The sequence below is a fragment of the Primulina tabacum genome, chromosome 11, assembly GCF_025594145.1.
Source record: "Primulina tabacum isolate GXHZ01 chromosome 11, ASM2559414v2, whole genome shotgun sequence".
In the NCBI taxonomy this organism is placed as follows: domain Eukaryota; kingdom Viridiplantae; phylum Streptophyta; class Magnoliopsida; order Lamiales; family Gesneriaceae; genus Primulina; species Primulina tabacum.
The window spans coordinates 38,514,610-38,585,298 of NC_134560.1; the positions used below are offsets into that span (position 1 = coordinate 38,514,610).

Here is a 70,689-nt window from a genome sequence, read left to right on the forward strand (position 1 = left end):
GTGGCGGGAATAACTCTTAGTTTTCAAAAAGCCATTTTTACAGAAACAGTAACACAATAACATACAGAAAACTCTTATTTTCAGAACAGGAATCAGAACCTAGAAATGACAGGTTTCAGAACAGAAATCAGAATTAGTAAGCACTGAGCACGTTAATGAATTTCATGGCTAAACTGATATAAGTCCTCTATGTGTTCTCTCTTCTAAGGGGTGGGGCCAGAATCAGAATCAGAATCAGAATTCAGAGATGTTCAGAATATATATTCCTACAATTAGTTCACTAGGGAGTTTCAGTGCTTTAAAATCATATATCAGAAATCAAACATTCAGAAACTGTGTTTTAAAAACAGAAATTAACAAACTGATTTCAAGATATTTTATACATAAGCTCACTTACCGTAATTTGCTAGAAGTTTCGGTTGAAGTCTGGAAATATGCCTGCTCTCGCTACTGGTTTTTACTGCTTGAACAAAGACACTCTCTCTTAACTCGAAAATTTAAGTGATAATCTCAAGATTTGGGTAACACCAATTCAGATATTTGAGGGTGTTATTTATAAGCAAAAATCTGACTGTTAGCCTCCCAATTAATGGCCATAATCTGACATTAACAACCTTTATTTCATGTTAAATGCTTCAGTTACAAGTCCTAAGCTGAATCAGTAATTGTCTGCTGGAATCTCGCGGTACTGAACTCTTCTGCTGCTGGATTCTATCTGTTGTTTGCTGCTGTATTCTATCTGCTAGAAAATTACCAGCTTCTGAAATATTAGCTTCTGCTGGAAATTTTGCATTGCTGCTGAATATTGATAGCTGCTGCAAAAATGCTAGCTGCTGGAAATTCGGGTTCTCACACTACTGATTATTGTGTATAATAGTAATAATAATCACAATAAAATTTACTAGGGCGACAACTCGAACCGTCTAACCTCACGTAGTCTGGCTCGATCTTTTCGAGCCCACCTACAACGGTAGCACATGCAGTCACGCACGAACCCGGGGCCAGGAACTCGAAAGCGCATGAATATAATATATCCATGTAGCAGCAAGTGTCCCGGTTACCCCAACAACCTATATACATCAGTGAAACAATTTTAAAAATATAAATAGAACACTAATTTTTTTCATATATTTTTAAAATATCAAAGGATTGCGTATTTTAGTCACCACAAACAAATAAATGAATAACGGCTGAATGTTTTTTATAAAATGGACATGAGTTTAATGATAAAAATTGTCTGCATAATAAATAAATTAAAGGCTAGAATAACCAAAAGACTGAGTTTTTCCACACCGAAAAATGAAATTTAAGAACTTTGTGCTTGATATTTGATTGATTTTAGACTCATTTTTACATAATTCTTATACGAACCTTGAATGAAAAATCTAAATTAAATTAAAACGTTGATACCTGAAACTAAAATGAAGCAAACAGCAAGATGCCGATAGGTTTGCAATTAGATCGTCAAATTAATAATTTCTGATTTTTGGTATGATAAGGTGTGCCAACCCTACAAATTACAAATCCAGAACATAGAACATATCCAACTTACTGAAATTGTAATTTTCCCTACCAGTAAACTAGACAGATTATGTAATCAGTGTGTGCATGAGATGTGCACTTAAAATATAGAATAAAAATATATATTTTTGCCAATAGCTTCAGTTTGCAAGAGATTGATATAGTTGACCTTTTACAAACATGAAAAGAATTTTGGAAAAGCATTTTAAAAATATATGCATGTTTGATTTATAAATGCGAAAAAATAAATCATTATATTTTTAAGTGATTGGATTTTCAATTTAATTTGTAATTTTTATATATTATTTTAGAATATTTAACATAATTTTATAATTGAAAAAATAAAGATAAAAACATGAAATATTTGAAAAAATAGCACAAATTCTGAATTAATTATTAGTATAGATTAGTCTTTGCATAAATTGAATAACCAAAAATATGTTAAAAAAAACGTATCTCAACTATGTACATTTATATGTTCTTTATAGATTGGTCTTATGTCGTCATTCATATATATATATATATATATATATATATATATATATTTATTTATTTATTTGTATATCAATTTGTACAATACAAAAAATTCAATGCAAAAATTCAATTTGTCAAAATCTCATTATATATTGAATACAAAATCTCGCGATATAATAATTGTAAATATTGTTGTAACGATATATTTATTGAACTTTTAATATTATTCTATATATATATTCGCTGAGGTGGTTGGACTTGGAGGTCAAAGTCATATTAATTTTGTGTATATCTCTTAGCCTCTCCATTTAATTTTTTTTACTATACCATTTATTTAAGTTTCACATTATTCACGTGGCAATTGGTTTCACTTTTACTAGAAATTTATTATTATTATTATTATTTTGCTAAATATTTTTGATAAATTATTGTTTCGTCGACATTTGAACGTCTACTGAAGAGATGGATGTCGATTTCTACCGAATTAGACAGAAAATATGATAGAAGAAGAGTATGAAGACTATTTTTTATCCGGTTAAAAGGATCAAAGTGGATATTAAATAATCATACTTATATCTGACAAATTGTTGTCCACTTGGTAATGATCATGAAATTTGTAATTGGTTGTATTCTCTAATTTAATCTATCATGTTTGTTTCCTTCTTTTGCTCACCTTGTTCCATGGCTTCACCATGCAAATGAGGACTTTAGTCGGGTATTTTAGGAAGAGGCGATTTTATATATAATTAAGGTATTGTTCGAACATTTAAGTTTTGAGTGATATGTTCATCTTAACAAATTAACTCAGGATTATTAAAATTCAGTACTTTGAGAAATTCAGTAGCGGGTAAGTTCAGCATATCACTTGCATACATCTGATAGTTAATCAAGGTTTACCGAGTTGAATGAAAAAGTATTATTGATCATTCTCATACTACTAAATATGTCAACGATCAATTTATGATATCATATTTTCCACCTTTTTTAATGATGCATTTATTCAGCAAATCAAACATTCAGGGAATGTTTACTACACCAGTTAAGGAACTTATTCTGACTGTGCGTGTCAAACATTAATTACGGCCTATCTTTTCTAGGATCGTTCGATAGTGCCCCCACAGGATTTAGATGGTCCAGATTTAGCCACATTTGTGATTTTTAAAAAAAATAGTGGACCCCATGTACTTGTGGCTAAATTTGGACCCAGGATCTACACATGGGACACTGCTCCACATGTAGGATGAAATATTCCCTTTTCTAGAATATAATGATAGACAAATGTCAAAGTTGTATGATCACATTTACGGCCTGGTACGGCTCATTTATAGCCATTCAGTTCCAAACATTGAAGATTGTCTATAAATAAGCCAACTTGTAATTCAAAGAATATACACACGATCATATCTTGCTAACAAAAAGCTATACTGAATTATTATGAAAAACACAAACACAAAGTTATATCATATCTTTTTAGAGAAGTGCTATCTTTATACTCACCGTAATCTCATATTTGTATTACAATTTGAATGAGTTTTTGTAACTGACAGAAATTATTTTTTTTTCAAAAGTTTGTTTCAAGCTATAAGAAGTCGATACTAATAAATTCAGTAGAAAGTGTTAACTCCTACTGAAGTGGGTGTTTACAGAAGCTATAAATATCAAAGTTTTTTAACGACTATACCAACTGGAAACAGAAAAAAGGGAGACATATAAGGTTTTTATCCTTCGAACTTCCATAAACAAATCTTGTGTTTTACTTACTGCACCACTGTTTTTGTATTTGTTCACAGAGTCTCGGTAGACTCATTTCGGCATTGTCTATCAATTGTCTGATGAATTTTGAAATGTCAAAATCAGACATCTGCTGCTAACAACAATAGAAGGCTACCTAAATCTAGAAGTGAAGAAAATTATAATGTGTCTATAAATCTCCTCTAAAGCACCTTCAGTGATCCTAACATGTATTAAAACTTATTTTCCTTTGGAAATTACAAGTGTCTCGGCTTGTATCATCCAACTTGTAGTATCTTGTCTCACATGGACAAAAATCGGATGTTTGAATTTTGTTATAACGAGATACAATATACTCATGTAACAACTAATTTAGGTTGATCATTTTTTTAAATAAATGATAGATACAAAGTAGTTGCCATATGATTCCATTATATAGTCACGTTTGCGCAGAACTGAGTCGTGCACGTGACACAAATTGGTTCTTCGCTATATGATACCTTATATAGGATGTACCCGATAATTAATCTCGACTGAAGAATTTCTAGAACTTTATTTTTTGAAGTTTTGGAGAATTATTTGTGCAGTTCACTACAATCATGTAGCTCTATATATAATAAGATGAGCAATCATAACTTTTTTTAGTTGAGTATCATTGACTAGGCCCATATGTTATGGCACATTTGAAGAAATGATAAATGGCAAGCAAATCAAGGATCATACAGCGTTTCACTTTGCAGCCCTCATCTTGTGGCCGAGCTCGACTCGATCGTCGAGGACCGAGGTGATCTCATGGTTCGACCTATGTTTCGTCCAGTTTCTTTATTAATTCAAACAACCTCGAGTCAGCATTATAAGTGGTATCATAAACACCATTGATGAGTCTGTACTATGTCACGTCCCCGAGCCCCGGCCCACGCTTGCGTAAATGCATAATGGACCTCTATAGCAACTACTTCGTATTCGTCCTCGCTCCCAAATTGCTATAGAAGTTTATTGTAAGCCTATTATAAACTCATTTTAAAATTTAAAATTTTTAATTTTTAAGATGTGGGACAGGAGTATCACAATCACCCCTCCTTCAGAACGCGACGTCCTCATCGTGGCCTGACTACTCGATCCACCAACTTCGAGAATCTAGAGGTGGCTTCCTACAGGTTAAGAGGTGGCTCCCGTCATGTAGCACTTTGTCCCGCAGATTCAAGAGGTGGCTCCCATGCACGTAGCACTTTGCCCCGCATAGCACTTATTTCTCAGTGTTCCATGCCGGTGACCGGCTCTGATACCATTCTGTCACGCCCCGAGCCCGGGTCCGCGGCTGCGTGACAGCACAATGGGCCCCTATAGCAACTACTTCGTATCCGTCCTCGCTTTACGAAAATGATTAATCCAAGTTGCTATAGAAATCCATTGTAAGCACATTACAAACTCATTTTAAATTTTTAATTTTTTAGATGTGGGATAAGGGTATCAAAACTAGGGAAAATTATAATTTGAGTTCGGTAAGTTCAACTTGTTTTGTGATTTTCATCAAATAAATTGAAATTTGTTGGTCCTATTTTTGGTCTGAAGCCACTAAACAAATCGAATATTACTTATTTGCTATCGACGATCTCTTAGTGGCTCACATGATGGGAATAAAATATATATTAAATATAAAATTTACCTGACCAAAAATAAAAGAAAACAACAAAATATTTTTAATCTCATTTTAAAACATTTATATATATAAATGTAGACTTTATTTTTGTCATATAAGTCACGAGTGATATGAAAATAACAAAAACTATAATTTTTCCTTGTTACTAATTACTAGGAGTGAGGCATCAAAATTAATTAAACTATTGATATAAATGAATAATATTATATTATGATAATAATAATAAACATTGGGGTTTATAGGTTTAACAATCTTTATTTTATATTACTTTTCAAATCTAATTTATTGTATAATGTTTTATAGTGGAACCAGTTTATCATAAATTCGGATTAAAAAAAATAACACGCTTAGTTTGCTTCTTCTTCTTCTTTTTTATAATTATATGGGATGGAATTTTTTCGCTATCATTTTTTGATCAAACTTGATTTTTTCCTACGAGTAGGTCTCTTGTGAGACGGTCTAATGAATCTTTATCTGTGAGACGGGTCAACCATATCGATATTCACAATAAAAAGTAATACTCTTAGTATAAAAAGTAATACTTTTCATGGATGATCCAAATAAGAGATCCGTCTCACAAAATACGATCCTGTGAGACCGTATTACACAAGTTTTTGGCTTTTCCTATTGGGAGAGGATTACACAAGTGGAGTTCTTTGAATCTTATTGCTCGACTCTTCTTCTTGCGACGTAATATAAAATTATTTGGAAAATATTGTAAGTCGATTTGACTACGAATTAATTTTCTGATTAGTCAAACCAATTACTGAATTATTCGTAAAATGGTAATTATTAGAGGTTTTTTTTTAAATAATATAAATTAAAAATTTATTTATTAAAATATTGCAAAATGGGAAGGCTTATGAAAATATAACAATCCGTTGGATTGTTCCCTGGATTCTCATTTTTTTTTAAAAAAAGAAAAAATGTTGGATGGCAGGGTCGCGGATTCTTAGAATCCGTGACACACTGCCACGGATTCTGAATCCTGTGGCAGATTGTCACGGATTCTAAGTTTCGACATTTCTCCTGATTCATTCGCCCAACATCTGATTTTATTTTCGCTTCGTTTTTTCCGCCACATTTTGTGTTAGAATATTTTTTCTCCCGTCCTACGTTGTGTTTATAACTTATTTGTTATCGAGAATTGTCAGATATTAATTTATTTTATCATATTGAATTAATGTTGTTTTATAATGTATTTTTTATAAGAATGTTTAACTTTGACATGTTATTATATTGTTCGTTGACATTATCATTTATTTCATACGAGCGAATCTTAAGAGGTAACATTATTATTTTTGTTCATTATATTTATTATTGTTCGTTGATTTTTTGTACTAAATTTGTTCGAGTGAATTTTATTATTGAAACAATTAATATAATGAAATTTAAAATTGAGGAAAATTAAGAAGTATATTTCCCAATCACAAAGTCTTAACTAACAAGCCTATAATGAAGCTTGACGTGCAAATGTGATATCATGAGGGAAAAAATTAACATTTTGTGTAATTTTGTTTTTGTTTTTCCTTTTGATTTTAAATAGATGCTCCTTAATGTATATGGATTTATAAGGCTTAAGAATCATATATAAAAGTTTTCATTTAACGTAGTATGATTTCATTTTAAATTTCTTATCAGACTCCGATCAAGTCCAAATATATATTTCTGAAGTTGGCAAAGTTTATTCTAATAGGAAAATCTGGAGAAGTGCTCCAAATTTGAACCTATAATCGACCCGATTAAATCAATTCAACTCAGTTAAGAAACTTCAGATAAGGAATAATTTCGTTTAATATAAATTTCGCGATTAATATTAAAAATATATTATTTAACAAAATTATACTTAATCATATAATGTTAGTGAACAAAATTACAATTACATTAATATAATTTAAATAATACAAATAGAATATTAAAAAATTAGTTAAATTACATTCTCAGACGTAATTATACGGAACTTGTAATAATATCAGCGGACGATGCTAATATGAAATAAATGACAAGTATTATCAAAAATATATAAAAAAATATTACTTCTTAATAAATAATTAAAATATTATCAACGAAATTAAACATTACCTCTTGATATCTCGTCGAATGAAATTGATGATAAAATCAACAAATAATATTAGTACAAGGTCGAAGGAAAAAAAATGGATTTTACGCATATGAATCGGAGGAAATAAATAACGTGTGCGAGAATGAATCGGAAGAAGGTATTTCTACTTAAAAGGGGAAGAAGTGTCACTGTCTCGGATTCTTCTTTTTTAAATTTTTTTTAAAAGAAAGAAAAGCAAAATGTGTCATGGATTCCTAGAATCGTGACTCTCCTTACTTTCTTTTTTTTTTAATTTTTTTTTTAAAAAGAAGAATCCGGGACAGAATTATACGGATTGCAATATTTACATAAACCCCTCCATTTTGTAATATTTTAATGATTACTTAAATAATAATATTTTAAAAAAAAGCCCTATTATTAGATGGAATTTTTCACAAGAAATTTGAATTAATAAAATCGAAATGAAGGATTATAAATTCAAGGCTTAACAAATTATTAATATTCAAAATCAAAGTGTGTGTTAATTTTAATTTTATTTTAAACAATAGTATTATAACACAACGAACAGAATTTTGATAATGCTATGTCCAGTTTAATAAAAATATATATAATTGAACACAAAAACTTACGTGAGATTGTCTCACGGATCAATTTTGTGAGACAGATAGTCTATTTGGGTCATCCATGAAAAATATATTATTTTTTGTATCAAAAATATTATTTTTTATTATAAAAATGGGTAGGATTGACTCATCTCACGAATAACCATCTCACAAGAGACCTACTCATAATTAAAAGGGAATCAGAATTGATTTGCTCAATTAATTTGGTCTAATTAATATGTGGGTATTAAAAATATTACAGTAAGTCTCTTGTGAGACGGTCTCACGAATCTTTATCTGTGAGACAGAGCAACCCTACCGATATTCACAATAAAAAGTAATACTCTTAGCATAAAAAGTAATACTTTTTAATGGATGACCGAAATAAGATATCTGTCTCATAAAATACGACCCGTGAGACCGCTTCACACAAGTTTTTGTCAAAATATTAAAGTAGTTCACAATAGATAAATGCAATATACATAAAAATCAAATCAAATTTCAAAAATTCAACCCAATTAACTTCGTGATTGCAATGAATCGGAAATTTATTATTACTTTCTATAAATTCAATATTTGACAGAATATAAATGTAATATTACTAATATTATTTTTTATATATAAAAATGGGACATGTAAAAGATATTCATCCAGTATAAAATATTCCGTTATTAAATTTATTATTCTAAAAAAGATTGGAAAATAATTTCACTATCCGGCAGGGAAATGGCGAGGCTTTGGCAATCATTTTTTCTTTTGATGATCTATGTTTTCTCCGTTTCAGGTTCGATTCGAACTCGATTATCGATAACGATTAAAGGTTTAATTTATAATTGAAAAAATGGCTCGAAATTTTGTACTCCTACATGATATTTGAATTTGTGTTTGCTATAATAGCATTCATGGGGAAAATTCTAAATTCTGTCCTTATATCTTGTCGAATTTGAATGTTACTCTGGCATATTTTAATTTTTGATAATTTTATTCTTCTTTTCACCGTAGTTTTCATGTATCATCGTACACGTCAACGTTAACAACATTTTCAGAAAAAGAAAAAAAAATCGAAGATACGTAGCAGACAAAAACTGAAATATGATGAAATACTGATACCAAAAGTATAACTTTTGATTTTTTGAAATACAGGATCTCGTGTTGACGAGCGAAGGCCGGTGTGTCTTAACATTATTGAGCACCCTTGTGATACGAGTTATGTTGATTCTTGCTTGAGTGTTTGTCAAGAGCGTGCGGGAAGTCTTCTGGTTAGTGCATTCTGTAGAACCCATAGATCCAGCGGAGGAGGAATTACTACCCGTTGTAGTTGTTGGTTCTTCTGTCCCCCAATCACATTAAATAAATAGTTAATAAAAAAATAAAAAAAATCACCTTGAATATTTAATTAGACAATGTTGAAATTATTCACAATATATTGTGATAGATTGTTAGCCAAAATATGGATAAAATATTATGAAATCAATTAATTTTATCTATAATTTTGTTTCATGCTCTTTTTCTTGCTGCTTGCTCACCTTGTTCCATGTACAACTTCACCAACTTAAATATATATGAAAAAAAATTCGATTATTAATAAATTGGACAAATGAAAATCTAAGTCGCGACTCGCGAGTAGATTATCGTATTGTGATGATTTCTCGTTTACTGAAATTTGGTGAAAATAAAACTAAATGTGCATGAAATCTCTAATATTATCTCTGCTAGAAATAGATCAATCGATAGGAAAATGATAAGACTGATATCTAAAAGGTATTTAATAATACTAGGAGATAAATACACATATCTCCGGACTCATGGACCTAAAAGTCCGACTTATTAGCATCCAAGTATGTGCACTATGCGCCGTCACAAATATAAAGAAATAAATTTTCATTTTCGCATTTTCTAACAGCTATATTGTTGTGATGATACCAATTTCTTCAATAGTTATAATTAAAATATTTGGAGTCATTATTTACCGAGGAAAATTATTCACGCTAGATTAAGGGGGGTGTATTGGTTATAGAATTTTAATGACTTTTATGGAGTTTAAAAGTCTAGAGGTATTCAAACTAGACTTTTATATACTCTATAAAAGTTTAGTGGTATTCAATGTAAACTTTTGTAGAATTTTAAAACGTCACGTGGTATTCAAACTTGACTTTTAAAAACTCTACAAAAGTCTATAGGTATTCAAAATGTCAATAGACTTTTAATGACTCTATGAAATTCTATTAAGTACAAGAATTATAGTCTAAGGTACAACAATAAAATGTCAACAAAAGTCTATTATTCAACCTAAAGATTTGGTTGTACATTTAATTGAGAAATCTCCCAAATTCAATACAAACTTTCATTCTTTTCTCATCTATTTATTTTTCTTTTTATTTGTACTTTTTAAAAACATAATTAAAATTTAATTTTTTTATTAATTATTATATAACATTTTATTTTTAATTATTTTCTTTAATTTTAGTTAATCTATATAATAAATTATTGTATAAGCAAATTCATACCGATACTATACCAAAATATTCGGTATACCGAACCAAAAAAACCTTACATTTTAAAAAAAATTATAATTTATTGTTTTAAAATATTATATATTTTAAAATTTTGTATATTTTTCCGGTATTTCGGTATATACCAAAATTTCAAATTGGATATCGTTACCGTACCGAAAAATTCGGTATTGTTACCGTATCGTATCGAAATCTTCGGTATACTTAAAATTCGGTAAACTCAATATTTTTTTGTTATGGTAATCTCGGTATACCGAAAATTCGGTATTTTTTCCCACCCCTAACAGGGTTTGTATTGGCATGTGCTATATTACACAATTTTCTTTGAAAGAAATGTCAATTTGATGAATTTCAAATTGAACTAGATAATGAAGCTCAATTGTCTTCATCAGCACAAGTTTATGAATGTGACGACTTTGATCAGTTATTTAATACTCAAAAACAACAACGAGCAAATGCTAATGCATGGAGGGATATCATAGCCAATGGAATGTAGAACGATGTTGATCAAATTGTCAGTAATGATTAGATTTTTTTTATAAAATACTACTCATTATTTTGAGTGTTCTTTTAATAAAATTTTATTATGAACTTATAAAAATATTATTCATTAATATGTTGAATTGACATAAAGAATTGAAATTTTGATTTCAATAAATTGGATAGTTCATTTGTCGTTTTTCACAAATTAAATTGGTTTAACTTTTGAGTAAGTAAAATTCATTTACATTCATAAATAAAAATAAGAATTTAAAATTGAAGAGGTTATCTATGTCCAATAATTATTTTAAAAAAATTAATAAAAAATAAATCACAATTATAAACTACAAAATTCACATAATTCTATGAAAAATATTACAGAAGTCTACAAAAATCTTGAAAAAAAGTCTATAAGAGTTTATGAAATTTGTTTTACAATTCTATGAGATTCCATAAAAGTCAATAAAAATTTATCAATTCTACAAAAGTCCATCATTTAAAAAAAGTCATTAAAAACCTTCGAAAGTATAGAATGAATACACCCCCTAAGAGTAGATTAATAGTTATGGAAAGTAAATATATATCTTGTTAAATCATATAAAAATATTAGTACCATATTCCAATCAACTTGACTTGGGAAACTAATTAAATTCATTAAATAATGTAATTATTATATACTAAATTATATTTGCTAGTTGATTGTGTGGGTGTATATTTAAAATTCAAAACACCACAACTGTTGGTGAATGACGTCCATTTATGTTAGATGTGATTTGGTTATTTATTAAAATTCAAAATACAGATAAAATTTTTTTAAAAAAAAATATCGAGTGTTAGGTTCGAAACCAAAATTTAGAGAGAGCGTGAATAAATTTAATCAAAAAATATATTTCGGTTGGATTAACAATATTAAAATTTGATTCTTGTCAATAGAGTTTTCAGCAAATCAATTAGTTGATATGTGATGAAGTAGGCTTATTGAAAATGATTGAACAAATGACTCAGTAGAAATGAGTGTTGAATGTTGAGCAAAATAAAAGAAAAAAGTAATCCGAATGCAAAATTGTTTCTGGATGTTCGAATATTTCAACACTTCGAATATTTCAACACTCTTGTGTCAAACCTTCTTGCTCGAGGAAGACGTGCACTAAAAAACTTTGGCAATTACAGGCAGTTTGACATCAATCATTTCAGCAGAACTTAAACACTTTCTGACTGAAACTCTTAGTAAAAACTATGTTCTAAAATTTTTTGAGAAATAAGACTTCTTACTTTCAATTACAATTAGTACTAAAAATTTCTAAGCACGAATGTGTAGGGGTGTCAATCAGGTCGGGTGGGTTGGGTTTCGGGTCAACCCGCGAAAGTTCTTTATTTTTTTTACCAACCCGAACCCAACCTGAACCCGAAGCAACCCGACAACCCCCAACCCGAACACGAACCCGTCTAACCCGAATTTTATTTATTTTTTTAAAAAAAATTAATGAAAAAAATTCGAAAAAATAAAAAAATATTTTAATTTAAACACATAATAACAAAATTTTCGATTTAAATTTGAAAGTTTAATTGTAGAAAATTAAAGTATATTTACTAAATCAAATAAACAATTGTTAAAAAAATAAAAAAATATACAAAATAAATATTAAATGATGAAAAATTATCATATAAATATACAATAAATTTTGTTCAAACATACAATATATAAAAATATAGATAATATTTTCAAAAAAAAAAAAAGGTTTTCGGGTCAACTCGCGACCCAACCCGAAACCCATCTAACCTGTCACTAACCCGAACCCACCCAACCCGAACCCGACCCGAACCCGAAAAACAACAACCTGAACCTGATTTTTTTCATGTTGGGTCGTGTCCGGTTGACGGGTCGTGTTGCATTTTGACACCTCCACGAATGTGATCCTAAACCGATAATGATTTATCGGGGTGTGCTTATTTTTTAGTACGGATTTGAAAGCTTTATAAAGAGATTATCAGTTTTTTGTATGATAAAGCGTCATAAGTGTTTTGATTCAAGTTGTCTGATCTATTTATATGTACAATTGGCAACGAAACATGTTCCAAATATATCTGCTCGTGAATATGGATGCCTTGTTGTCAGATCATCATCTATATGCAGAATTCTGACTGCAGCTTTGAACCTTAATCACTGATCGGTAAATACGGAAAGGCTTTATCAGTTGACTCTGACCCTTAATCATATATCAGACTAATTTACCAGAAAGTGAAAATATTTTATTCTGATTGATAGACTATCGGTGGATCTGAATCAGTCGACCCAATCAGTCGACCCAGAATCAATTTAGCTAATGGTATCATTCACACTTGATTTATCAGTTAGGTTTGTAACCGGTTAGATTTTGAAGTTTAGTTTACCTCTAAAATTCAGTTTGGTAAGGTTTCTTCTTCCAATAACCAAAACTAAAATGTTCCAACAATTTTTCCCTTTCTTGTCTTTGACAAAATTATGTCAAAATACTGAATTCATTCATTTTCAACAATATGTACAACTGAACTAAGTGACTAACTGAATCGGCACTGATTATCTTCTAAATTGATTGGTAAATTTCTTTTGTGGCTCAGTAGATGATCTAGGCTGACTAGAACTAGTTGACTTCTTCTCTTTCCCTTTTTTAGCAACACCAAAGATTGTGATAGAAGAGAAGATATCAGTGAGGCTAGAACTAAACTGATCCAAAGTTGTTCCATCAGCTATGCCAAGATCAGGTGAGGATGGCTCTATCGTAGGCATTTCTTTGGAAGATAGACCAGCCAATTGAAGGGCTAGACTGGTAGAAGGTGCTGCTTGATCAATCAGTAAGATTTGTGAATCATTCGGTTCTTCTGCAGTCTGACTGATGTGTTCTGCTGATACTGAATCACTGTGCCCAGTCATTGCCACTTCAACTATCTCTTGAACAAGCCCTCGAATAAAATCGGCTCATCAGGATATCTTCATATAAGGTGATGTCTGCACATGGGTTAATTGTAACAACTTTCTTATTTGGTGAAGAGGAAAGAAGTGCACCGAGGAGCAAATCATCCTCATCATCTTCAATTTGCTGTTGTTGGATTATTGTCCTCTAGGTCAATGTTTTCGGATGGGTCATCGTGGTTTATCTTAAAAGAATCGTTCAACTTTAATCGATTCGTTCAACTGAAAGATCGGACTGAAATAATCTTATATTATATAAAATAATAATATAATATATAAATTCTAAATATTGTAATTAATATATAAATAATAAAAAAATTATCATAATTTAAAATTTTAAAAACATGCATATAATCAAAAAATCAAATATAATTATATATATATTAAAAAAATAAATCAAATATACTCTAATACTAATAAAATAAATATAAGAATAATTAAATTATAAAAAATTAGCTGGTCTGACTGAGGGTGTAAACGAACTGAATCAACCAAATATTAATGATCAAATTTGGCTCGAATTAAGTAGACTCAAGCTCGATTTGAAGCTCGAATTTTATGGCTCGAGTTCGGCTCGAAAAGAAGTTTTAGTTTGGTTCGAAATCTTCGAACCTATTTGGGAGCTATTCGAAGTATTGTTCGACTAGTAAAGTTCGAGAATGAAGGTTCGAAAGCTCGAAGTGCATATATATTCGATATATAATTATATTATATTAACAAAATTTTAAGGCTCGCGAACTATAAAAAAAAAAAAAATTCGAGTCGAGTTCCTCTCGAAATATTTTTTGAACATGTTCGAGTTTGGCTCGAGTTTGATAAATTCAAATACAAATCAAATATTTATCAAGTAGACTCACAAAGTTCGTGAACCGACTCGATTAATTTACAACCCTAGGTCCAACCGAATTTTGAGCGGTTCACCAGTTCTTAACCGATGTTGACTGATATGGCATTTAGAACGGTTTAAAAGTATGGTCCAAATCAGACCCGTGACAAGTTCCCAGTCTACCCGACCCGACCCGACCCGATCCGGTTTTAAAATAATGCTCTAGGTTATATGATAATTGAAAGTTTAACTAAAAAACTATATTTGATAATATCCTCTTAAAAAAGATGCATGAACTTTTATCATATTATATATTATCTATCGTGATCTCTCACGAGTCAACAGATACGATAGAGAATGTGAAAATCGAAATTTTTGATTGAATGTGGGCCGAGGACTTTGTTTGGGAAGCGACCACTTGTGCAAAACATAATACCAAATGATCGTTTTGATCCTTGTTGGAGAAAAGGTGGGAAATCCAGCCATGTAAGAACAAGAATGCGAGTAGAAAACCTCATGGTAGTTTTTTGTGTTTGCTGGTGCTCCTTTTCAAATTTGTGAAATCAAAAATTGTAAGACTTGTATTAATTATATTACGTCAACAACTTTGCTGTGTAATAACATAAACTTCTGCCAATTAGAGGTAATCATAGGTTCGCATCCACGTTAAATGAAAACCTTCCGCCCTATTATAATAAAAAAAATAGATAATATTACATTATGATATTTTTTTTATAAAACTCATCGTGGTTTCTGGTTTCTACAATCTTTAGCTTATTTTACTTTTTAAATCTAATTTATTACCTAAGTTTTTTTTTTTTACAGTGAGACTTGATATACGATGAATTTTGATAAAAATAGTAAACAGGATTAGTTGGGTTGCTAAGAAAAAGGGAGTGGAATACTGCAGACATAATAAATCACTTGTGTCTGATTGATTGCCTGTTTCAGTCTAATTTCAGGAATCAATTTACTGCTATTTGTTTATTTGTTACTGATGGATTCACGGAGGTGCGCTTAATTATGGATCTCGTGAAATTATATCTGATGAGCATACTACTTATTGCAATATAATATCTTTCTTACAGTAAATATTCTTAATACACGCAATAAATATGAATTGTTGTCATAAAATCTCAGAAATTTTGACTTGTCTTTACAAAGAACATATCAATTGGAACGTGTGTACCTTTCGAAGGAGATGCTTTGGGCTTCTTTTTCTGTTGACGGCGGATCATTTTATGGCCTTCGTGGATGAGCCTGGAATATATTCAAAGATCACGAGATTCTTCACTCGGTTATTAGGGGCGAAGGGGAAACTTTTTGGCTCAAGAAAAAGCAATAAATGGATCAGTTACCTTTTCCTAGGAGTGGGAATTCGCAGAACACTGCTCGACTCTTCTTCTTGCAGCCTTTCAGCTAGATGGAAGTCAAAATGTTCTTGTCTTTCATCGATGAAGCTAGGGGGTAGTTCGATACCGCATATGGAGCACCTGTAATCGTTCAACCAAAGAAAAGGTTTGTTATCATGCAATGACACTGGTTCATCGTCACTGCAGCCGATTACTCTTCTCTGTCTTTCCAGGCAGCCTTCCTCGTACTTCATGGATGGGGAATCTCTTTCAGCACCGGTTGGAACCATCTTTATTGCACCATGCTCTGTACTGAAGTCATCAGCCTAAGGAACAAAGATTTTGAATAACTTTTGATTGGAATAAGAAAACGAGACTAGGTAAGAAGCAACCTAAAAGCTTCAGAGTTTTTTATGTTGTTTCCATGCCAAAAACAGCGAGGACTAGTAAACATACATTTTGTCTCGAACAATGAATCTGAAGATCTAAACTTTCCCCATCTTCCACCACGACCTGGCCCTTCTTGGAGTCAGGGTGGTCAAGATTTTGTACTTGGTGGACATTGGAAAAATCCATCGATTCACATGAACTTGCATCATTAGAGAAACTGGTTCCTCTGCCTATGGATGAAGTATCATCCTTGAACTGCGAAAGCTTTTGGTCTCTTAAATTTCTTCCCATTGCATCATCTGTAACAATGAAGGTAGAAAGTGTTTTTTGTTTAGGGTCTACTGAAACACATTTACCATCTTCAGTGAATTGTGACATTCGTAGTCCTGAAAGAAGGGGAAAAATTCAAAGTTCAGTGCATCACTTCAGAACAGTGTCAAGAAACAATATTTGATAATCGACATGAAAAAAGGAGTGCCTTACCCATCAGACGGAGAGATGCCGGTAATTCAGCTTTAAGAAGCATCATTGCATGCTTCAGAATATCCTCACTTGAAAAAATGTAGCGTGGCAAAGTCACTGCCCGAGTTCGAACCTGAAGTCTGAAATTAGTGGATAACAAGCAAACAAATCTCTCTTTCAAAGAAAGTGGAATATATATCCGAAGACGAGGGAACATAAACAAGCAAATATATTATCTAAAGCTTCGATAACAGAGAAAAACATAGGCACGGTTGGTTTCATGTAACCTTTACATGGAACAGCATGAGAAGTTCTTTTATATATGAAAAACAAGGCAGAAGCTGGAGCAGAGGGTTGGCAAGGACCCTAGAGATAAATTCCTTTTTTAAAAAAGCATAAAAAGGCTAAAGCTGACCTCTGAAGGATACAAGCAAAAACAGTTACTTTTGGTTCATGTCATACTGCAGGATGATATAATAACGCATCAGTGTGGCATGTGTTGGATGTACAAACTAATGGGTACATTAGTTTAAGTTAATGGGTCAATTAATTTGTGCTGAGCTGTTTGACCTTTCGAAGGAACTGTTGCACAATAATTTTACTGTAGGATGACATTTGAAGTAGCAAATGAACTTGGCAATTTTGTACATGTGTAGACTGTAGATAAACAATCTCTAGAAAGAGGGTTCAAGCACACAATTTCAGTTATGAATTAAACAGTACCTCAAAACACGATGTTTTCAACTTCAATGTCAATGTTTTTCCGCACAAGCCTTCTTTCTTCAAGTCACCAGAAAGATTTTCAGCCAGATCAACTGTAAACAGATCCTTACATATTACTTTGAGAATGCACATAACATCAAGATAACTGCAAAAGAAAATAGTTTATGCAGCATTCACATGAGATACCACCCAGCACCAAAACCATTCACTTAAAAGGTCTTGTTCGGCTAACTCATTTTGAAAATGAACATTCAAATCTTACTAAACGGCCATCCAACACCATAAAAATTTCATGTATATCAGAAAGTCGACAAATCCATGCTGCATCAATAATGAATCAAACTGGCATATCAAAACTTGATGCTGAACAGTAAGCCGCTAAAGTCATGAAGTTCAGCAACTACGAGAAAGCAACTGGCTAGAAGCATATAATTACTACATTCCCCCATCCATAAGGATTTGTTGAAGCTCCTACAAAAATACACTACGATACCGAATCATCATCACCCAAGGTTGGGATAAAATTGTGAGATGACCTTTTTTTTTTTGAAGAAGAGGATAGTAAAGCAAGTATAATAACGAGACTATGATAGTGCTCTGAGTAAGAAATTGTTGTGTCAAACTATGTTTAAAGAAAATTAAGAGAATTATCACATAGTTTGAGCGAGAACAGTAGAGCAGAGGTGGGTTGAGCGACTAACACTGAGGTAAATAAATTAATTTTTATGAGCGTGTTAGTCTGTTAGTCATGTTAATCTGATTACCCAATTTCTGGCAAAGTGAAGTCTCATCTTTTGTGGATGGAAATGTTCTCTCGGTACTCATACTTTTTCTGCGTAGGAATTGAGGTGTATCTGTCCTTCCAAGTCCCAGTCCAACAGACAAGAAAAAATCTACAACATCGAGGAAAAACGTTCAGTACACATGTAGCAGAAAACTCACGTTAGTCCAAGTAATTTGAATGTGTGAAGCTTTTGGAGCCAGCTACTAGAATCTTAAAAGAGCAAGAGTCTTACCACTGAAAAAATCCTAACCACATTGACGATATAAGGAAAAGAGTTTACAATTATTATCACACAAACCTGCCGATGACCGAGAAAATAGAGCAAAGATTAAACCACTCTTCTGCAGCATCTCCTTGCATGTTGTAATTCTAAGCACATCTTTCAAAATATTTTCAGTGACTTTACCAATGCCACCAATCTACACAACGGATTCTTCTGTGAATTTGACAAAAGAACCTCCCGCATAACAAAACATAAAAACCTTTCTCATATATCAACAGGCAACTGACTATACCTTCCTTATAGGCAGCGAAGATATAAATGCCATGACAGCCATACAGTTGTTTGGCAACAGAAACTGTCCATTCGGTTTATTGATATCGGAACAAACCTGCTTGAAAAAAATTAGATTTTCAACATTGGAATAGAAGGCAATGCTAAACAGAACCCAAATTGTAAGTGAAACCGATGAAGGTTTGCATTGGTTGTGATAAGTTAATAATCGATGATGTAAAAAGTTTTCCACATAAAGCCTGCAAAACCTTAGCAAGTAAGCGATTCGGTGCCACCCCAGCACTACATGTGAGTCCAGTCTCACTGTGAACACTTTCTCTGAGCTCTTCTGCCACCTTGAGGAAGCATAAACATAAAAAATTAACATTACAGGCATCTGAAAAAACAACATGAGAAAACAGAAAAATGATTGATAGAAAATATAAGCGCAACACATGTCAATGCAAAGGAATAGATGAATATCGGATCACATGGTAATTCAGTTTTCAACATACTTGTCCACCAGTTAATCCCCTGTCACTACAGAAGTTTGTTATATCTAGGTATGCTTCATCCAAACTTGCGGCGAAGAAGTTGGGATCATATTTCTGGAATACTAAAATGCAAGAAAGAGCATAAGAAAAATCAGGAAAAAACATTAGCTTTCTTGCATCAAACAATTCACAGGAAAAAACACTAAAAACTAACCTTTCCTTGTTAAATCACTATAGTAAGTGTACTTTTTGAAGTCAGTTGGAACAAAAATCAGTTCTGGACACAATTTCCTGGCAATAAAACCAGGCATTGCAGCTCTAACCCCAAATTTCCTCGCCTGAAAAGAAAATTTTGGGCCTCATCAAAGACTAAGCAGCAAACATGACTCACAACTTTGAATCAAAGGTGAACCCAGATCAATTAAGAGCTTAGCTGAGATGAAAAAGCATTCACAGAATCACAATCGACCAATTCAAACTCGGCCATTCCAACCTCATAATTTGCAGTTGAGATCATAGACAAACTACCAACAGCCATTGGCTTGCCTTCCAGAGAAGGATTGCTCAGAGTTTCAACAGCAGCATAAAAAGCATCCATATCGACGTGTAGCCAAATCCTAGACAAGTCACGAGTGGCCTCTAAATCTACCAACCTTTCATCGGCAATCTGTATATGATATATACAAGTCAATTAAGCTGGTACGTTCTCAACAGGACAATTTCACAATTAAAAAAAGTATGGTCAGCCTAACCAAACATGTTCAATTTCAAAAGCCAAACAACATTAACCAACAACTTGCTCAATTTGGCTTCATTATCGCTAAAGATAAACTATACCTTCTGATAACTGGCTATATCCGAGGGAGTGAGCTTCGCAAGTTGCACCCGCATGTTCTCGATTTTCTGCTTCATGTAAGCTTCTTTTCTTTCCTCGTTCTCGAAATATTTGGACCCTTTGCTCATCTCATACACTATTCTCTGCACTTTTTCCTTATCCACCCCTTCCATGCCTTAAAGAAAATCAAATAGCCCGATACTCAGTCGAGTGGCTAACAAATCTTAATTACAAAAATCCGAATTGCGTGCATCAATCTCATGACTTGATCAAGAAAAATACCTGCTTTCGCGTTGGTGTAAACAGTGTGATAGGATTGCCATGGACGAGCGGTATCGTTACCAGAAATTGAATCTTCCTCATTCTCCATCAATATTCTTCTGGCTTTCTTAATTTTTTTCAATTAGGGCAGAATGTTCATAAAGTAACACGGATTGACATCAGAGAAATGATGAACACGGCGCCAAAAATTAAATTAAATTATATATATAATATAAATAAATATATATATATATTTTTAAAAAAAGCAAAATTCTTTAGGTAGCTACATATATTTTAATTGTTAATAATTAATAATTAATTATTTAAATCCCCTCTCACCCATTCCAGATCAGATATATTTTTTAAAAAATTTTAAATATATAACAACATAATTACTTGTGATATCTTGGATTAGTTACTTTTATTTTTTATTAAATGACATTACTACGTCAACAATGAGTCAGCTAAGACGAACCGACCTCGTTTCGACGGACCTAGTCAATTTCGACAAAACGGTTAGACTAGGTGGGATAGTGCAACTCACCATTTTGACGGGGTTGAAAAATTATCAACTTAATTCACCCAATTAATTAACTCATAGCAGCAGACTAAGAAAGAGACTAACTTTCTTTCTTAATTATTACCTTGCCTATAGTAAGTTGATTTTATGTTTTATAAACTTTGTTAGTATAGGGTAATTGGTTATAACGAGAAGATGAATAAAACAATGACACTAGTTTTTCCAAAATCCAGATAAAAATCCATGAATCATCGATAAAACAATCATTTCAAATTAATCGACTTCTCAGAATTTATTTCTAGTCATCGTCTTCCTAAAAAACACGAATCAATTAAACTTCATAGTTTTTTAACTTATTTTTTTACAATGTGTAAACCATTTATCTAGTATGATCATGTAACGAAACTAATAGTCAAATCTAAATCTCAAAGATAATTATTTCCTTGGGGTGATTAACTATAAGTCCATACCCCATCTTCAAATATAACTTTCGATTGTAAGATGTTCGTCATACAAAATTTACACGGTTATGTAAAAAATATTCATTTAAAATATGTCGTTCTTATATTGATGGATCTCAAACTATTTGATATGCTTTGATGGAAAAAATTCAAGTGAATTTCAAATCTGCTCTGTATCATGTTATGCAATTTAAATAATAATTGTGGTGACTTTTAAGTAAACGCAAAATAATTAGTAATTGACATTTTTAGATCAAATCCTTCCTCAAATCAAATTGGTCGATCAAAGCGTAACAATTTTCAATATGATCACTATCCTACGACAAACTTCGATGATGTCGAAGTTATGGTTATTATTGGTAACAGCTCGTCATGCAATATAATGTATAGGTCAAAAAATCCATGCTCATGCCTCAGTGCAAGACATAATAATTTGGTCCACATGAAGTCCTTGGGGATGCAACACCATGTTTTTAACTGACAACAACTTCAAGAATTTACCCTCCTGCGATGTTGTCGACAGGTTCACGCGGATATTGGCTGAAGCAGCCGGAGTTCAAGAAACCACGGACGCTAGTGGCGTGTTTGAAACGTCATTGTTTCACGGTGACTATGAAGCGGGAATCGGCCATCCCCTGGGAGTAAAAAGCCAGAAGTTTAGCGTGGTGCCAAACGAGGCAGAAGAATTAGGAGAAGGCGGATTGGTTGACGAGATTATTGTGTGAAACTAGAAAGAAAGCTAAGCTAAGCTAATTTAATGCATGTTTTATTGTCGGTAATGTAACTCTTTCGACGAAGTATTTTAAACATATATATGTTTTTGGCATTTCATATTGTTTTTCTTTTTCATTTTTGTAGGGCAAAAATAGCATGCTGGCATAGCAATTGTATGTGAAATAAGGGAAAATAGAGAGGAAAGGAAGTTATTTTATTCACACACAACAAATGCGGGGGTTAGAAGCTCGATATTCTCTATCAACACTTTTTTGGGTGAATATGTCGTACAGGATTTGGTCAGTACGATTTACCTGCATATTTACATACTATTATGTTAGTTTGAGGGTTTACTCGATGTGCATCGAAAAGTAGTGGTTACAGATTCCATTACAAAAAAGAGATAAATTTTTCGTAATCATTTTTTAAAATTTTTATAATAGCATATTTTTTATGCATGTGTCTTTGTACAGTTGCATATGGATTGAATAATTTGTAATTCATAGATTTGGTATTCAATTTCATTGTTAAATAACTTCAAAGAAAACTCAATTTCACCTCATATTTATTTACACTGTGTTTTTACTAATGAGAATAGATTTCGAATACATTTATAATATAAATAAAGTAGAGAGATGAATTTGAATTTCTTTTATTTTACAACTTAAACAATAAAATTAATTTTAAATCAATAGATTTCAAATATATCCATCCACACGAACCTTAAATTTTTTTAGTTAAATAAGTTTTGTCTAAAAAATATAAATATCATATTACTAGTAAACTTTAGATATGACTCTTATGTTTATTTCAAGTACGATAATTTTAGCTATTTTATTTATTTTATTTTATTGGTATGGAGGTGATATAGTAATATAAACTTGTATAAGATTTAAGAGTAAAACTTAAATAAGATTTAAATAATATGTATTATAATGAATTTTTATCTTAATAGAAAATCATAGAAAATTACAAAAATAACAGAAAAGAACATAATGATTTTCCGACGTATTCAATCCGACGATACAAATATACGAAAAAAATAAAAATTTGTGTGAGACGATCTCACATGTCATATTTTGTCAGACAGATATCTTATTTGAGTCATCCATGAAAATGTATTACTTTTTATGCTAAGAGTATTATTTTTTATTGTGAATATCTATAGGGTTGATCTGTCTTACAGATAAAAATTCGTGAGACTGTCTCACAAGAGATCTACTCTATGAAAAATAGAATAATGTATATGATGTTGTGAAATATATTGAATAAATAATTTATTGTCATATATTTTATTATTATTTTTTAAAAAATCATTTTTCTGCGGACTGTCCGAAGTCCCGAGGAAGTACTTAAAAATATTTAATTAATCTACCAACGAGTTTTCAATGCAGTGTTGGAAAACTTCGAACAGTCCGCAAAATATTTCAGCTCTGCTCTCTATGCGATTTTTTTAGAATTTTCTTCATAACCCCCCCTCCCCCCCCCCCAAATTATTCCTGTGTCTTGTCGCCGCAGAGAAAGTTTCAGGAAGAACCTGCTGTATGAGGTAAAATATATGCTAGTAGTGTAATGATGTTGGCTTGAAGCCGTACAGAGTTTGCTTGGTGTACCAGTCTCTTGATTTTCAATTCCTGCTCATAACAGTACCGAGTTTCATATGAATAGCTGCGTGGTTGAATTTTTTATTTTCTACAGCTGTTATTGCGTTGATTATATGCTAATTTATTGTCTGTTGTCTGAGACTCGTTTATTCTTGGAATTATTGAACAAGCTGCTTGTTTTTTCATTTATTTATGTCTGTTTGTGTAGGTTTTTCTTTATTTTATATAGTATTTTAAAATTATGAGAGGAGATCGTGGATGAATGTGGGATATTCTGTGCTAGGGTTAAGAGGCTTGCTTGAATATTTAAATGTTGTGAGAAGGAAAAAATAATTACGAAAGATATTACATTTTGCCACTGAAAGTCAATGTTTTGAAACTAATATTGAGGTCCTGACCCAATAATAAGTAAATTGTAAAGGATCAAAACTTTATCAGTAAAGGTTGGTAGATACAAAAAATATGAGGGGCATTCCGAGAATCGAACTCGGGACCTCTCGCACCCAAAGCGAGAATCATACCACTAGACCAAATGCCCTGTTGTTTAGAATCAGTCTGTATGTACACTTTTTTTTATGAATTATAGTGTGAATCTAGCTAGACACATATAGATGGGAGATGAAGTTGAATTGGGTGCTTTATACAGCATTATCTCTGTAGGTCTGATGTTTCACTTGAATATTTGAATGTTGTAAAAAGTAATAAATAATACAAAAGATATCACATTTTTCCACTTAAAGCCAATGTCTTGAAAATAATATTGAGGTCCTGGACCAAAAATAAGTAAAGATTGTAAAGGATCAAACTTTATCAGTGAAGGTTGGTAGATACAAAAAATAAGAGGGGCATTCCGAGAATTGAACTCGAGTCCTTTTGCACCCAAAGCGAGAATCATACCACTAGACCAAACTATTGTTTAGGTTCAGTCTGTACATTCACTTTTGGGAGGATTGTTGAAAAATACCCCATGAAAACTTAAAATGTGTGCTCAGTCCCCAATTAATAAAATCATATGCTGCACTCCCTAAATCCAATTTTATTTTGTTTTCACTCCCTAAATCAATTATTAATTAAATTTCTCTTTAATTTTTTTTCCAGCTAATATTTAAGTAATATATGTAGACCGGACTTCTATTATTAGGATATTTTTTGGACCGGACTTCTCAATTATTTCTCTTATATTCTCACCTCTGTTCGTGTGATAAAATCCACCTTCCCCCAACCCACGAAATCGACGCTCATCTGAGAAAACCCAGCCGTTTTCTTCACTGATCAGAGAAACCCATCGGCCGAAATGGTCTTCTGACAACGACGGAGAACCATTAGTAAGGCGCACGAGGTAACAAGCAGAATCAAGTGAGAAAGACCGTGAGTTTCTCCGATTTTTCATTTTTTCATTTTCGAATTTTTTTTATGTTTTTGTGGTTTTTTGTGGATCTTACAACGTTTGTTGTCGTTTTTTTGTAGTTTATTCATTGGAGAACTTATTTTCATTGATCTTCGAAAACTGTGAGTTTTTCCATTTTTTTTAAAATTATTTTCGTGTTCTGTCGATTTGTAAGAATGAGAAGAATTTTTTTGTTTGGACTGCTGTGAAGGAATTTGCCCTCGTTGCCTCATTCATCATCCTTCTTGCCGACTCTTGCAGGTATGTCTCTAAATTAGTGAAAATCCATTCATATTTTAAAAAAATATATGTTATTTACATAATCTAATGCCATAAATTAATCTATGGTTTGATTTTTGTTGGGGGAGTTTTCTCCCTTTCTTTATTAATGGATTATTTTTCTAGTTTAGTGGCTGATTTGTTTGGTGTGAATTTCAGATACGAAGGTACGTGTATCATGATGTTATAAGGCTGGGGATGCTGATAAATTAATGGATTGTGCTCAAGTGCAAGTAAAAATTGAAATTTTCCGTAGTTTAATTCTCCATTTTACAATCTAATATAAATACAATGTTCTAAGAAGTGTAGTAAAGGACTTTTACATTAGATATATCTCATGGTCCTCAGAAGAAGTGGACGTATAAAGGTCAAAACAAAACTTATAAATGAATGCTTCAAGAAATAGGATGATTTTTTGTATTATTTTGGATGGCCTAGTTGGTTCCCTCTTGTCACAATAACCAAAATGGATGCAAAAAATCTATGGTCATGTACAGAATTAGTGATTGGTATTTGTTGTAATTTGACTGTTTGAAAAAATATATGGTAATGTATACAATTATGATTTCAATTCCAAAATTAACTTTGATTGTATTTTCAAAATAAGTTATTTCGGTCGGTTGTACAATCATTATTTTTGTCGATCATGTACCACCATCTCCTTGTTTTTTCATCTTTTTTGATAGGAAGGCAGTGTTTCTGTTTTTGTTTGCCTTGTTTTTTATTTTACTAAATTTTATGGTACAAAATATCTGGACTAATTTTAGAAGTTTATGTTGTTTTTAATTCTGTATATTGATATTGTTACTTTTTTTCTTTTATGTAGAAATGGTTAAAAAAAAAGTTGATGAAAATGATGCTCATATGCAGAGCATAAAAGATGCAATGTCACGATGTTCTTCTACTTAATTTAGAAAAGTAATAAACAAACTTGAACCAAAACTGAATGAGAGGCAACGAGCAAGGATCATTGGTACTCCTTTTGGTAAATGGTTGAAGATGCCTAAACTGTCTATCTACAGTACCCGAGTTGATGTCGTATTAAGGAGTTTCAACATTGACTCCCTCTCTTTTATCTTTGGAAAGGGCATCATCATCCCTTTCACATCATTCGAATTTTCTATCGTCATTGGTCTACCTTATGGAGGCCAACCTGTAAACCAAGAACTCGGAACAAAGTCGGATTTTTTGTCATGCTATTTTGCAGGGAAGCTTATCAAAGCCACGAGGAAGTCGATTTCTGAAAATCTATTGTTAATAGCCGAATCAGATGATGACTCACATTTGGATGATTTTGTTAGAATGTTTATTTTGTTTGCGTTTAATTGTATAGTATTTCCGCTGAGTACCTATTTGACTCCCCGGTTTGTATTTTCTTACATTGATGATTTGACCAATTTCTTTGGATATTCATGGGGAGACGCTGCGCATAGATTTCTATGCGATAAAATTTCTGGACATATTGTGAATTCGGAAGGAGCATCTGGAAGAAAAACATACTTGGATGGTTGTGTTGTCGGGATGATGGTGAGTTGGTATTATTTTTTGTAACTACTTTTATATAAAAAATTTGTATCATAATTTTTATTTTATCATTATTTATGTAGGCTTGGGTGTACGAAAAAGTTCCTTTCTTAGGAGTAGTATCCGGATCCCCGCGTACATATCCCCGTTTGTTCAAGTGGTGTGAAAGCAAGATTCCGTTAAAAGTTGAAGAAGCGGAGGCTTTGCTCAAAAGAATCACTTGTACGAAGGTATTTTGTTTTCAGATAATTTTTGAGTATTTCAAAGGTGATAATTTTTCTTTTTTATTATCTGAAAGGAGTTTGACATCATTCCATTTGGTGAGGAATTGGAACTATTTGATCAGAGGGAGGAAAATGTAAAGGTATACAAATATATTCACCAAATGTATTTTAGGATGTATTAAGAATCAGTGTTGATTTATTTAGGTGTTGAATTTTCAGGTATCGTCTAAAATGAAGGATGCAGAAACAACGTACAAAATTAAGAGATTGGAAAAACTTGTTGAAGACCAATTCAACGAGATTCAAATGCTTAAACAAATGTGTTGTCAATCTGATGGAATGGTGACAAAAAATGTTGTTGGTGGTCGGGTAGATTGTGAGGTGAATGTTGGAAAAAAAGACGATACGAATGTTTCGTTTGAAGATTTTGACATCGATTTAGGTGGATACAATGGATTCCATAATATTGATGTCGTTCAAAATGTGATTAAAGGCGATGGTGTTGGTTTAACTGAGGTGGATGTGGAAGTAAATAAGGTTCACACAAAGGAGTCTTCGAGAGAGATAATAGATGAAAGTAATGATGTTAATTGTGTATCTGGCTCACAAAAGGACACAGTTAGTAATGTTATATCTTCAATTGTGAAGAATGTATCTGGCTAAGGACACAGTTTGCAAGGAAGCCTATTAAGCTGCCAGGCTTTGCACGAACAAGTCGTAGCACACAAATCAATAGCAAATGATTTATCTCCGTCCACAACCTCAAAACTCCAAGAACATGCTTTCAACACTTTCAAACTACGAGATTCAGCATATGTTTTTGCAAGAACATTCTCCTTTGATGGACTCAATATCTTAATCATCCCTATTGACGCTTCACGTCTTCTGTGCATAATGTCCATAATTTGAATGCAGATATGGTCCACCATTGCAACAATAGGAAGAAATCGTGATGCTTTAACCCAATTGTTCCAACACTCGGCTATGTTATTATTTATAACACCTCACCGATTTCCCGGAAACCATGCATTTGCCCAACTTTCTGGAGACGATCTCACTATGAAGTCTCTAGCAATTGGCATTGACTTTATTATATTGTTAATATGTTGATCAAACTCCTGTCTTGATGGGGCATATGCGGTTTTCTTGAAAACTGATGACCAATACTTCTTGTTGTGAAATGTGTATTTCCGCATGACCTACATTCAGATTACATAAAAAATATTATAAAACAAGTACATATAGTAATATTTTTAAAAGAAAGTTTTATAACACAATTATACAATTACGTAACAAACCTTATTCACAAAATTATCTACCAAATGACTCAGACAGTAAGCATGATAACTACTTGGGAACATTAACTCAACAACCTTGATTATTCCGGTATGCCTATCTGAGAAAAAGGTGAACTGGTCAAATCTGGTACAGTGATGCGAAAGCAAAGTACCTTTAAGTTGGAAACAAAACCACCCCCAATTATCATCATTTTCAGCATCCACGACTGAGTATGCTAATGTGAAAAGATCATCGTTAGCATCCTTAGCAACAACCACCAAAATATTTCCCTTGTATTTATTCTTTATGTGAGTGCCATCCAAGAAAACCAAGGGCCTACATCCATGGATAAAACCAGTTGCACATGCATTGAAACAGATGAATAACCGTTTAAATTCATTACTGCAATGATCAATTTCACACTCAACAATACTTCCGGGATTAGTTTCTTTGATAGCACCACAATACCATCTCAGTGTATCATAAGACTCATCCTCAGCACCATGAATGCCATGCATAGCAATTCCTTATCTTTCCAAACCTTGTGGTAATTGAGCTCGACCCCCATAATCTCTTTGGATATCTTTCAACATCATACATGGTCGAAGCTATTTTGCCAAGTTCCAACAGTGGCTTGTTGTTTAAACCCACGGCTCTCGGTTCTGCACAGCATTATAAATGCAGACTGTATTTTCTTACAAAAATGGTAAATTTCAGCATATTTTGTATGAATTTCAGCCTTCATTGTATTAATTTGAGTACATATATGGTTAATTCGAGCATACTTCCTGAATGACAGTAGGATGAAATAAATGCAAACTGCCATGACAAATTGATGGGTGTGAGTTGGGAATCTATTTCCTTGCAATAAATCTCGTCCACCCAGAAATCGTATTTTTCATTATAATTTTCAACCACTCATGAAACATAACTTTGTGTTCGATTTCTTGTAGAAATGGAATCTGGATCTGGATCAACAAATTTATCATTTCTGATGGCTTCAGTGTAATGGAGCTGTTTCTCAATCTTGGAAGAAAATGTGAGGAAATTTCTCCACAAAATGTGACCTTGCAGTATCTAGCCCCTCATATGAAGAAGTATGTTACGTTGAATGAAGATGATGACATCCGTATTATGACTCATCTACATGTCTCTATGAAACTTACTATAATTACTATGAAGGCAATAATCAAAGAACCAATGGGATCCCACGATGTCGAGAGGTAAAAACTGATGGCTTGATTTTTGATTTCCTTATGAATTTTGTTGATGTTAATTATTATGTAGGCCTTTGTTCTGTTGGGTAAGTCATTTGTTGTGTGTATGTTTCTTTTGAATATTGATCATGTGTAAGTTATATCTTTCAAATCATTAATCATTTGAATTGTTAAACATCACCTGAGTATATTCATTTGTGCCACATTAATAATTTTGTACTATGTTAAAAATGAACTGTAATAAAATTTTCGATTGATTATAATAGGGTTGAATGTGAAGATGGTACGCTGACTATTAATGATGCTCGTCTCGAAGTTGGTTTGTCAAGAAATTCCATAGACGTGTGGAGTAATTGCATCCGTGGGGCTGGTCAGTTCTTCAAAGATGTAGAATTTTGAACATTTGCTAAAAATTATGCAATTGCTACGAGACGGTCCTTTTTGTATAAAAAGAATGATAGTCAGAAGGTTATTATGGTCTGTAGTGCAAACAGTTGTTCTTGGAGAATTTATGCTTCAAGACACAAATCTGACAATCTTTTTGGAATCAGAAAATGTAATCTAATACATACGTGTGGTGATGACAATCTTCGTAGTAGAGGACATCCTAAAGTTGATGCTGCATGGGTTTCCAATGTTGTGATGGAGAGATTAAGGGGAGAACCATCATGTCGACCATGTATGATGTTGAAAGATATCCAAAGGGATTATGTGGTCGAGCTCAATTACCACAAGGTTTGGAAAGATAAGGAATTGGCTATGCATGACATTCATGGTGCACAAGATGAGTTTTATGATAGACTGAGATGGTATTGTGGTGCTATCAAAGAAACTAATCCCGGAAGTATTGTTGAGTTTGAAATTGATCATTGCAGTAATAAATTTAAACGGCTATTCATCTGTTTCAATGCATGTGCAACTGGTTTTATCCGTGGATGTAGGCCCTTGGTTTTCTTGGATGACACTCACATAAAGAATAAATACAAGGGAAATATTTTGGTTGCTGTTGCTAAGGATGCTAACGATGATCTTTTCACATTAGCATATTCAGTCGTGGATGCTGAAAATGATGATAATTGGGGGTGGTTTTGTTTCCAACTTAAACGTGCTTTGCTTTCGCATCACTGTACCAGATTTGACCAGTTCACTTTTTTCTCAGATAGGCATACCGGGATAATCAAGGCTGTTGAGTTAATGTTCCCAAGTAGTTATCATGCTTACTGTCTGCGTCATTTGGTAGATAATTTTGTGAATAAGGTTTGTTACGTAATTGTATAATTGTGTTATAAAACGTTTTTAAAAAATATTACTATATGTACTATTTTATAATATTTTTTTATGTAATCTGAATGTAGGTCATGCGTAAATAACCATTTCACAACAAGAAGTATTGGTCATCAGTTTTCAAGAAAACCGCATATGCCCCATCAAGACAGGAGTTTGATCAACATATTAACAATATAATAAAGTCAAGTGCCAATTGCTAGAGACTTCATAGTGAGATCGTCTCCAGAAAGTTGGGCAAATGCATGGTTTCCGGGAAATCGGTGAGGTGTTATAAATAATAACATAGCCGAGTGTTGGAACAATTGGGTTAAAGCATCACGATTTCTTCCTATTGTTGCCATGGTGGACCATATTTGCATTCAAATTATGGACATTATGCACAGAAGACGTGAAGCGTCAATGGGGATGATTAAGATATTGAGTCCATCAAAGGAGAATGTTCTTGCAAAAACATATGCCGAATCTCGTAGTTTGAAAGTGTTGAAAGCATGTTCTTGGAGTTTTGAGGTTGTGGACGGAGATAAATCATTCGCTATTGATTTGTGTGCTACGACTTGTTCGTGCAAAGCCTGGCAGCTTAATAGGCTTCCTTGCAAACTGTGTCCTTAGCCAGACACATTCTTCACAATTGAAGATATAACATTACTAACTGTGTCCTTTTGTGAGCCAGATACACAATTAACATCATTACTTTCATCTATTATCTCTCTCGAAGACTCCTTTGTGTGAACCTTATTTACTTCCACATCCACCTCAGTTAAACCAACACCATCGCCTTTAATCACATTTTGAACGACATCAATATTATGGAATCCATTGTATCCACCTAAATCGATGTCAAAATCTTCAAACGAAACATTCGTATCGTCTTTTTTTCCAACATTCACCTCACAATCTACCCGACCACCAACAACATTTTTTGTCACCATTCCATCAGATTGACAACACATTTGTTTAAGCATTTGAATCTCGTTGAATTGGTCTTCAACAAGTTTTTCCAATCTCTTAATTTTGTACGTTGTTTCTGCATCCTTCATTTTAGACGACACCTGAAAATTCAACGCCTAAATAAATCAACACTGATTTTTAATACATCCTAAAATACATTTGGTGAATATATTTGTATACCTTTACATTTTCCTCCCTCTGATCAAATAGTTCCAATTCCTCACCAAATGGAATGATGTCAAACTCCTTTCAGATAATAAAAAAGAAAAATTATCACCTTTGAAATATTCAAAAATTATCTAAAAACAAAATACCTTCGTACAAGTGATTCTTTTGAGCAAAGCCTCCGCTTCTTCAACTTTTAACGGAATCTTGCTTTCACACCACTTGAACAAACGGGGATATGTACGCGGGGATCCGGATATTACTCCTAAGAAAGGAACTTTTTCGTACACCCAAGCCTACATAAATAATGATAAAATAAAAATTATGATACAAATTTTTTATATAAAAGTAGTTACAAAAAATAATACCAACTCACCATCATCCCGACAGCGTCTCCCCATGAATATCCAAAGAAATTGGTCAAATCATCAATGTAAGAAAATACAAACCCGGGAGTCAAATAGGTACTCAGCGGAAATACTATGCAATTAAACGCAAACAAAATAAACATTCTAACAAAATCATCCAAATGTGAGTCATCATCTGATTCGGCTATTAACAACAGATTTTCAGAAATCGACTTCCTCGTGGCTTTGATAAGCTTCCCTGCAAAATAGCGTGACAAAAATCCGAATTTGTTCCGAGCTCTTGGTTTACAGGTTGGCCTCCATGAGGTAGACCAATGACGATAGAAAATTCGAATGATGTGAAAGGGATGATGATGCCCTTTCCAAAGATAAAAGAGAGGGAGTCAATGTTGAAACTCCTTAATACGACATCAACTCGGGTACTGTAGATAGACAGTTTAGGCATCTTCAACCATTTACCAAAAGGAGTACCAATGATCCTTGTTCGTTGCCTCTCATTCAGTTTTGGTTCAAGTTTGTTTATTACTTTTCTAAATTAAGTAGAAGAACATCGTGACATTGCATCTTTTATGCTCTGCATATGAGCATCATTTTCATCAACTTTTTTTTTAACCATTTCTACATAAAAGAAAAAAAGTAACAATATCAATATACAGAATTAAAAACAACATAAACTTCTAAAATTAGTCCAGATATTTTGTACCATAAAATTTAATAAAATAAAAAACAAGGCAAACAAAAACAGAAACACTGCCTTCCTATCAAAAAAGATGAAAAAACAAGGAGATGGTGGTACATGATCGACAAAAATAATGGTTGTACAACCGACCGAAATAACTTATTTTGAAAATACAATCAAAGTTAATTTTGGAATTGAAATCATAATTGTATACATTACCATATATTTTTTCAAACAGTACAACAAATATCAATCACTAATTCTGTACATGACCATAGATTTTTTGCATCCCTTTTGGTTATTGTGACAAGAGGGAACCAAGTAGGCCATCCAAAATAATACAAAAAATCATCCTATTTCTTGAAGCATTCATTTATAAGTTTTGTTTTGACCTTTATACGTCCACTTCTTCTGAAGTCCATGAGATATATCTAATGTAAAAGTCCTTTACTACACTTCTTAGAACATTGTATTTATATTAGATTGTAAAATGGAGAATTAAACTACGGAAAATTTCAATTTTTACTTGCACTTGAGCACAATCCATTAATTTATCAGCATCCCCAGCCTTATAACATCATGATACACGTACCTCCGTATCTGAAATTCACACCAAACAAATCAGCCACTAAATTAGAAAAATAATCAATTAATAAAGAAAGAGAGAAAACTCCCCCAACTAAATTCAAACCATAGATTAATTTATGGCATTAGATTACGACATTACGTAAATAACATATATTTTTTTTAAATATGAATGGATTTTCACTAATTTAGAGACTTACCTGCAAGAGTCGGCGAGAAGGATGATGAATGAGGCAACGAGGGCAAATTCCTTCACAGCAGTCCAAACCAAAAAAATTCTTCTCATTCTTACAAATCGACAGAACACGAAAATAATTTTAAAAAAAATGGAAAAACTCACAGTTTTCGAAGATCAATGAAAATAAGTTCTCCAATGAATAAACTACAAAAAATCGATAACAAACGTTGTAAGATCCACAAAAAACCACAAAAACATAAAAAAATTTCGAAAATGAAAAAATGAAAAATCGGAGAAACTCACGATCTTTCTCACTCGATTCTGCTTGTTACCTCGTGCGCCTTACTAATGGTTCTCCGTCGTTGTCAGAAGACCCTTTCGGCCGAATGGTTTCTTCGATCAGTGAAGAAAGCGGCTGGGTTTTCTCAGACGAGCGTCGATTTCGTGGGTTGGGGGAAGGTGGATTTTATCACACGAACGGAGGAGAGAATAGAAGAGAAATAATTGAGAAGTCCGGTCCAAAAAATATCCTAATAATAGAAGTCCGGTCCAAAAAATATCCTAATAATAGAAGTCCGGTCTACATATATTACTTAAATATTAGCTGGAAAAAAATTAAAGAGAAATTTAATAAATAATTGATTTAGGGAGTGAAAGCAAAATAAAATTGAATTTAGGGAGTGCAGCATATGATTTTATTAATCGGGAACTGAGCACACATTTTAAGTTTTCATGGGGTATTTTTCAACAATCCTCCCTTCACTTTTTTATGCATTACAGTCTAAATTAGATTCTATGTACATATAGATGGGAGATGGAGTTGAGTTAGGTGCTTTGAACAACATTCTCTCTCTAGGTTTGATGTTCCATTTTTGTAATATTGCCATAGCAAGCTCGGTAAAAAGCCGATATATGAAACTAATGGAACACGGATACATTCGTAAACCTGTATGTATTTTTAAAATGCACCAGGCTTTGACGTATTGATAGCCGTGATTTGAATCATGATAATGTTTGCTCTGAAAATTGTTAGCTGACTTAGTGTTCCTTCGTTGTACGAACACATAATTTTTCTGGACTATTAGATTCAACAAAAACAGGTGTATTGAGTTTTGTGAACCCATTGAAATTCATCATGTTCTTCTTAAACCATAATTTATTTTTCTTTGGAATAACATAACCATAAATCAGAAGGATAGCAAATATCTTCTAGGAAGACTTTTTGCTTAGTTCTGAGATTAAGATTCGGTTTTGGTATCTCTTAATTCGGTTTTTGGTATCTCTTAATTCGGTTCATGCGACCGTATTGTTCACTTCAGTTTTATTGAGTAGAATGGATCAGAAGTTTAAAAAAAATTTCCCCTAAAAAATACAATGTTTTTGTTTTGCGTAGCAAATTACTGGAAGAACCTGCTATATGAGGTAAAATTATATGCTAGTAGTGTAAAAATGATCACTTGAAGCCATATAGAGTTCGCTTGATATATTAGTCTCTTGATGTTCAATTCCTGCTCATAATAATGCTAAGTTTTATATGAATTGCTGCGTGGCTGAATTTTTTTCTGGTTTATTTATTTCTATAGCTATTATTGCGTTGATTAGAACCTATTCATTGTCTGTTGTTTCAGACTCATTTGTTCTTGGAATTATTGAACAAGCTGATTGTTTGTTTATCTGTGTCTATTTGTGTAGGTGTTTATTTATATTATACAGAGTATTTTAAAAATATGAGAGGAGATATTGTGGATGAATGTAGGATATTCTGTGCTAAGTTTAAGAGGCTTGCTTGAATATTTTAATGTTGTGAAAAGTAAAAAATCAATAGAAAGATATCACATTTTGCCTCCGAAAGTCAATGTCCTGAAATTAATATTGAGGTCCTGGACCAAAAATAAGTAAATTGTAAACGATCAAACTTTATCAGTGAAGGTTGGTAGATACAAAAAATATGAGGGGCATTCCGAGAATCAAACTCGGGACCTCTCGCACCCAAAGCGAGAATCATACCACTAGACCAAATGCCCTGTTGTTTAGGCTCAATCTGGATTTTCACTTTTTTTTATGTATTATGACCAAGTGTGAATCTAGATACATACAGATGGGAGATGGAGTTGACTTGGATGCTTTTAACAGCTTTATCTCTCTAGGTTTGATGTTGCATTTTGGTAATATTGGCATGGTAAGCTCGGCAAAAAGCCGCTATACGAAACTAATGGAACACGGCTGCATTCTTGAACATGTGTGTATTTTTAGAATATACTAGGCTTTGACATATTGATAGTCGTGATATGAATCATGAGAATGTTTGCTCTCAAAAATGTTAACTGACTTTATGTTCTTTCTTTGTACAAAAAATTCTAATTTTTCTGGACTATTAGATTCTCCAAAAACAGGTGTATTGCTTTTTGTGAATTCATCAAATTTGTCGTGTTCTTCATAAACCATAAATTTATTTATTTTTGAATAACAGAAACCATAAATCAGAAGGATAGCAAATATCTGCTAGGAAGACTTTTTGCTTAGTTCCGAGATTAAGATTTTATTGTAGGTGTCTCTTAATTCCGTTCTGGTGATCCTGTTGTTGACTTCATTTTTATTGTGTAGAGAGAATCTGAATTTTCAATTTTTCTTCCCTAAAATACTATGTCTCTTTTTTTGTGGAGCAAGTTTCAGGAAGAACCTGCTATGTGAGGTAAAATTATAAGCTAGTATCGTAATCATGTTCGCTTGTTGCCGTATCGATTTTGTTTGGAAAATCAGTCTCTTGATGTTCAATTCCTGCTCATGATAGTGCTAAGTTTTATATGAATAGCTGTGTGGTTGAATTTTTTCTGGTTTATTTATTTTCTATAGCTTTAGAAGCTATTTATTGCGTTGTATTAGATTCGTTTATTGGAATTATTGAACATGCTGCTTCTTTGTTTATTTTTTATGTCTATTTGTGTAGATTTTTTTCTTTATTTTATACAGTATATTAAAATTATGAGAGGAGATCATGGATGAATGTGGGATATTCTGTGCTAGGGTTAACGTGCTTACTTGAATATTTACATGTTGTGAAATGTAGAAAATAAATACGAAAGATATCACATTTTGCCACTGAAAGCCAATGTCTTGAAAATATTGTTGAGGTCCTGGACCAAAATTAAGTAAAATTGTAAAGGATCAAACTTTATTGGTGAAGGTTGGTGGATACAAAAAATACGAGGGGCATTCCGAGAATCAAACTCGGGACCTCTCGCACCCAAAGCGAGAATCATGCCACTAGACCAAATGCCCTGTTGTCTAGGCTGAATCTGTATTTTCGCATTCTTGTGCATTATTTCCAAGTGTGAATCTACTAGATACATATAGATGGGAAATGAAGTTGACTTGGGTACTCTGAACAAATCATCTCTCTAGTTTTGATGTTACATTTTGTAACATTGGCATAGCAAGCTTGGCAAAAAGCCGATATATGAAACTAATTGAACATGGCTACATTCTTGCACATGTGTGTGTTTTATAATGTACTAGGCTTTGACATATTGATAGCCGTGATATGAATCATAATAATGTTTGCTCTCAAAAATGTTAACTGACTTTCTGTTCCTTCGTTGTATGAATTATTTTATTTTTTCTGTAATGTTAGATTCTACAAAAACAGATGCTTTGCTTTTTGTGAATTCGTCAAAATTCTTCATGTTCTTCATAAACCATTATTATAATTTGGAATAACAGACACCATAAATTAGAAGGATAACAAATATCTGCTATTAAGACTTTTTTCTTAGTTCTGAGAATAAGATTTGATTGTCGGTATCTCTTAATTCGGTTCGTGATCCTGTTGTTCATCATTTTTATCGAGTAGAGAGGATCAGAAGTTTCAAATACTTTTACTCTGGAATTTTTTAAATGCTTTTTTTTTAATTGTTGAATAAAAGCAATTAATTAGAGAAAGATAAAACCTACTATCCACGCTAACAATAAAAACATACAACCTAGTGGAAAATCTAGAGAGGTAGATTCAGTTCATCTCTTGGTATTTCAGTTTTTTATGATTAAATCATCCATCTAAATGCATTCTTTAAAATGATATTACTGTAATCCTTTTAAAGTCAGCTCTAAACTTTCAGCTCAGTTTTACTTCTGGACTTTATTATATCTACTAAATCATTATATTGAAATTGAACTATGTTCCTTAAAAAAAAAGTGGAATGTGTTCGTTCAAGATAATATTTTCCGGTTTAGTTAATAAGCACAAATGAATTTCAAAGGTCGACTAAAGAACTAGATCATGACATGAAGTGGAAATAGAAGAAAGATAAGCGCTGAAATATGTGTAGTGTATACCTGGTGCTGATTATGTTGGCAGACAATGCTATCTTGATTTTGCGGCTTTTTGGCTGGTCTTTTTCACTAGTAGCTATTTAGTGGCTTTTTGAGCTCTCAATTTTGATTTGGAGCCGAAGTTGATTCACTGAAGTTTTTTGGTCTTTTTAAATATAACTTGAAAAAAAATTACAACGATGTGTTAAAAAATGTTGTCCGCTAGGAGAAGAAATAATCAAGCAAAAAAGGCATTAAAATTTTTGAATGGGGCATTCCGAGAATCGAACTCGGGACCTCTCGCACCCAAAGCGAGAATCATACCACTAGACCAAATGCCCAATTGCTAAGTTTTGCATTATTTTTGTACTTGAGAGTTATTTTTTAATTCCTACTGCATCTATCTGGTGTACAAATTAACTTCACAAGTGTAATTTAATCAACTGCATCTAGATTTGATCATTCGATGATTTTTATCAAGATAAAAATAAACAATTGGAACTTAACTGGCATTTTTTAATGATCAAATCTATTATGCGATTTTGCTTCATGGAGGCCTACAAAATGAGCCATGTAAGGAAAATGTAGTTACCTACAGTCCATAGAACTCGGTGATCTGTTGTAATCACCTGATTTTTTGTAGAGCATTCTATAGGATCTGAAAGATTATAAAATCTAAGTAGAAAATATAAATAATTTTCTCGTTGAATATGCAGGTTTATCCCAACTGGCATTTCATTTGCTATCATCTCCTTTATAATTTAACAAAGAAGTTGACAATGTTAATGATCAGGTATAAACTCCTGGGACATGCTACATTACGTAATGTATTTTTCCATGTAGGTGGTCAATATGGATTGATTTTTAATTTGTGCCTATTGAATTTTGAAGGGTTTCACTGGCTGATCATATACTTTCTTCTCTTTGTTTGATCCATATCAGCAGATGTAATTTTCTTTGTACTAATGAATGTGTTCATCGACTATCTTAAGGCTTCAACTAGACCAATAAATTGTAATTGCTAGGTTGCAACAATAAATCTAGCTTTCTTACTCTGATATTCACTGTGCATTATTTGTTAATTTTACAAAAATCAATTGATAACTTGCAAAAATCTATCACAGGTGCATATTTCTACTGATCAATAGTGGATTTTTTTTAATTTCACTTCAACTGTTTCTAGGAACTTTGTTGCAAAAAGTTGAAGGGGCCAAAATAGAGCATTATGAGAATCGAACTAGGGAGCGAGCAATAATCATACCACTAGACCAAATGTCCTCGTGTTGATAATTCTTTCACACACATGACTACATGCGGATGTGAACTTTAATCTGATTGTTATGTGTAGTCGAGTCTTGGTGATTAGTATTCCTGCAAATATTTCCAACTAGCGAGTCTGCAAAAGCTAACCATTGGTATTCACCATAAATCTGTATGGATCTGATTACTTGTAGAAATTTAAAGAAAGATCCAACAATATAAGTGCCAAAAAGTGAGTCTGCAGTTTTTAGATAAAATCTCATTGTTACTCCCTTGACCTTTCCTCCCAGTTTGATTTCAACGTGCTTCCTTTTGTTTTTGTTGGAACCTTTAACATCTACTTCATGTTCCTTTTCTGACCACGGTGCTATTTCTCTGAGTGTGACTTGGCTTCTCTAAAGATCATATACTGCTGTTTCTATTTGACTTTAAGTCAGATGAGTTGAATCCTGGTATTAAACTGACAGGAGCAAAAAAGTAAATGTATTGACTAATTTGTATGGGCCATTCAAAGAAGTGAACTCAATACCTCTCGCACCCAAAGTGAGAATAATACCACATGACCTAATTCCAATTCTATATGCCAATGTGTTTTCTTTAATCTTATCAATTTATTTACTCAGCATCTTAGCCCCATGAAATATTGGCAGGCAATGGGAAGTCGGAATTTTTTGAAGTGCATTGTCCAATAATAGGATTGTTTTTAAATGTATATTCTATCTTTTCTTTGGAAAAACATGTGATGGTCTTGAATTCTTTTCTTGATATTCTGTCATGTGGTAGTGTTTTGACTACTGTTCTGGAAAACCAAATAAAGTAAGGCTGAAAATGCAAAATGCATGTAGGATTTGTGAGATCCTACGTTTTTGCAAAAGGATTCTAAAAGTTGAACTTGGGTCTTTCACACACCAAAAGTGTGACTTTTTGGTTGCTTTTATCCTATGTAGTTTTAGATTATCAGTAGATTATTAGTAAACATTAACTGCATCTACTTTTTTGGATCCCAGTTAGCTCTTGCTTGTTTGTGTGTTTCCTGACTTTTTTTTTTTTGTTGATTAATTATATAGACAGCCTTGTAAATCTATTGCTTTGTGGTCATGCATTAAGTCAGTGATATCATTTGAGTGAATGGTTAATCTTATAAGATGAATTAGCCCATCTAGAATTTTTTATTTTGGTTCAGCTGTACCTGATTCAGTTGACCTTTTGTGACTGTATATCATCCCTGTTCCCCACCAATATGGCTATATAAATTTTTTTGAAGAGTTTCAACTCATTTATTCAGCTGGGCCATTCCAAGAATCGAACTCGGGAACTCTCGCACTTAAAGCGAGAATCATACCACTAGACCAAATGCCCAATTGCTGATGAAATTTTTCGGGTTCTTGTAAGATTTTTTAATTTCCTGCTACTCTATGAACCCAAAACTTATTTTTTTTGTTTTTAATTAACTGAAGAAATTTATTTTGTTAGTCTTAGTAGCAATTGGCTGGCTATATGTGATATACCTGTGGTGGATTTCAAAACGAAAGGAAACGGCCTTATCATGAAATTCATTGGAATGAATCAGCATTAATGTTCGATTGCTTCTTGTAGCCTGAGACATGAGTGCCTTGACCATTTAAGTTTTAAATTGGTTTAGTGCCCAGCGATCCCTAGATGATGAGATGTTATTGCCAAAATTCTTTTGATATAACAGCGTAAATAACATCTAGTGAAAAAGATCTACTCAAGTTTTAGAAGTTGACTGTTGAATAATCAAATATGGTCTGATTTTTTATGTATAGATTCGTAAACAACATATGGTGAGAAGAGTAAAATTTGCCAAATATGTATCATTGACTTGCCAACTGTAGTCTACCATCTATTTAATATAAACAGGACATGGAATTTGCCTTTGAGTCATACCTACTTGCGTGGTTCCATGTGCTCGTTTGACTTTGGATCTCAAAACTTCAGCATCGATCATTAATAGAATTAATTAGTGGAAAACTCTAAATTGAAGTAAATGAATGTTATATATTTACAGCCTCCATCGGGTCAATAATGTTAATATTTGTCATAATACATCTGGCCTTCCTACAACAATGATACGGGCGGCTAACTCTGTTATTGCTGCATATTATCAGTTGACAGTGGCCTTTGACCGTGAAAGGAGCTCTGTGGCAAGAAAAGAAAAACAGCTAGACGTAAAAGGGGCATTCCGAGAATCGAACTCGGGACCTCTCGCACCCAAAGCGAGAATCATATCACTAGACCAAATGTCCTGTTCGACCATCTCATTTTAGTTAAATCCTTCTGGTATTCTTTAGTGAGTCAAGTCTTGGTAATGGATACTTGGGCGTTTCTTTATGTAGAAAACTTAATAAATGGGCGTTTACCTCAGAATTTATGTTGCATAATGGGCAACACCCTTCTGTTGTCGGAATATGAGCAATTTGTATGAATTTTAATTCGTATTATGATGGATTGCTGCAACATTTGTCATTCGCATTCCGCATGTGATTTGCGACTTTTTTATGACATGATATAGATATAAAAAGGGAGATGATAGTGTGTGAGAGAATTGGGGCATTCCGAGAATCGAACTCGGGACCTCTCGCACCCGAAGCGAGAATCATACCACTAGACCAAATGCCCGGTCGTTTTGTGTGTTTTATTTCACATTATTAAAATAAAACTGATTATTTATAGATAAATGTCATCCACACCTCGTATTACTTGCGATATTGACTAAAATTCATGCTGCTTGCTGATTTTGAATAAAAAATTCGAATATAATTAAATATCATAATCCATTCGATGGATCTTCATTTGCTTAAACAGAAAAAAAAAGAGGAAACAAATTACAATATAAGATTTTTGCAGTCTCATGATCTCCGAGCAATCTTGCAAGAAATCAATGCAGGTTTAAGATGCAAAGCACAGAAAAAACAAAATTTAAACAGACTTCTATTCAATGGGATCAGCAACACACCAAATCATCCCCCTCCCAAAATGGTCCCAAAATGGAAGGGTCCACACAGGTTCAAGCCTCTGCCAATATTCCCAAGTGACTAAACAGAAGCAGCAGCGGTTAGCAAGAATCTGTTTCCACCAACAAACTACTTGATCAATAATCAAGGATCACGCTGATTTACAGATATTGATTCAATTATATACATATTTTTCATATCTCAATGTTACATGGTACAACAGAAAAATAATCTTCATGTTTGGCTGATCGTCTTTGGGTCGCATTCTCCCTTATCTTGATGAGTCATATGTTCTTTCAAGACATGTGCAGCAAAGATTAAGAGATCCACCATCTCAAATCCAGCAGCAGAAACAAAGTCAACTTTCTCAAGACCAGGATAGGACCCACCATCATTTATCTCACCGTGTGATCCATCTGTTTCTGCAGACCAGCTGAGGGGAAGAGAGCTGCCGAGGGCAATCTTCACTAGTCTTGATTCGGCGATTGTTTTATCCAGAGAGTCATAGCAGTTCATGCGTTCGGCTTTATCTCCAGTTGAATCTTTAACCTGCACGACAGAATTCAGGCAGGGAAGCAAATTCAATTAGAGGTTATATGATAGCAAAGACAGTATGAGCTCATAGCTACCATGCTAGAAAAGCTCATCATTTAGTCTGTCTACTAGTTTATCTAAGAATAGTGTAGGAGCAGGAGGACCAAGAATTCTAATAAGGAAGAGCAAGTTAGATGCAATTAAAGAAAAATTCCATGTTAAATTTGAGAAAATTTTCATTTGAACCAATGTACAAATTCCAAATTTACCAGTTTTGGTACAAGCCTCAGGAGGAGTGTTGTCTCGAATTCGAAATTAGCTGAAGTAGGTTATGACTGGTTGTGGCTATTTACTCATTACTTCATAGATAGACATAACAACGCATTTGTTCACTCGCCCATCTCACAAAAAAAGTTAAAGGCCAACTTTCATCTTTGAGGTTTAACAAAGACAACAAAATTGCAAAATATCATCACCTTCAAAAGTGATTTTCGAAGTCTCCGCACGGAAGAAAGCAGATGCTCCATACTTTCCAAGCTCTCCTTAAATGTTGCATTTTCAATTTTCATCCTGCATATTAAGCGGGCTAAGAACATAACAAAGACAATATCGTATCACTTCGTTTTTTTTCTTACCCCATGGAGACATGAGAAAATGGCAAGGCCTATAACAAATCCCAATCACATATGCAACAACTAAACATTTCTGAGATGTGGTGTGCTGAAAATGTAAAAGAAAAGGATAACATGGACTCGATACTCATGATAAATTTTAACGTGCCTCGCAAAATCCATTTGAAAATTGGGCTTTTCATAATTCAGACATGCTTCAGCATCATTTCCTTCTGAAGTTCCAACCCAGCGGCTGAGATAATTTCTCTTCAGGAAATTTTTAAGTTTCCCATCTTTCTCCAGCTTTTGTTCACCGATCTCACTCAAATGCTTTCCTTGTATAACATCCCGACTGATCTTTCTGCAGGAAATTTTCCAAGATTGGTACAAATAAGAAACAGAAACTATGGTGGGAAAAACTCGAGTGACGAGAGTACAGGACAATAAAGACAACGAGAAGTAAAGCACAGAGTTGAGAAATTCAAATCAAGATAACAACAAATGGTTTGGAGGAAAGGGAGAAGCGAGCCTTTTAACCATTCAAGAAAATGTAGTCCACTACATCATGCCAAGCCTTAAAGGCAAGCAACCCAGTTTCAGTGAAACAAATTTTTTAACATTCCAATTCAAGCGAGGGCAATTCCGTAGAACTAAAAACAGCACTGTATTTACAATTACCTCCACACAACACCATCATCAATTTTATAGGATAGTTCATGAAAAGTCAAAGAGTATTTAAAATTTCTATTTAAGACCAACAGTTCCGTCAATCACAGCAACAAAAGTAGTAAACCAAAAAATTGAGATTAAAATGTAGAAAAGGTAAAACTGGAAGTGCGAGGTTTGAGTAAGAAATAACTATAGGCAATGCCGACTAATAATGATAGAAAGCTTTGCACAAAGTTGATGGCTCCAAGTATCATTGAAAAGCTTGTCAAGGACACTTAAAACACAAAACTCGCAGTTCTTCATATCAGGAAACGCAGGGAAAGACTTGATCAAAATAAAATACAGTGGAGGAGATGATATAATCTATAAAGAAACTTTATATGGTAAATAAGGAAAACCAAGAGATGACAACGAAAAAACTGGGCAGAAATCGGGACATCCCTCATGCTATCTTACATGTATTCTTCAGATTATAAGCTATTCAGCATCACATAGGGGTATCTTCATAACGAAACAAAAAGGAGAACATACTCTTGCAGTACATATTTTTCCTGCTTCAACTGTGCCAACTCCATCAGAGCTTTTACCTTTTCATTTGTAACCTAAAGTAACAAAAGATAATCATACTACTTATAACAGGCAGAATATTATCTGGGAAGACCATTTTACAAGGTGCTAAAAAACGTTATGGTTACAAGCTATGCAGATGCTAAATGCCTAAATCTAGAGAGAGAGAGAAGAAGACAACCTGCAATAAATTTCTCCGAAGCTCCTCTATCTTTTTTTGTAGACCTGCATTCACGTTTCTCTCCAGTAGGTGTCTTTCGTCTTGTTGTGATAAAAGTAACAATGCTTCAACCTGAAAAACAAGAAAAAATATCAACACATGTATGATCTTAAAATGTAAAAATAAAGGGATTTTCTAGCAAACCTTCTCTTGCAATGCCTGAGCAAGGGCCCTGGAGGTATCACAGGTTCCAGAAGCATTTGGAATTTGCAGGTCGGGATTAAGACTCTGAAAAAAAATGTGGAGAACGGAAAGTTTGATTGATGTCTTTTGAAAAAAGAAACCATTTCTCGCATCGAATGATAAAACAATAGAAACAGAAATTTGGCTATGAGAGACACCTCATCAAAGTAGAGAAAAAGAAGGAAGAAAAATTGCAGGAGATAATTCACGCAATGACAAGAACTGAGGTATGAGTCAACACAAGGTAATACAATCAGGACAAACCTTAGTACTAGATATGCGATCGGAGTCAGTATTGATATGAACATCTCTGCATTCGCTCCCACTTAATTCCATATCTTGTATAGGAGAAGATTTCAGATTTTGTTCACCACTAAGCTCAATCTCCCTCACCTTCTCAACCACCATATCACTGATTGATTTTAGCTCCGTACGCCACTCATCTAGTAAATTCGTAATACTAATTTTGTACTGAGAATAGAAAGAAATTAATGCTGATATCTGCTTCCTCATCTTCTCTTCCGAAAGACTCTGCGCGATTAGCACCAAACTAATGCAACCCAGGAATAATGTTTCATATATCTAGAATAAAAGATACTAACTTTACTTTTCTGCAATTCTTTAAATTTCTTCTTTAAACAGGATTCGATTTCCAGCCCCTGATTAGAGTTGACATAAGGATGATCAACAAAGAAGTATCCGTATTATGCACAACAAAAATGAAACAGAACAAAACACATAGAAGCATACCACGTGAAGCTTGTTTTGTAGATTATCCACACCTTTCTTCAGAACGCCAATTTCTGATTCCAGAGAGCTCTGTCTGAAGAAAAGTTAATCAAGTTGCTGACAGTAATCAAAGGAAGTTTTTTGAATTCTTCTATGCTGAACTACGAACCAAAGGAAGTTTCATCGCCAAAAAAAAAAAACTGAACGTGGTCATATATAAACAAAGATGCCAACATTTTATGTCAAAAACAGTAAAATTTTGTCATATTAAGAACCCCTAATAAGACATCAATAAAAAAGTACCCAGCTAAAACCATCGAAATGACACAAAGAATGCCAAGAAAGAAGAGGGAGGACAGCTACCATAGTACACAAACAAGAAGGATCTTTATAAAAACAACAGTATCTCCAATCAGGTAAAAGCATAAATTGTAGGATTCAGACAATGGGCAAATCAATTTTTGGATACTCAAGTAAAACAATCTCATAACTTACAATGTAACTAGAGGTTGAAGTTTCTTCATCATTTTCAAACCTCCACATTTCACCTGAATCGCTTAAAAGGCAGTCACATTTTTCTTCCAAGCTCGTATCAACTATGTTTTCAAGGTATCCTGTCTGATACTGTAAAATTTATCAACGACCTACAATCAAAAAATGATCAACTGTAAAATTTATCAATGACCTGCAATCAAAAAATGATCCTTAACATGAAGAACAGACAAATTACATGTTCAAACATGATCGTGATTTTTATTTTCAGCAGCTAGTCGATAATAAGTCTTCACCCAAAAAATTCTAAACGAAATTATTTACATGTCAGTGCAATTTAGGTGCAATTGTTCAGTGTAAATTTCATATCTATTATTTAAACAAGTTTTCGACTACATGCATTGCTTGTGCATAGTATACTACATAAATAATAAGGGAGGTGTATTCATTCTAGACTTTTTAAGACTTTTATGGAGTTTAAAAATATAGAGGTATCCAATCCAGATTTTTATATACTCTATATAGATTTAATGCAATTCAAAATAGATTTTGAAAGAGTTTTAAAAGGTCGTGATGTATTCATAGATTTTCAAGGATTCTTGTGAAATTATTTATGTACAAATCTTGAAGCCTTATGTAAAATTACAGAAAATCTAAAATTTTCTTCCACCATTCTAAAGATTTTGATGGACTTTCTTTTTTGAAAAATGCACCCTCTCTCTTCTATCACAAGATGTCTCTAGGGTTCTTCACTCATCGTCAGAAAAGTTCTATCTCAAAAAAGTTCTTCTATTTAAAAAAGTATGATTGGTCATTCTTGAATCATTATATAGTATATTGCCAATATTTATGTGTAAAGAGATGAATTGTTGCTTTTTTCTTGAATCATTATGATGATTGTATTTCAGAAATTTTCTTTCGTTTCATAAAAACGATGAAAGCTCACATATATGCGTATATATGTGTAAAAAGGGTTGTGGTAATAGTTTGATGGTCCTTATTCACAACTATATAGTGTCTCTGTGTTTGCTTCAATGTGTGTGGGAAGATAACGTCATTCTTAGCTGTTGTTGGGCCAATTCCTCTCTTTTCTTCATGTGTTCTTTTGTTATTTCTGCAAAAAATACCCTCAGGAACAAAAGCCTAGAGGCCCATGGCCACACGTTTTTATCGTACAAATTTCATAATGATAGCTTGTAATTGTCACAATAATGACTGTATCTACTTGCTTTCCGGTTGTTACTTTGTGAAGCACTCGTAGATTCACCGATACCTTTATTTATAGTCGTTAGAATGATTGTGTCTAGATTGTTTTGTAGTTGTTGAAATTATTTCAATTTGATGTCTTAATATTGCAATAGTACAGACATTAAACATTATGCTTTGAATATGATTCCTTTCATTCATTAGGCCTCAAGCTTGTTACCTTAACAAACGATGTTGTTTTTAATATTGGTTGTCTGTTTGGAGGTTTAGAGATAGTTAAGAAATCACATACACGGTGTCTTGGTGGTTGCAAATCGATAGCATGTGAGTTTAGTAGAAAAATCATTATAAAGTTAAATATTTTTCTATAAATTTCAATTTCAAAACATGATTGATCTAAACTTAAGTTGTTTTAAATAGTTATTATAGAAGTAGAAGAGTTAGGAGTAGGGTTTTTTCCTTCTCGACTGTGAACTTTTTTATTTTCTTGCAAGTATTCATTATTTTTCTGTTTCAACGTATATACTATGAAGGTAGGATGCTTTTTTATACATGTTGGCTGACGCATTTTGAATGTTCTAACATGTTTGACAAAATTTAAAGATCCTTGTATATATTTTATATTAAAGATTATATGAGATTCATTTCATATTTGTTATATATGAAAAGTTAATATAATTGTTGAGATAGTTAACTTATACTTTTTCTTAAAAAACTATAAATGGTAAAGATTCACAAGAAAAATATAATTTTTGGACGATTGAGGAGGGCAATAAATTATTAAAACTCATGGTCGATACTGCCATGCGAGGATGTCGTGATAAGAATGAGATTTGACAAAATAACAGTGGAAAAAAAATATAATTCATGCTCTTAATGCAAAACTAGGGTGTGAAAAGACTTTCGCACGATATCAAAGTCGTTTGAAGTGGTTTAAATAACGATACAATAACTATTCTAAACTTACACGTCATAGTTTTGGGTTTGGATGGGATTATGAGACAAAGAAATTCTAGGCTAATGATGAAGCATAGGGTGAATATTTTAAGGTAAGAATCTTCTAATTAGAATAATAAAATGTATATTTTTCAATTAAAATTAGAATTAGTTTTAACACTCGTTATTTTTTGTTCTTTAACAGACTCATCCTAAACATGAACATTATTGGACCATCACTTTTGAAGATTACGAAGATTTGAGAATTGTAGTTGAGAATGGAACTGTCACCGGAAAATACTCAATTGGATTAGGAGATGACACTGATGCGAGAACATTTGAGATAGAACAAAAAAAGGGTACTAGTTTGATTACGATAGTGGTGAATTCATGCAAAATGACGGGTGAGAATCTTCATATCAGACTCCACTTCCTGAGGTCTCCACTTCTCCATTACCTTCTCAACCAATTAGTTCAAAGGTTCCACCAGCCACTAGAAAACGAGATATTATCGAGTTTGAAATAAAATCGAGCACATCAAAGAATCCTGACCCAGATATTATGCATAGGCTCCCTCACAACATTGAGAAGGTAGCTTCTAAGATTGAATCAATTGGCATTGTAGATGATAATTGTTGGGATGCTATTAAGGAAGTCCCAAACTTGGAAAATCGTACTCGGTACAAGGTGCTTGACTTGTTTAATACTAGAGTAAAGAAGATGGCTTTTCTGAAATGACAATCGAATAGCGTTTCGAATGAATAGACTATAAGTTGAATGAATGAGTGACTTTTGGGGGCATAAATTAGTGATAAACACTGTGTTAAAATTTTTACTCATATTTTTTTGAATTGTTTTTTAATTATTGAACTAGTCGCGAATTTCAACTTTTGGATTATTTTTATTCTACAATTACCCGGTTTTTTTATTGAACAGATTTTGTTTTGGTCATACATATGATTTTTTTTCATGAATTCATAGAGTTTTTTTATTTTCATTACTTGTTTTATGTCAGATGATTAATTTAAATGTCAAATATCAATATGTACAACGTAGATAAACAAATGGAAGAAGAAGAACTGTGTGAAGAATTACATGAAACCTTTGAGTATTTGTTGATCCAAATTTTTTAGATCCTATATGTGCTACATGAGCACATAATTAACATTCATAGCAAACGTGTGTCCATTGTCCCTTAACTAGGCGATCAATAACTACAAGTGGATACGATTATATTCATCGAATATTAAAAGAGAATCCAACAAACTTTCGAGAAATTTATCGAACGTACCCCAATGTTTTGTTTTAAAATTAAGCAACATTCTTATAAAAAGAACACCCTTACGAGACATAGATACATTTGTGTTGAAAGAAATGCTTGCCATGTTTTTACTTATCGTTGGACAAAACACTCGATATTGTTTGATTTGTAAAACATTTGGTCGATCACAATACAATACTAGTAAAACTTCAACAAGGTGTGGAAAGCATTAAAAAGCATTGCGGTAGATATGATGGCCAAACCTGGATCTGTAGTGCCAGAAATAATAAGAGATATTACAAGATTTTACTCTTACTTTAGGTAAGTAATGAAATTCTTCTATTATTATCATTGTTGTTTTTGTCGTTGAAATTATTGTTATTCATGTTGTTGCAGGATTACATTGGAGCTATTCATGGCACTCATATTCCAGCAACGGTGTTTGCATGTGATAATAACCGTAATCACCACGGAGTAATTTTTCAAAATGTTTTGGCAGCTTGTAACTTTGATTTAGAATTCATTAACATACTCAGCGGATGAGAGGGATTTGCGCATGATTCACTAGTGTTGACAGATGCTTTATCAAGAAATAATGTGCTTAAAGTGCCACAAGGTATATATCTTTTTCCAATATATTATGTGATTGTTTATATTTTTGTAGTTTTCAAAGATTATATATATTATTCATTAGTTAATTAATTCAACAGATATGGTTTGATAGGTAAATACAGATATCTAAATTCTCGGCTCCTTTTTCGAAATGTACGTCAATTATCGGCTCTTTTCGAAATGTACGTTATCATCTTCAAAAATTCACAGGACAAGGTTGTCATCCGGAAGATCCTAAAGAGTTGTTCAATCTTCGTCATGCTATTGAGCGGACATTTGATATATTTAAATCACAAATCAAAATATTCAAGATAACTCCTCCATTTCTATATAAGACCCAAACAGAGCTTTACACAATTTTCTTCGAAATGAGTGTCGATGTGATGAATCTTCAATTGAACTAGATAATGAAGCTCAATTGTTTTCATCAGCACAAGTTTATGAAGATGACAACTTTAATAAGTAATTTGATACTCAAGAATGAGCAAATGCTAATGCATGGAGAGATACCATAGCCAATGAAACATGGATCGATGTTAATCAAATTGTCAATAATGATTAGATTTTTCATAAAAGACTAATCATTATTTTGATTGTTCATTTAACTAAAAAAGTTTATGAACTTATAAAAATATAGTTCATTAATATGCTGAATTGACAAGAAGAATTGAAATTTTGATTTCAATTAATTGAATAATTCATTTGTCGTTTCTCAAAAATTAAATTGATTTAACTTTTAAGCAAGTAAAATTCATTTACATTAATAAACAAACAAATAATTTAAATTGAAGATGTTATCTATGTCTAAATACTATTTCAAATAATTAATAAAAAGTAAATCATAATTAAAAATTACAAAATTCTATGAAAAAATTTACAAAATTCTACAAAAATCTTGAAGAAAAAGTCTATAAGAGTCTATGAAATTTGTTTTACAATTCTATGAAATTTTATAAAAGTTCATAAAAATCCATCAACTCAACAAAAGTCATTCATTTTAAAAAGTCACTAAAAATATAGAATGAATACACCCCAAGAGAATTAAAGACAAAAAACATGTAACTAAAAGAAGTTCAAGCGAAGAAATTAAGAATTTTGATGTATTTATTTTAACTTTAATCAGAAACATAGTTAAAATATTATCAAAACTATCTCATCATGGAATATACCAAAATAGAAATCACATAAATATTAATTTGCAAGCAATAGAAAATTACAGAAAAAGTGGTAATTTGAAAGTCCTGTTAGCTACCATATATAAAATATAGCAACAAAGTTTGAAAATAAAAAAAATTAGTAATAAGATTAAAGAAGGAAAAAATATCAATTGAAACAACCCGTTTTTCTCGAAAAATAAAACCCCTTTAATTTTGAAAGATTTTTTTATTTTTTTTGCATGTCAAAGGAGGGGGAAGTTTTCTTATAGGGAAGAGTATGATTCAGAATTTGGACTAATACCTTTTGGAAAATCACATGTTGAGTTTTTTGCTTTTCTACATCAATTTGGAGGGTGGTGACTAGTTTCTTTTCTTCAAGAAGTTCAGAGGTCAATTCTTCTATCCTGTATTGTCAGAGAAGGACATAGCTTTAATCTACTGCACCAGCAAAAAAATATTTTTATTCTATGTTAAATTGAATAGATTGCAGTATACCAGATAAAACAAAGTTAAAGAAATTACAAGCAGGAAAGTTATGCATGGATTTTTAGTTCTACTACACAGTTTAGAATGACTTTGAAAAAAGATAATTCCATAAATACCTTTTCTGAGATTTGTTCAGCTCATGTGGCATGAGCTCCTCTCTCTCCTTAGCTTTCTCAGCCTGTTAACAGCAATAAATCAACACCAACAGGTTTACGTAACTGGGCATTCAAATTTATTTAAGCCAAACAAGAGTAAAAGAAGAAGAACCACCAATTTCACCATATAATTTGCTCTCGGAGGTGGTTACGTTGCACCTCCCCTCCCAGTATTTAAATGTTGAACCAACGGTAATAGAAAATAAATCAAGCACAGAAAATGGGCAAGTGAAATAGAAGGCGGGGGTGGGAAGAGAAGAAAGGGAATATGTAAAAAAATCAATAAATAACCTCCAAAATTGCATTATCTCTCTCAGCAAAAGCAGAAGCAACACAAGCCTGGAAAAATTTAAGCTGTTTCTCGGCTTCAATATTCTGGGGAAATGCGAAAAAAAGAAAAGAAAAGAAAAAAATCTGAGTAAAAAACAGACATCTAATCAGTGCTTAATCCTAGACTTTCATAAATTTTTGTTAGTTTCATCAGCAACCATATTTGGCATGAATGAAATGCATTGAAGAGGCAGTACTGATTACCAGTAAGGTGACTTTTCAATTAAGTGAAAGCAAGAATTTTTACAGCTACTCTAAATGAGAGAGAGATAGAGAAAGAGACCTTTAAGACTTCGGCACTGTGTAAATCTGCCAATTGGCTCTGAGAACACCACGCTTGTCAGATTGGAATTCAATAAAAGATTAACTACTGATCAGTGTGAGTGACACTAGATAAATTGCAGCAGATCTCACTTTAATGCGATAAGCCTCTGATATCTCCTCTTGTAGATTCTGATTTTCTCTTGTGCAAACAGCCAACTTTGCTTTCAAGTTTTCAATCTCCTGCTCCAACCCAGCCGTCCTAGTGTGAGACAGTTACAGATTCTATCATTTACAATTTAAAAAACAGAATAATACATTCTCCAGGCTTCCCATCCAAGGGACCAAAACACATACTGATGGGAGAGGACTAGTAATAGGATATCAGCCTCAAATAAAAAAGTAGTCTACCTCTGAAAATGCATTCGAGTTGCCACTCCCAGATAACCAGGTCCAGCTTGCTGCATACACAACTGTTCAACATCTTTATGAAGCTCAATCGCGTTCTGTCAGAAGGATCGGCTACATTTCAGATCAGTGACAAGGACTTAACCTATTCAAAACTTAAAGCCACAATAAAGCAAATACCAAGGTCCAAGAATTTAGAACGCCTCAGCAATATCACTACTCTAGTATTCTTAACATTTACAGAAAACAAGAGTCAAATGAATCATGCATTATATTTCCCAAATCTTGTTCTTCGATTATTTAAATAGATAAGTAGAATTTAGAAATTCATTTTGAGAAAGAAACTCCTTACTCATAAACAAATCCTCCGATATGAGTAGAAGATTGACATTTGTTTTTGAGAAAGAAACTATCATTCAACTTCCCTTGGTTCAATTACACTGCAATCTACTTTGTGAACTCAAATTTAATCACAAAAAAAGTGTTTAATGCAGTTTAGAGTATATAATGTCACAAGATTTGTCCACACAATAACATAACGAAGTCAATTTCCAGAAAATATCAGAAACATAATCAATCACGCCAGGAAATTGAGAAACTAATTCAGCAGGCTTTCCGAAAACACAAAGAACATCGGAAGCAGATAAAAGGTAAGAGTCCTCAATCTAAAGAACCACACAGGTATGCATACATACCCTTCTCCAACTGTTCAATGCGAGCGATCAACGATTCGTTGCTTGTTGAATTTTGATCCATATCTAAAATGCAAAAACAAACGCCATTACGTATCTAAATATATAATACATAAATACGAATACCGTGTAGTTCACCACAAAAGAATTTGGATATAATACAAACCAGATAAAATCAAATGAAGTTCGAAACTTCAGAATTGGGGAAAAACTATTAAAGATTGAACTTTTAATGGCAGGCTACAACAATTAAAGGAAGGGGCCCTTGATTTACTATTTTTATAAATCCAAAACTGGAAGCTAATGTTCAGATTGTCCCGCAGTTAAAACAAACGCCTTGCAAAAACATGAGCGATAATCGAAAAGTAAATCCATGCACGCAGTCACCTCAATCATCAAAAATTTCCAAAGAATGCATAATAAATCGATGAATTTTAGGGTTCAGAATAATTACCGTAAAATTCACACGAATCTAGAACATGGGTTTGCTGTAGTTATAATCCTCTATCTCTATAGCCTTTGTTTCCCTGGAGGAAACCTTATGATGGTGCATTCCCTCCACACCATTTGACTAGTAAAATGATTTATAACGTGATTATAAATTGAATACAAAAAATATTGTGAGACGGTCTCACGAATATTTTGTGGATCAAATCTCTTATTTGGATCATCAATGAAAAAATATTAATTTTTATTCTAAGAATATTATTTTTTGTTGAGAATTATGTCTCACAGATAAAAATTTGTAAACAGTCTCACAAAAGACTGCTTTAAATTGAAATATAAAATAACGTAATTATTTTTTTAATATCGATTTTTAATATGAATTTTATTATATACCCAACAAGATCTCCACTATGTTTATTATTTACTTGTATTATATTTCATCTATCATAAATATGTCACTCTTTTTTTGACGGGGATTAAAAAAATCATCCTGAAAAGCAAAATTTACAAACAGATTTCATACATCATACTTATTTAATTCATTGAAAAAATAATTACACATTTTCAAGATTTAGTTAGCGATTGTATATTAGTAAAAAAAAAATTTACCACATGTAAAAACTGAAATATATATTTGAGATAACTATAAAAGAAATGAAACATATATAATTAAGATGGATTATGGCTTCCTACATAAACAATCAAAATTGATGTCGTTGCCGCCGTCCTTCGCGATTCTCAGCCTATTGGTGTGGGAGTGATTGTTTGAAACGACCCAAGGAATTGTGATTATTGCTTGATCGAATAGTATTATTTTTTGTAAGATCGAACGTTTACCGTTCTACCAAAAATTATAGCTGATGGTAACGGTGCAACTCAAATCTTTTAAACTGCACGACAGTTCAACATCACGGTTTGATCGCTCTTCCAACAAGGACAATTATTGCACGTACCAATTCCCACCTAATAATTGCACTCTTTACAATCAATGAGAATCAAAACCGTGACCTTAACTCTGATATCAATTGTAGAACCGAACGCTTGCCGCTTTACCAAAAATTATAACTGAAAGTAATGATGAAACTCAAATATTTTAAACCGAACAGCAACTCAAGCATCACGATTCGATCGCTCTTTCGACAAAGAAAATTATTACACCCAACACTTTTACATAGTAAAATCTATATCTAATCCGTTCTCGTTTGCAGATGAAGCCCCCATTGCAGAGTTCATTCGTCGTTCGTGCTCGAAAGCTTCGAATTGGGTTGTCCAATATCGCAAGTGTACTGCCAACCAAGTAGCTCATAGTTTTGCTTCTCTTGGTTGATCGATGATGGAATGATATTTTCGTAAAGAAAATGTTCATCAGAGAACTTGAAGTCCAAATAATCCAAAAAATTTCAAATAATTATAATAAATTTAAACAATGAATAACAATAATAATAAAATAAAGAAAAAACAAAAATCGTGTCAACAACAATATCAACAATAACAAATGGCAAACGAAGAGAGGAATATTTTCCCCCCTCCCCTGGGATCCTTGTAACATCTTCCATTTGTTCCAATAAATTAACAAAAAAGCAGTGAGAACCCGCACCTTCTCTTGAAATTTCTTGATCTAGTTACATCAGCTTCAAGAATACAAGCAACAAGAGACATCTACAATTAACCAGCCAAGCTAAATCTGCAAGTCATGCCAACTACACTAGGTCATGATCGTCGTAAATCTTAATCCCAAACTATCTAAGTCGACTATATAAATAAACTGTAAAACGGTCCGTACTGTATGTACAGTCACAAAGAAAGTCTGTAGAAGAATACGAAGTTAGCATCAGTTCGACATAAGTTCACTGCATAATCATTGTGTCAAACTCCATCATGCCTGAACCATCTGTACATTCTGAAAAGAACAAAAACATGTAGGAAACAAGTAAATTATCTCCCAGGAGTGGAATCAAATCGATATTGACTTAAAAATGACCACCACAGGTACTGATACTTTACATATTAATGTGAAATAGCATCTGACTTGAGCAATTGAGATTTATGGTGTTTTTTTATTAGATACGTGGCAATGCTCAAGTAGCATAATGGAATCAATTTCAGCTCTTGGATTGACTGTACCAGAAATTCTAACTCAGTCACTACTATTGGTAGGTTTTCTTGTAAATGAAACAAATTATTCCATTTTACTTCTCTTTCGAAACAACCGTTCAATTAGGAGGCAATCAGATATCTATTTTTCGTAACAGGGCACAATTTTCAATTCAGTTGTAATCTAAAAAGGGTAAAGATGTTATCGAATCACTTATCAGGTGATATTATAGTTTTATATAGGAAATGGGGCCTTTTATGACAGCAGAAAGATAATAATTACCATTCCAGATGTACTTCTTCCTTTAAGCGTCTTCAGTGCTACATCTGCAAAAGCTTGTGCCGCTTCAGCATCAGCTTCTGCTGCCTCAGCCTCTAGTGCTGCTGCTTCTGCTTCAGCCATTGCAGCTTCTGCTTCGGTAACTGCTTGAGCTGCAGCGGCAGAGGCTTCTTGTGGAGTCATATTACTCATATCGACTAACTCTAAATCAATATGAGATTTAGCGAAATTACTAATATCATCACGGTCAATTTTCGGAAAATTTTTATGTCTTCCTTCCGGAGCAGGAGCGGCAGGATTTCTTCTTTCAGATAATGTAGAAATTGCAGCAATCCTATATTTGCGCTTCATCTACATGAGACAACGGCCTCAAAATTTAAGCCATGTAAATGGAATTCTAAAGCATGCCAACAAAACTAGCAAACGAGTTCTCGATTCTAAGCAAATATCAGATGCCAGGGTAAAAAGTCAACAGTTGGGTTGACACCTTAATAAGTTTTCCAGTTGCAGCCAAATGCTTCAACTTTGCTGACAATATCCTCTTAAAGTTTGGAGGAGCCCAGTATTGATCCTGTATCGAACTGTAAGATTAGAATATTGCTAATTGTAACTGCATCACTAAGTAACAGGATAAAAAGTAATATGTAAATATAATACAAAATAAATTGCTTTCCAAGTTCATAATACATTCCGCAAGTATCAAGAACGTAACAGAATGCACTGCCCGAATTTTTTAGAGCAATTGATTCCACCTTTTGACAGGAGATGCTTGACGCCAGACAATAGGATTGTGAAATTAAATAGAGTCGGTTGTCGGGTTTTAAGTGATTCTAGTAAATCTGTATAATTATTTTCTTCGAGTGATCTTGCTATAGTTCCCCTCACCTTTATCGTTTTTTTCCTTTCTAATAAACATGTGTGATCCTTCCACGCAGCACCTTAATTTATAAATTAAAAAAAGAAAAGAACATAACAAAACATAATAAACTGTGATTACTAGCACAAAACTATGCAACATTGGAAATCTCAATTAAACTTTGGATCATAAAGATCTAATAATCTTGATCAGTTTTTGGATAAATACAAGAGAATACTGCAGGAGAGACCTGAATATGCAGATTATTCATACATACGTGCCCCTTAAATCTCATTCACAATGAAATATCAAAGTTTACAAGGCAGATCGCCTTTACTCAACCATCTATTATTACAGAGAACACCCTAATTCAACAATCTGATAAATCCCAACTCATGGGAGGAATGCACTGTGAATAGCAAGTCACCAACACAATCAACAAAGTTTCCCCTTCAAACCATAAAGTTCACTATGATTTAAAAAGAAAAGAAAGATCGAGAAACTTGTATTGATTGGTTTCTGACAAAAGAGGCGATTGTTCTTGGCAAGCATTTATTATTTTAAACTTGGAACTTCTCTCACCAAAATATCAACCAATGCGATAAAATATGACAGCTTGTGCCTTTTTTCCATTCTCATGTTATCCCCATTCCCATTCCCATTCACAAACACATTCAACTCTGATGAAACCTTCAAAAGGTGATCGTTGTACGATGACAACAATGTGAATAAAAGAAGATAAGCCTATTCTGAATTTCTCCATGGAAACTGCACAATTTTTTCATGCATAACAATTATTAACTGTACTAATTAATATATTCAAATTATACTTGATAGCTTGACAAACAAAAAAGAAGTTTCTCTGTACATAATTTTTAGTATTTCTTGAGATAGTTCCTCTTGCATTATTTGTTTACAAAAGATACCGTTTCCATAAGAAATATGGTTTATCAAGTAATGTCTGCAATGAAAATTAAATTATTGTCACATAGTAGTAGTTTCATTGTAGCATACGTTAAATATAGCGTATCTGAGCATATACCAAAAATAAAGCTCTGTTCATAGTTGTATTGACTTGAATAGAAATGCCACCTCTATGTATGATGCTATGGCTATCTTGTTCGAACCACCATGCTCCCTCAGGTTATTTATTGCCTCCATAATGAGATTGTCCAGTCTTGAATAAAGTAAATGCAAACATTCTACGTTAGTGATCACCAGCAGTCCAAACAAAACAAGCATAGCAACCATTGAACAAGCACTCAGTATCTTTTTGTGAATATTAAAATTATATAACTAAATTATCAAAATGTGATTATGCTCTTCGAAAAAATTTAAAAGCCATGCACATCAAAATTAACTCAACCATTTATGGTTGTGAGGATCTTGTGCTACGCTCTCACTGTAAGGGGTAAGTCACGCCTCACAACTTCTAAGGGGTAAGTCACGCCTCACAACCTCAACTTGAAGAGGTAAATATTCCCACTCCTGATGATTTCAATCCCTAAAAAGTTGGGCGGGTATTCAACAGGAAACAAAATTAATTTTGTGTGTGCTTGTGTGTTGGAGGAGGGGTCAATGAGGCAGTACAAAGCACCACGAGAAATTGAATTTAGGAAACCTGAAAATATAGGCCCTCTACTAAATGTTTATATGAAAGTGAATAAACCACCTGAAAATATAGGCCCTCTACAAATTTTCACAACTATATCTAACCTCATGACACATCTCTTTGGACCATCATTTGGTGAAGAACCACCTGAAATAGCAAGAGGCCGCACACTGGGTGATTCGTCATCGCTCTGACTTAAGCTTGAAAGAACCGCAGAGCTGTCTCCATTCTTAGTGGAAGGATGCATCCTTTTCAATGTTAGCCTGGTCCTTTCCCAAGATCCCCATCCATTCGTCATAACACTCAGGTTCCGCCACTTGTCCTGATCAAATCAGACAAACAAAGTTGTAAAAATACAAGCAATTGCATTACTAGAACTCACGACCTAGTGATGATAAGCAATTGCATTATTAGAGCTCACAACCCAATGGACATGATTGATGATTCTGATAACAATGGTACTAGAATACAAATGCTACCTTGAGATCAACATTAGATCGGAGATACAAAACTCCACTAAATTGCGGGTCTTTCAGAATCGTACGCCATTTTCCAGAACCATGCTTAAGGACTCCAGCTTTAAGAGCAGCTTCTTCTTCAGGAGTCCACTTCTGTTTAGGTGCTCCCATTGACAATCAAGAATAAACAAGATCAACTGCGTAAAAAAGTAAACATCAGCTAAGAAAACATAGTTTGCAACGTTACAATCAATTCATTAAAATTCAAACAGCATAACATTGATACAGTATCCTGGAATGACAATGCTGGAAGTGAAAAACCAAAAGATCATTGGAGCTGCTACATCATATCTTTTGAAAAATAAAAATAGAAACCGGCAAAATATTGAAAATAAGAGAACGGTATATCCCTTTAAAATTCTATATATAAAAAAAGAGCTTCAGAATGAAACAAGTTTACAGTTCTCCGAGCTGAAATGCCGATTAAATTAACAATCTTGGAGTAAATTAAAGTATATGAATCAAAACCCAGTTCATGCAAGATGGAAAAATAAAAATTAGTATTGATTAAAAGCAAATACTGAACCCTAACCCTAATTTCAGGAACCCAATTCAAATAATAAAATTGAGATCAAGTCGCCACAGAAAACGGGACATGAATCGCAGAGGGAGAATTGCCTGTCAAGTAGAAATTGGAGTTTAGTTTGACTATCCAATTAATCATCAGAATTCGCAAACGGCTCTTCCGTTCATCTTATTTGACCGTACGCTTTGTTGTTATTGTTCGGAATCTTCTGACGTTCTTCCGTTTATCTTCCACGTGGAGTGTGTAGGATGTGCCGATGTGGATCCAACGTATGGCATTCACTAATACAACTCATACGTATATATCAATTATATATATATATGATGAGTCGGTTTAATCTTATTTATATTTATAATAAATAATAATAATTTTATCATAAAAATAATAATTTTTTATGATTGATCTAATAAAATATATGTCTCATAAAATTGACACATGAGATCATCTTCCATGAATTTTTGAGCTATTTTAATTAGGATGGAGATTTATGATATTTAAAAAAATATTTATATCTTCGAGAGATCAAACTTATATATACACAAGTTAGTTTTAAATAGAGTATCTCTCATGTGAGATGGTTTCGTATGAAGCGTCGATTTATTGTGCAGTGAAAAATAATAATGATTTTTTATGAATCTAAGTTGAATTTAATATTCATATTACAAAAACAATTTTTTAAGATGTCTTATAAAAGCTGTGTTTAAAAAATTATATATACCTTCATTTTACCGTTATCTAATTATGTGAGGAGAAGATTATTATAAAGAAGATAAAAAGCTCAAACGATTACATGTAATTTTTAAACTATAAATATAAGATTACACATACCTCAATCTTTACAATTACTCACTTTTGTTAAATATCATATACTAACCAACTTTTGATATGTTGATGAAATTTTTCTATAATTCCAAAAATATTAATTGCATATTTCATAAATCTTGTTTTATCTTATTTCTTATCTATCATTTAATTTCAATAATTGATAATTTTAATTTTATTTTTTAAAAAAAAGAATTTTTTTTTTTACAAATCACATATGTTTCATGTGTCACGACCCGCTAGTATTAAATTAAACCGGGTGTCATACACAAAGTGTCTAACGTGATATAATTTCAAAACAACGCAATTTTTGACATAAGATGGAATGAAACAAATATTTTACAAAATAAATTGATTACTTTTGAAATCTCTTGTTTTATCACATTTAAATTTTATAACCTACTTTCATAAAATGTATTTTCACAAGTGTGGATCTACATTTCATATGAAGTTTTGAATAGACCATTGCAACAACAAACCATAAAACAAGTCCAAACACCTGGTAAGGCTTCGACTTACTGCACATTTTCACAACAGAAACCATCCAAGAATCTGAAGCAATATCATACTCACACCACCTGAGAAATATGCACAAACTCAAAACATAGAAATCTAATCAGAAACAGAACATTTTGGAGCTAGCACCATTCCAATAAACAACCCCTAGCTATTAGTGATGTGCAAACCATAGACATGGTTGACGATAATTAAGATTAAGACCCCTTAAATGCATGTAAAAATAAGAGGACATCGAGTTTTTTTTTCCGCTCTTTTGGCTGGCTGTACAACCAACTAAAGAAGCTCTCCTCAAGTGTTTCTTCATCAGAAGCATGCATCAAGGAGGCAACAGCAGCATAGTGCAGCCAAACTGTACAAATAAAAGCAAGAATATCAAAATTTGTTTTCACTTTGCTGAAGATGCGAAGACATTTTTCTTGGCATTCAATCAGATTTATCTACACAAGCACATAGTATTCCTTGAACCCAAGACTAAAACTACTGTAGGCCACTCAATTGCTTAGAGATCAAAGTGAGCAAAACTAGTCGAAGCAATGACGAGTACGTAGTATGAATCGAAACCAAGACTAATAATAAGTGTGTTTGACAATGCTGTGTTATTAAATTCATGCAAACCCGACGAAAATTATGTAATACCCGTGATAGTGTTTACAATTCAATGACGATAAAAAAAAGAAAAAAAACACTTCTAAATCACTTTGGGCACCATTTGGTTCGAAGGATAAAACAATAGTTGATTATCCACATTAAATATTGTTTCGAATTTATCATCAATCCACTCACGTATCTAACCTCAAGAGCAGAAAAATGGCAGAGACATTGTCATCTATGCATTAAGAAGGGAATAAAAAGCTCTTGAAAAAGTAGAAAACATTTGAAGAATATAACCTAAAAAAAAGACAAACATTGTTTACCAAGCCTTACAGAAAGAGGGAAAATTGCTAGAAAACAGTATTTTGGACATTTATGTGTGTAAGGGACCTACATTTCACGTGGAAAAAAAGGTCTCCCGACTCCCGGGAACCCAATTCTTGCCGGGAAAGACCCACTACCGAGGGGAAGGAATTGAAAATTGACAATATAAAATCACAGATCCCCATATCCACATGGATGTAGATCGTACAGTAGCTACCTTAAATTTTATTTTAACACATAAACGTAACAATATAAACGCATCCTGCAATATTTAGAGAGGAAAAAGAAATTACTGTGATCGGAACGGATGCTTACCATCCTTCCATAAAGCCGGAACCGGATTGCTTCTGAGGAGGAGGAGGCGCGTATTGTGGGGCGTACTGCGGAGGATATCCTTGGGGTGGGTAGCCCTGCGGCGGGTAGCCCTGCTGTGGGTACCCTTGCGGCGGGTAGCCTGGTGGCGGATACGCATCCTTTCCATACCCCTCCGGTGGATATCCTGTAAAGCAAAATAAAAATTCAAGGCCCAATCGTTTCCCCCCAAAAAAATTCAAATCAATGACAATCAAGAAAGTCAATAGGGAAATCGAATAAAAGAACTCGCCTTGAGGAGGTGGAACACCAACAGGGGGTTGGTTTTGGTTGTAGTAACTCATTTTCTGCTCTGGATTCCTCCCTCCGTCGGCAAGATTTATCGTGTTTTCTGATGGGAAAAGGGAGATTTGGAAATGGAAATCTGGTTTCGAAAATTGAGAGGATCAAATCTGAAGGCAAGGGAGAGAGGGATGAGTTGCTGCTTTTGGTTGGTTATGTTGTTTTATCCGGTGGCCAATGAAACATATATATATATTGCATGCATCTTTGTAATTTCCAAAATGGAAAATTACCATTGTCGTCCTTGGCATTTAATTACATTTTTGTCCCCATGTCATCATAATTATGTTTTAGTCCTTTTTTTTTAGGCTTTTTTTGTCATTTGTTTGTGAATGTATATGTAACTTTGGACACGTTGGCGTCACCTATAAAAAGACTAAAATAAAAAAAAAAAATTAAAAAAATGATTACATAAAAAATCAAATTTGCAAAAAGATAAACATAAAATACAAAATGTGCAATTTTTCCTTTTTCAATAACATATAAAAGATATATAATTAATTCTAGTAAAGATTACAATTTTGTTATTGCTATTTATCTCTTTTGCAATTTTTGATATTTATATCATCATAATTGAATATTAGTCATTTATGTTTCATTTTTTAATAATAATAATAGTTATTTTTAATCGAAAATGTTGATATGTTATTGTACACGTGAGCTCTACATTGGTTTTAACATGTCAGGTCAACATCATGTTGATATCACATCAGCGCTATGATACGTTAAAATGAAAATTTGACAATATAAATGATTAAAATTTAAAAAAAAACATATATATAGGACATAATTTACAATTTTCAGATTATTTTATTTAACATGAGTGTCCATGTATGTCCATAAAAACGAAAATAAAACTTTTGCCACATATTTTTCATGCAAAGTTTAATAAAAAAAACTTAATATGGTGTGAAAGATATTTGAAAGAAAGTTAAGGCGTGTCTTTGCGTATTTCACGCACGAAAACAATTTGACGATGCGAGGAAACGTTAGCGAAAAGGCGACCCTTGCTGAATTTTCCTTCAAATTTACATGAACTTGCTTGAAAATCATGTGTGTGATCTTGTAGGTGCTGCCCTAGGAGAGTCCTAGTGCTTTGATGTGGTGTGCGTGTGTTATTGGATGTGTGTATGGTTTTTGGAGGCTTATTAAATATATAAAACACATGGCACAAGTGTAAGCCCATTAACATAGTATAATAGGCCCATTAGATAATAATTAAAATATTTTGTTTAGGAAAATTTGTAAAAATATTAATCGAGTTCTCGAAAAATTCATATTTTAATCGAAAATCGAATACCGTTTGAAAATACGTTTAAGTTGATAAGATATTCACACACAAGATATTTTACTCGAAACAAAAATGAAACAAATATTGTATTCTCAAATATAATTATTATTTTTCCTCAAATATAATTCTACCTATAAGGATAACTGAGACATGGGCCCTCTGTTGAAATGCATAGATTGATTTAAAATATACGTAACATAAATATTATTTCAAAATTCATTCTTCCAATCATTGACTAAACCAACTTTCTCAAATATTATTTCAAAATTCATTTTTCCAATCATTGACTAAACCAAATTTCTTATTTCCATGCAAATAAGACTCAAGTGCAAATAGATCGAGTCATCTCACGTTGAAAAATTAACACAAATTAATTTCACAATAAAACCCAAATTCAAGCATGAGGGGTTGCTGATGTGTCTTGTCTGGCCCCAGTTAGTGAAATGTCGTGTGTGATTCCTGTGATATAAAAATTATTTGTGAGATTATCTCATGGATCAGTTATACAAGACAATTTTATAAGATTTAACTCATAAAATTATCATTTTTTATGTCAAAAATATTAATTTTCATGATAATTATGGATCATGTAAATATGTGTCACGAATAAAAATCTGTAAAATTGTCTTATAAGTGACATATTCTTCAGTAACCAAAACAATATAATAAAAACTTGAAATTCATGTACTCGTATGTATGAATTTTCTTAATCTAATCAAGTCTTTAAATTTTTTTAATTATAATTATAAAACAATTTATTGTATATTTTTATAAACTCAATCCATACAAAACCATCAAAAAAAACCTTTATTAAATTCGAAAGTTGGGGAAAATGTGTGTGTGTGTATATATATATATATATATATATTATGTTAACAAATTCAAAGTCGAGGTAAGATAGAGTTAATTGTCTTTGAGATGAATTTGTCATGCATATAGTGCTATTGTGCAATAGGAGGCACTTAATCGCCTATCCTGCGGCCTAGATTATTCCAGGCCGCATTAAAGGTGATGAGGCTTCCCTTCCAAGCGCTTCAACGCTTTCCCTGGTGCATGGAATAACATGTTTTATGTTTTATATACTTCTTACCTTAATTTTCATTCATTAAGGTTAAAGTTTATCCCGCAATTCCTCACATTGAAATTAACGCATGAATGCATGTGATATTAAAGAAGAGTTTACACGAAAAATCATAACATTAGGAGATATTATTTTTGACTTTGATTATTCTTTAGTAGAATACTATCGGGTTTACTAGGCCACAAAGTGAACAATTTGGCAATGCGAGAAACCTTTTGGCGGTTTGTGTAATACCATACAACAATACACACACAATAACTTTCTTGTCATTTCTTTTTGGTTTTTAGCTTGTATCGGTTTTGACCATAGAACACATCTCAACTTTATAAGTCTTTCGTTGGGGTGGCTCATCCTCGCAATTAGATAGGTGATCTTTCCTTTGAAGAGTATCTTACCATACTTCATCGTTTACAAGCAAATGAACAATTAGAAGTTCAAATTTATTATCGCTACATTTGTAGGAACAACACTTTTTGTCTTAAGAATGAGAAGAGAGCAATTCTCAAGTGCTAGCAAAAGTTTTCATAATTTAGTTGTTTCATTGAACCAAGATCTTGAGATATCCAATTAACAATGTTGGATTGTCATTATGATAACTTTATTATGCATATTTTAAGTTCATTGATCTCTATTCAACGTTACCATGAATCTGTTAAGTTATCTTATGATTTCGCTCAATCATAACATGACTAAAGATCAAGTTTAGCATTATATTATTTCTTCAACGTATATTTCCAGACCTACCATAATTTATTCAATTTCATGTTGTATTTAAATATGACATTTCTACATCAAATAAGGTATCCCCACACATCATATTATTTATAGGACTTTGTGATATTTTGAAGTTACACAAACTTTGAAATGTATAATATGCTATTAGTTTGAATTCTAAGAGTTAAAACTTATAAATCCAAATTCAATATTTTAATTCTTTCAAATTTGGATTTAAGCTTAGTTGCTTAAAGAATTTGAAACAACTCTTTAATATAATTCTAACGTTCGAATTTTAACTGCACAACTTTTAGAAAACTCAAACTCAAGAGTTTATATTTTGTAAATTTTTATTTTAGGCTTGAGAGCTTTTAAAATTCGCATATATAATTAAATTAGAAAGAAAGGATAATGATGTAGTTCAATTACACTTATCAAAGGTTTCCTCCACAAATTTGGGCAAGCATTACTTTATTAATTCTAAGCGACATAAATCAAAAATTCAAATTCAAGTTTTTATATCTTGTTAAGTTTGGATTTAAGCGCACTTGCTCGAATAATTTAAATATTCCAAGTTCATATAAACTTAGAAATCCAAAATTCAAGATTTCAATATATTGCTAAATTTGGATTTAAGCATGATTGTTTAAAAAATTTAAAATTTTATGAAATTCTAAGCAATACAAACTTATAAATCCAAATTAAAGATTTTACACGTGGCTAAGTTTGGACTTAATCATTCACGCTTAAAGAATTCAACTATTATATATTATTCCCAAATTTGACGGACATTGTATTCTTCAAGACTATCACTTCACTTTTCGTTGGACTGGTATTGAAACTTTCAAGTTTTTCAAATGTTAAGTGTTACAAATTAGAAATCTAAATTCAATATTTAAAATATTTTACAAATTTAGATTTAAGTGTATTTGCTTACAAAATTAAAAACTTTCGATTTCCATTATCGATTTGACTTTTAAATTTTAAAACTCATAAAACTTAAGGATTATATATATAAAAAAAAAAAGCAATGAAAAATCAACACAATTTTAGTTCTTCAATCAAAAATTGAGAAGCATATAAGGATTATAACAAAAAGAAGCAATGAAAAATTTCAAAACTTGATTTTTGAAATTCGGAGATTCACGATTCTTCGTATTTTCGTGAGACTATATAATTTGAAGTTATTCATGTATATAATAAACACATCTTCAAATTACCAACCAAAAAAAATAACAATAACAAAATTTTGATTGTGGGGATTTCTCTGGATCATCTTAACGGGATCTGCACCTGAAAATAACAAGACTCAATAAATTATGTTAACAAATTTGAAGTCGATGCAAGAGAGAAATTTTTGTCCTAAAGACAAATTTTTCCAGTACATGGTGCTAACATGATATGACAATCTTCTGTGAATGTACAACAATTTATAACTTGTGATAGTAACACTACAAATCACAAGTTTCATAACCAGAAAATGAAGCAAACTTCATTTCGATTGGAAAGAAGAAAGTGAGAATTCAATATAAATGCAAATGATCTTCTTTGTTTGATACTCTCCAAATTTGATGTTATTTTGTCTATCATGTATGTTAGTTCATCCAGATGGATAATATTCAAGTCACAAATTTTGAAATGTGACAAAAATACACTTTTTGGTGTTAAAGATCAATGAAAACTCGCAACTCTAATCAAACAACACCTCCAGACGGCTAGGCTCCTCCTTCACGGCCCTGGAAAATTTCAGGGCACAAAAAGACATTTTGGCACCTCCTCCTTCCAGCTTAGATTGTCACAAGCCACATTTGGGGTGCTAAGATGCCCCTGCCAAACGTCTACTGTGCGTCCTTGATTGTTCCAGATCACATTTGGATTGCTGATGCGCCCTTTCAAACGTCTTCCCCGGTACATAGAATAATCTGTTTCGAGTTTTATATATTTCTTAGCTTAACTCCATTCATTAAGCTTTAAATTGATCCAAAAAACACGATATGAGTCGAAACTACTATGAAAAACAGAGGAAAAAGATGTTATTATGAAAAACTAGGATGTTATATTTGGAGGATATTGACGTGTAATAGCACAAATTAAATATTTGGCTCACTAAAATTGGGTTGGATATAGTAAGGTTTAACAAATTATTGATTTTATTTCTGCATGGACCTAGCAATTAACATAAAAGGGTGGCAAGTGAAGCCCAAAATCCAATCACTTGGGCCACACATGGTAATATTGATTGGGCTCAAATGAGCCCAAATGATTTTGGAGAGAATTCCATCTTTAACCCTTTTTTCTATAATGTATTGGTACTTAAGAATCCGTACGACTAATTTTAACAAATATAGTGGGACCCAATCGGAGACCACCTCCCACGTGTACAACTGCCACGGGATATATATTTTCCTGAGTAGGTCTCTTGTGAGACGATCTCACGAATATTTATCTGTGAGACGGTCAACCTACCGATATTCGTAATAAAAAGTAATATTTTTTCATTGATGACCCAAATAAGATATATGTCTCACAAAATACGATTCGTGAGACCGTCTCACACGAGTTTTTGTCTATTTTCTTTTCGAAGAAAATCATATATTATTATTAAATAAACCACCAATTTTTATTTTTTATTTTCATTTTCCCAACAAAATATTTAATTCAACCATGTGGGCACATGATGTCTCTAATTATGTAGTCCGTAGTTTGTATACATTGCATATTTATGTCTTTCTTTTCTATCGAGACGAAGGCGTGACTCGAATCCGAATTGAATTTTATAGAATTGATATTTTTACAGAAGTTATCGAGTCATCGACTATCATTTCGTTTAATTCTGACAACTTGTGAAGTAAAATTTGAAATTGGATCGAATTTTACACACATAAATGTTTTTTTTTTCTCAGTAAAAATATAGGGTTTAGAGTTTGAATACCAAGTCTAATATTTTTCACTTGAAAAAAAAAATTGCAGTTGAATCTGTAAGCAGAAGAAATCCGATACTCTGATAAAGTATAAAGGAATAGTTTGTCTCTATATTATTACATGTACTAAATTAATCTAATTTCTTGAATTAAACCGGCCGGTTCGGGCAGACAAGCTAGCAAACAATTATCAGCATTGTCCAATAGATGGACTCATGTGCAGGGGCGGAGCTACGTGCTCTTGTACCCGGGTTACCAATTTTTTTAAAAAAATTTATGTGTAAATTTTGTATAATTTTGAAATAATATGATATTAGTTCGGGTAGATCAATTTAAAATATTAAAAGATTCTAGAGTTTAAAATTCTATCCCGGGCAGAACCATATTTCTGATTCCGCCATTAATGCCCATGTGTGAGCTGGCCTCCATGAACAAATATCAATTTCTTCAACTTCAATACTTCAAGATCCATGTAGTAATCAACTTACAACCCCATTTATTTTCAAATATAGAGTGTATTTGAAAAGTGAAAAGTTTCGTAAAAGTAAAAACGACGAATTTCATGTTCTCCAACGCATCCGCATTTTTCACAGTCAAAACTAAATATATATCTTGTAGTTGTATATCACAGTCTGATATCAGATTATGAGTTAGTCATTACAAGAGTCTATTATATATACATTTACGTTTGCATGAACGTAACATCATGCCAGCATATGAAATGACGATACTGATTAGTTTTTTTTGCGGGTTTATTTTTAATTTGGATTGCTAATAAAAATCAAATCTAACGAGCGATCCAAAGGAGCACGTGATGTTTCTTTTTAACGTTTGACCCAACGAAAGAACCAATGCCCCATCGAAGCATATACAATATGCTCACTGCAAATCCAACTGTCCCTGTAATAATCAAGTAAAAGAAAAGAAAGACAATTAGAAATAAATTAATTCAAATAATTAAGGAAACCCGAGATTTAAAATTAAATTAATTTACCCAAGAAAAAATTATTCTCTAGATTGAGATGTGTGCGCACGTGCAAACATGTGTGTGTATATCTCTTGGAAATTCTAAATGCCATATATGCACACGTGCATACATGTGTGTGTGAGTGCGTGTAATCTGGAGTGGAGAGGAAGTGGCCAGCTTATGTGATGAATCGGCTCTTTCGACAATTTTAATAGTTATTCAAAAAAAATAGAGAGAGAAATAAAAATATAAAAAATTTAGAGAGAGAAAAATATGAATTTCGATTATACTTTTTAAACTTTCTCGACATAGTAGATGTCTGAGTTCGAACACACATGATAACGAGTATTTACGAAAACAACAAATGAGACAAGTAGAATTTAGATGTT

The 70,689-nt window shown here is 32.7% G+C and overlaps 7 protein-coding genes, 1 long non-coding RNA gene, 5 other non-coding genes and 1 pseudogene across 19 annotated transcripts; 2 read left to right on the forward strand and 12 right to left on the reverse strand.

Moving 5' to 3' along the window:
* Positions 1–15,886: 15,886 nt before the first annotated feature.
* Positions 15,887–20,808, reverse strand: LOC142519098 (DNA polymerase kappa-like). The gene is made up of 14 exons (XM_075622009.1): positions 20,635–20,808; positions 20,355–20,527; positions 20,011–20,184; positions 19,732–19,855; positions 19,539–19,639; positions 19,293–19,379; positions 19,046–19,141; positions 18,829–18,949; positions 18,511–18,639; positions 17,747–17,838; positions 17,045–17,156; positions 16,628–16,947; positions 16,178–16,497; positions 15,887–16,079 (listed from the first exon to the last, which is right to left on the reverse strand). The coding sequence occupies exons 1-14, from the start codon at positions 20,720–20,722 to the stop codon at positions 15,956–15,958; spliced, it is 2,061 nt and encodes a 686-aa protein (XP_075478124.1). The 5' UTR covers positions 20,723–20,808; the 3' UTR covers positions 15,887–15,955.
* Positions 20,809–23,675: 2,867 nt separating this feature from the next.
* On the forward strand, positions 23,676–27,989 carry LOC142519914 (uncharacterized). Of its 5 annotated transcripts, none has more exons than XM_075622931.1 (7): positions 23,677–25,280; positions 25,380–25,421; positions 25,511–25,749; positions 25,979–27,105; positions 27,186–27,332; positions 27,401–27,466; positions 27,546–27,989. In XM_075622931.1, the coding sequence occupies exons 4-7, from the start codon at positions 26,578–26,580 to the stop codon at positions 27,987–27,989; spliced, it is 1,185 nt and encodes a 394-aa protein (XP_075479046.1). In that variant the 5' UTR covers positions 23,677–25,280; positions 25,380–25,421; positions 25,511–25,749; positions 25,979–26,577. The 5 variants fall into 5 exon arrangements, with proteins under 5 accessions (XP_075479048.1, XP_075479046.1, XP_075479044.1 ...); XM_075622929.1 differs by having other exon boundaries at positions 25,511–25,560; positions 25,738–27,105; XM_075622932.1 differs by having other exon boundaries at positions 25,511–25,560; positions 26,405–27,105.
* On the reverse strand, positions 24,379–24,450 carry TRNAP-UGG (transfer RNA proline (anticodon UGG)). Its single transcript has one exon. It is a non-coding gene; the product is annotated as a tRNA-Pro (tRNA).
* Positions 27,990–28,330: 341 nt separating the features above from the next.
* On the reverse strand, positions 28,331–29,122 carry LOC142519916 (uncharacterized). The gene is made up of 2 exons (XM_075622934.1): positions 28,625–29,122; positions 28,331–28,525 (listed from the first exon to the last, which is right to left on the reverse strand). Exons 1-2 carry the CDS (start codon positions 29,120–29,122, stop codon positions 28,331–28,333), a joined length of 693 nt encoding a protein of 230 aa, XP_075479049.1.
* A 1,173-nt stretch (positions 29,123–30,295) lies between these two features.
* Positions 30,296–31,191, forward strand: LOC142519850 (uncharacterized). The gene is made up of 2 exons (XM_075622869.1): positions 30,296–31,078; positions 31,177–31,191. Exons 1-2 carry the CDS (start codon positions 30,296–30,298, stop codon positions 31,189–31,191), a joined length of 798 nt encoding a protein of 265 aa, XP_075478984.1.
* A 522-nt stretch (positions 31,192–31,713) lies between these two features.
* Positions 31,714–32,603, reverse strand: LOC142519917 (uncharacterized). The gene is made up of 4 exons (XM_075622935.1): positions 32,598–32,603; positions 32,371–32,517; positions 32,237–32,302; positions 31,714–32,157 (listed from the first exon to the last, which is right to left on the reverse strand). The coding sequence occupies exons 1-4, from the start codon at positions 32,601–32,603 to the stop codon at positions 31,714–31,716; spliced, it is 663 nt and encodes a 220-aa protein (XP_075479050.1).
* Positions 32,604–35,983: 3,380 nt separating this feature from the next.
* On the reverse strand, positions 35,984–36,055 carry TRNAP-UGG (transfer RNA proline (anticodon UGG)). Its single transcript has one exon. It is a non-coding gene; the product is annotated as a tRNA-Pro (tRNA).
* A 1,183-nt stretch (positions 36,056–37,238) lies between these two features.
* On the reverse strand, positions 37,239–37,310 carry TRNAP-UGG (transfer RNA proline (anticodon UGG)). The gene has a single exon. It is a non-coding gene; the product is annotated as a tRNA-Pro (tRNA).
* A 1,298-nt stretch (positions 37,311–38,608) lies between these two features.
* Positions 38,609–38,680, reverse strand: TRNAP-UGG (transfer RNA proline (anticodon UGG)). The gene has a single exon. It is a non-coding gene; the product is annotated as a tRNA-Pro (tRNA).
* A 2,130-nt stretch (positions 38,681–40,810) lies between these two features.
* On the reverse strand, positions 40,811–41,852 carry LOC142519918 (uncharacterized). Its single transcript, XR_012813817.1, has 2 exons — positions 41,747–41,852; positions 40,811–41,007 (listed from the first exon to the last, which is right to left on the reverse strand). It is a non-coding gene; the product is annotated as an uncharacterized LOC142519918 (long non-coding RNA).
* Positions 41,853–42,167: 315 nt separating this feature from the next.
* On the reverse strand, positions 42,168–42,239 carry TRNAP-CGG (transfer RNA proline (anticodon CGG)). The gene has a single exon. It is a non-coding gene; the product is annotated as a tRNA-Pro (tRNA).
* Positions 42,240–42,535: 296 nt separating this feature from the next.
* Positions 42,536–53,517, reverse strand: LOC142518613 (uncharacterized; annotated as a pseudogene).
* Positions 53,518–55,998: 2,481 nt separating this feature from the next.
* Positions 55,999–60,021, reverse strand: LOC142518978 (telomere repeat-binding factor 1-like). 3 transcript variants are annotated; one of them, XR_012813684.1, is made up of 7 exons: positions 59,852–60,021; positions 59,477–59,694; positions 58,853–58,937; positions 57,392–57,475; positions 56,908–57,255; positions 56,314–56,430; positions 55,999–56,214 (listed from the first exon to the last, which is right to left on the reverse strand). XR_012813684.1 is itself a non-coding variant. In XM_075621850.1 (6 exons), exons 1-6 carry the CDS (start codon positions 59,999–60,001, stop codon positions 56,407–56,409), a joined length of 909 nt encoding a protein of 302 aa, XP_075477965.1. In that variant the 5' UTR covers positions 60,002–60,021; the 3' UTR covers positions 55,999–56,406. The 3 variants fall into 3 exon arrangements, 1 of the variants encoding a protein (XP_075477965.1); XR_012813685.1 differs by having other exon boundaries at positions 55,999–56,230; XM_075621850.1 differs by having other exon boundaries at positions 55,999–56,430.
* Positions 60,022–61,719: 1,698 nt separating this feature from the next.
* Positions 61,720–63,504, reverse strand: LOC142518227 (protein CYSTEINE-RICH TRANSMEMBRANE MODULE 13-like). The gene is made up of 3 exons (XM_075620968.1): positions 63,277–63,504; positions 62,988–63,171; positions 61,720–62,106 (listed from the first exon to the last, which is right to left on the reverse strand). The coding sequence occupies exons 1-3, from the start codon at positions 63,326–63,328 to the stop codon at positions 62,061–62,063; spliced, it is 282 nt and encodes a 93-aa protein (XP_075477083.1). The 5' UTR covers positions 63,329–63,504; the 3' UTR covers positions 61,720–62,060.
* Between the last annotated feature and the right edge of the window lie 7,185 nt (positions 63,505–70,689).

Bases quoted from the DNA above. Each gene is read 5' to 3' on its own strand.
- LOC142518227 (XM_075620968.1), bottom strand. From the start codon at position 63,328: ATGAGTTACTACAACCAAAACCAACCCCCTGTTGGTGTTCCACCTCCT. The intron at 63,172-63,276 runs GCGAGTTCTTTT...TTTGCTTTACAG, and splicing joins TGGTGTTCCACCTCCTCAAG to GATATCCACCGGAGGGGTAT. The intron at 62,107-62,987 runs GTAAGCATCCGT...TTATTTGTACAG, and splicing joins TCCGGCTTTATGGAAGGATG to TTTGGCTGCACTATGCTGCT.
- LOC142519850 (XM_075622869.1), top strand. From the start codon at position 30,296: ATGGTCTGTAGTGCAAACAGTTGTTCTTGGAGAATTTATGCTTCAAGA.
- LOC142519914 (XM_075622931.1), top strand. From the start codon at position 26,578: ATGCCTAAACTGTCTATCTACAGTACCCGAGTTGATGTCGTATTAAGG. The intron at 27,106-27,185 runs GTGAGTTGGTAT...TTATTTATGTAG, and splicing joins GTTGTGTTGTCGGGATGATG to GCTTGGGTGTACGAAAAAGT. The intron at 27,467-27,545 runs GTATACAAATAT...TTGAATTTTCAG, and splicing joins AGAGGGAGGAAAATGTAAAG to GTATCGTCTAAAATGAAGGA.
- LOC142518978 (XM_075621850.1), bottom strand. From the start codon at position 60,001: ATGGGAGCACCTAAACAGAAGTGGACTCCTGAAGAAGAAGCTGCTCTT. The intron at 59,695-59,851 runs GTAGCATTTGTA...TGATTTGATCAG, and splicing joins GATCTAATGTTGATCTCAAG to GACAAGTGGCGGAACCTGAG. The intron at 57,256-57,391 runs GTGTCAACCCAA...TGTCTCATGTAG, and splicing joins CAACTGGAAAACTTATTAAG to ATGAAGCGCAAATATAGGAT.
- LOC142519917 (XM_075622935.1), bottom strand. The intron at 32,303-32,370 runs GTATTTTGTTTT...ATTATCTGAAAG, and splicing joins AAAGAATCACTTGTACGAAG to GAGTTTGACATCATTCCATT. The intron at 32,158-32,236 runs GTATACAAATAT...TTGAATTTTCAG, and splicing joins AGAGGGAGGAAAATGTAAAG to GTGTCGTCTAAAATGAAGGA.
- LOC142519098 (XM_075622009.1), bottom strand. From the start codon at position 20,722: ATGGAGAATGAGGAAGATTCAATTTCTGGTAACGATACCGCTCGTCCA. The intron at 20,528-20,634 runs GTATTTTTCTTG...ATTTTCTTTAAG, and splicing joins TTACACCAACGCGAAAGCAG to GCATGGAAGGGGTGGATAAG. The intron at 16,948-17,044 runs GTAAGGCACTCC...CCCTTCTTTCAG, and splicing joins GGCATCTCTCCGTCTGATGG to GACTACGAATGTCACAATTC.
- LOC142519916 (XM_075622934.1), bottom strand. From the start codon at position 29,122: ATGCATGGCATTCATGGTGCTGAGGATGAGTCTTATGATACACTGAGA. The intron at 28,526-28,624 runs GTTTGTTACGTA...ATCTGAATGTAG, and splicing joins TAGATAATTTTGTGAATAAG to GTCATGCGGAAATACACATT.